General features: G+C 47.0%; 4 protein-coding genes across 4 annotated transcripts; 1 reads left to right on the top strand and 3 right to left on the bottom strand.

Annotated features, from left to right (window-relative positions):
• Window positions 1-13,478: 13,478 nt before the first annotated feature.
• Window positions 13,479-14,529, bottom strand: LOC123089583 (defensin Tk-AMP-D6). Its single transcript, XM_044511224.1, has 2 exons — window positions 14,372-14,529; window positions 13,479-13,918 (listed from the first exon to the last, which is right to left on the bottom strand). The coding sequence occupies exons 1-2, from the start codon at window positions 14,433-14,435 to the stop codon at window positions 13,752-13,754; spliced, it is 231 nt and encodes a 76-aa protein (XP_044367159.1). The 5' UTR covers window positions 14,436-14,529; the 3' UTR covers window positions 13,479-13,751.
• Window positions 14,530-22,637: 8,108 nt separating this feature from the next.
• On the bottom strand, window positions 22,638-24,411 carry LOC123089582 (12-oxophytodienoate reductase 1). The gene is made up of 4 exons (XM_044511223.1): window positions 24,185-24,411; window positions 23,835-24,106; window positions 23,549-23,722; window positions 22,638-23,454 (listed from the first exon to the last, which is right to left on the bottom strand). Exons 1-4 carry the CDS (start codon window positions 24,247-24,249, stop codon window positions 22,868-22,870), a joined length of 1,098 nt encoding a protein of 365 aa, XP_044367158.1. The 5' UTR covers window positions 24,250-24,411; the 3' UTR covers window positions 22,638-22,867.
• A 4,839-nt stretch (window positions 24,412-29,250) lies between these two features.
• LOC123089581 (cell number regulator 6-like) lies at window positions 29,251-43,728 on the bottom strand. Its single transcript, XM_044511222.1, has 4 exons — window positions 43,435-43,728; window positions 43,227-43,341; window positions 29,743-30,008; window positions 29,251-29,629 (listed from the first exon to the last, which is right to left on the bottom strand). Exons 1-4 carry the CDS (start codon window positions 43,543-43,545, stop codon window positions 29,543-29,545), a joined length of 579 nt encoding a protein of 192 aa, XP_044367157.1. The 5' UTR covers window positions 43,546-43,728; the 3' UTR covers window positions 29,251-29,542.
• A 24,163-nt stretch (window positions 43,729-67,891) lies between these two features.
• Window positions 67,892-68,781, top strand: LOC123089580 (cysteine-rich repeat secretory protein 38). The gene has a single exon (XM_044511221.1). The coding sequence runs from the start codon at window positions 67,953-67,955 to the stop codon at window positions 68,664-68,666; it is 714 nt and encodes a 237-aa protein (XP_044367156.1). The 5' UTR covers window positions 67,892-67,952; the 3' UTR covers window positions 68,667-68,781.
• Window positions 68,782-71,871: the final 3,090 nt, after the last annotated feature.

Below are 71,871 nucleotides of genomic sequence, written 5' to 3'. Positions count from 1 at the left end.
GGCATTCCTTAACGGGCATCTTAAGGAAGAACTATATATGATGCAGCCGGAAGGTTTTGTCGATCCTAAGAACGCTGACAAAGTATGCAAGCTCCAGCGATCCATTTATGGGCTGGTGCAAGCATCTCGGAGTTGGAACATTCGCTTTGATGAGATGATCAAAGCGTTTGGGTTTATGCAGACTTATGGAGAAGCCTGCGTTTACAAGAAAGTGAGTGGGAGCTCTGTAGCATTTATCATATTATATGTAGATGACATACTTTTGATGGGAAATGATATAGAACTTTTAGACAACATTAAGGCCTACTTGAACAAGTGTTTTTCAATGAAGGACCTTGGAGAAGCTGCTTACATATTAGGCATCAAGATCTATAGGGATAGATCGAGACGCCTCATAGGTCTTTCACAAAGCACATACCTTGATAAGATTTTGAAGAAGTTCAAAATGGATCAGTCCAAGAAAGGGTTCTTGCCTGTATTGCAAGGTGTGAGATTGAGCTCGGCTCAATGCCCGACCATGGCAGAAGATAAAGAAGAGATGAGTGTCATCCCCTATGCTTCAGCCATAGGATCTATTATGTATGCCATGCTGTGTACCAGACCTGATGTAAACCTTGCCGTAAGTTTGGTAGGAAGGTACCAAAGTAATCCCGGCAAGGAACACTGGACAGCGGTCAAGAATATCCTGAAGTACCTGAAAAGGACAAAGGACATGTTTCTCGTTTATGGAGGTGACGAAGAGCTCGTCATAAAGGGTTACGTCGACGCTAGCTTCCACACAGATCTGGATGACTCTAAGTCACAAACCGGATACGTGTATATGTTGAATGGTGGAGCAGTAAGCTGGTGCAGCTGCAAGCAGAGCGTCGTGGCGGGATCTACATGTGAAGAGGAGTACATGGCAGCCTCGGAGGCAGCGCATGAAGCTATTTGGGTGAAGGAGTTCATCACCGACCTAGGAGTCATACCCAATGCGTCAGGGCCAATCAAACTCTTCTGTGACAACACTGGAGCTATTGCCCTTGCCAAGGAGCCCAGGTTTCACAAGAAGACCAGGCACATCAAGCGTCGTTTCAACTCCATCCAAGAAAATGTTCAAGATGGAGACATAGATATTTGCAAAGTACATACGGATCTGAATGTCGCAGATCCGTTGACTAAACCTCTCTCGCGAGCAAAACATGATCAACACCAGAACTCTATGGGTGTTCGATTCATCACAATATAACTAGATTATTGACTCTAGTGCAAGTGGGAGACTGTTGGAAATATGCCCTAGAGGCAATAATAAAAGGGTTATTATTATATTTCCTTGTTCATGATAATTGTCTTTTCTTCATGCTATAACTGTATTATCCGGAAATCGTTATACACGTGTGAATACATAGACCATAACATGTCCCTAGTGAGCCTCTAGTTGACTAGCTCGTTGGTCGACAGATAGTCATGGTTTCTGACCATGGACATTAGATGTCATTGACAACGGGATCACATCATTAGGAGAATGATGTGATGGACGAGACCCAATCCTAAGCATAGCACAAAATCGTGTAGTTCGTTTTGCTAGAGCTTTTCCAATGTCAAGTATCTCTTCCTTAGACCATGAGATCGTGTAACTCCCGGATACCGTAAGAGTGCTTTGGGTGTACCAAACGTCACAACGTAACTGGGTGACTATAAAGGTGCACTACAGGTATCTCCGAAAGTGTCTATTGGGTTGACATAGATCGAGACTGGGATTTGTCACTCCGTATGACGGAGAGGTATCTCTGGGCCCACTCGGTAATGCATCATCACAATGAGCTCAAAGTGACCAAGTGTTTGGTCACGGGATCATGCATTACGGTACGAGTAAAGTGACTTGCCGGTAACGAGACTGAACGAGGTATTGGGATACCGACGATCGAGTCTCGGGCATGTAACGTACCGAATGACAAAGGGAATTGTATACGGGGTTGTTCTAATCCTCGACATCGTGGTTCATCTGATGAGATCATCGAGGAGCATGTGGGAGCCAACATGGGTATCCAGATCCCGCTGTTGGTTATTGCCCGAGAGCCGTCTCAGTCATGACTACGTGTCTCCCGAACCCGTAGGGTCTACACACTTAAGGTTCGATGACGCTAGGGTTGTATGAATATGAGTATGCAGTATACCGAATGTTGTTCAGAGTCCCGGATGAGATCCCGGACGTCACGAGGAGTTTTGGAATGGTCCGGAGGTAAAGAATTATATATAGGAAGTGGTATTTCGGCCATCGGGAATGTTTCGGGGTCACCCGGTATTGTACCGGGACCACCGGAAGGGTCCCGGGGGTCCACCGGGTGGGGCCACCCATCCCGGAGGGCCCCATGGGCTGAAGTGGGAGGGCAGCCAGCCCATAGTGGGCTGGTGCGCCCCCCTAGGCCCACCCCCTGCGCCTAGGGTTGAAACCCTAGGGTGGGGGGGGGGGCGCACCACATGCCTTGGGGGGCACTCCTCCCCCCTTGGCCGCCGCCCCCTTGGGAGATTGAATCTCCCAGGGCTGGCGCCCCCCTGGGGGCCTATATAAAGGGAGGAGGGAGAGGGGCAGCCGCACCCTGAAGTCCTGGCGCCCCCTCCCCCTGCTACACCTCTTCCTCCTCCGTCACGTGCTTGGCGAAGCCCTGCCGGAGTGCTGCTGTTCCACCACCACCACGCCGTTGTGCTGCTGCTGGAGCCATCATCATCAACCTCTCCTTCCCCCTTGCTGGATCAAGAAGGAGACATCACATGCTCCATACGTGTGTTGAATGCGGAGGTGCCGTCCGTTCGGCGCTAGGATCTCCGGTGATCTGAATCACGGCGAGTACGACTCCATCATCACCGCTCCCTCTAACACTTCCGTACGCGATCTACAAGTGGTATGTAGATGCAAACTCACTCCCTTGACTCGTTGCTTAGGTGAACTCATAGATGGATCTTGGTGAAACCGTAGGAAAAATTTTAATTTTCTGCAACGTTCCCCAACAGCTTAATCCAGGTTTTCTATTGAAAAACACCTTTCAAACAACCCTATATGCTTTCCAGAAATTCTACATAATTTCCAATCAACAATATGTCAACAACATATACTCATCAGAAATGCTATAGTGCTCCCACTCACTTCTTTGGAAATACGAGTTTCTCATAAACTTTGTATAAACCCAAAATCTTTGATCATCTCATCAAAGCGTACATTCCAACTCCGAGATGCTTACTCCAGTCCTTAGAAGGATTGCTGGAGCTTTGCATACTTGTTAGCGTCTTTCAGGATTGACAAAACCTTCTGGTTGTATCACATACAAGCTTTCCTCAAGGATATCATCGAGGAAACAATGTTTTAACATCCTATCTGCAAGATTTCATAAATCATGCAGTAATTGCTAATATAATTCCAACAGACTCTTAGAATCGCTATGAGTGAGAAAGTCTCATCGTAGTCAACTCCTTGAACTTGTCAGAAAACATCTTAACGACAAGTCGAGCTTTCTTAATGGCGATACTTACCATCATTGTATGTCTTCCTTTTAAAATCCATCTGTACCCAACGGCCTTACGACCATCAAGTATTTATTCCAAAGTCATGGATCCTCTCTTGGATTTTATGGCCTCGAGCCATTCGTCGGAATCCGGGCCCACCATCGCTTCTTCATAGCTCGTTGGTTCATTGTTGTCTAGCAACATGACCTCTAAGACAGGATTGCGTACCACTCTGAAGTAGTACGCGTCCTTGTCGACCTACAAGGTCTGGTAGTGACTTGATCCGAAGCATCATGATCACTATCATCAGCTTCCACTTTAATTGGTGCAGGTGCCACATGAACAACTTCATGTGCCCTGCTACTCACTGGTTGAAGTGATGGTTCAATAAACTCATCAAGTCTCCACCATCCTCCCACTCAATTCTTTTGAGAGAAACTTTTCCTCGAGAAAGGACCCGTTTCTAGAAACAATTACTTTTGCTTCCGGATCTGAGATAGGAGGTATAACCAACTGTTTTGGGTGTCCTATGAAGATGCATTTTTATCCGCTTTGGGTTCGAGGTCATCAACCTGAAACTTTTTCACATAAGCGTCGCAGCCCCAAACTTTTAAGAAACGACAACTTAGGTTTCTCCAAACCATAGTTCAAACGGTGTCGTCTCAACGGAATTATGTTGTGCCCTATTAAAGTGAGTGCGGTTGTCTCTAATGCGTAACCCATGAACTATAGTGGTATTTCGATAAGATACATCATGGTATGCACTATATCCAATAGGGTGAAAATATGATGTTCGGACACACCATCACATTATGGTGTTCCAGGCGGTATTAATTGTGAAACAATTTCCACAATGTCTTAATTGCGTGCCAAAGCTCGTAACTCAGATACTCATCTCTATGATCATATCATAGACATTTTATCCTCTTGTCACAACGATCTTGAACTTCACTCTGAAATTACTTGAACCTTTCAATAATTCAGATTTGTGTTTCATCAAGTAAACATACTCAGAATCTACTCAAATCATATGTGAAGTAAGAACATAACGATATCCACTGCGTGCCTCAACACTCATTAGACTGCACACATCAAAATGTATTACTTCCAACAAGTTGCTTTCTTGTTCGATCTTACTGAAACCGAGGCTTTTCAGTCATCTTGCCCATGTGGTATGATTTGCATGTCTCAAGTGATTCAAAATCAAGTGAGTCCAAACAATCCATCTGCATGGAGTTTCTTCATGCGTATACACCAATAGACATGGTTCGCATGTATCAATCTTTTCAAAAACGAGTGAGTCCAAAGATCCATCAACATGGAGCTTCTTCATGCATTTTATACCAATATGACTCAAATGGCAGTGCCACAAGTATGTGTTACTATCATCACTGTCTTATATCTTTTGGCAGGAACATGTGTATCACTACGATCGAGATTCAATAAACCATTCATTTTAGGTGCAAGACCATTGAAGGTATTATTCAAATAAACAGAGTAACCATTATTCTCCTTAAATGAATAACCGTATTGCGATAGACATAATCCAATCATGTCTAAGCTCAACGCAAACACCAAATAACAATTATTTAGGTTTAACACCAATCTCGATGGTAGAGGGAGTATGCGATGCTTGATCATATCAAGCTTGGAAACACTTCCAACACATATCATCATCTCACCTTTAGCTAGTCTCCGTTTATTCCGCAACTTTTATTTCGAGTTACCAACACTTAGCAACCGAACCGGTATCTAATACACTGGTGCTACTAGGAGTACTAGTAAAGTACACATTAATATAATGTATATCCAATATACTTCTATCGACCTTGCCAACCTTCTCATCTACCAAGTATCTAGGGTAGTCCTGCTTCAGTGACCATTCCCCTCATTACAGAAGCACTTAGTCTCGGGCTTGGTTTCAACCTTGGGTTTCTTCACTAGAGCAGCAACTGATTTGCCATTTCATGAAGTATCCCTTCTTCCCTTGCACTTCTTGAAACTAGTGGTTTCACTAACCATCAACAATTGATGCTCCTTCTTGATCTCTACTTTCGCGGTGTCAAACATTGTGAATATTTCAAGGATCATCATATCTATCCCTGCTAGGTTATAGTTCATCACGAAGCTCTAGTAGCTTGGTGGCAATGACTTTGGAGAAACATCACTATCTCATCTGGAAGATTAACTCCCACTCGATTCAAGTGATTTTTGTACCCAGACAATCTGAGTACAAGCTCAACGATTGAGCTTTTCTCAATTAGTTTGTAGGCTAAGAAACTTGTCAGAGGTCTCATACCTCTTGACGTGGGCACGAGCCTGAAATCCCAATTTCAGCCCTTGGAACATCTCATATGTTCCGCGACGTTTCAAAAACGTCTTCGGCGCCACAATTCTAAACCGTTTAACATTACGGAACTATCATGTAGTCATCAAAACGTGTATGTCAGATGTTCACAACATCCACAGACGACGTTCGAGGTTCAGCACACCGAGCGGTGCATTAAGGACATAAGCCTTCTACGCAGCAATGAGGAAAATCCTCAGTTTATGGACCCATTCCGCATAATTGCTACTATCAACTTTCAACTAAAATTTCTCTAGGAACATATCTAAAATAGTAGAACTAAAGCGCGAGCTACGACATAATTTGCAAAAACCTTTTGACTATGTTCATGATAAACAAGTTCATCTTATGAACTCCCACTCAGATAGACATCCCTCTAGTCATCTAAGTGATTACATGATCCGAGTCAACTAGGCCATGTCCGATCATCACGTGAGACGGACTAGAAATCATCGGTGAACATCTTCATGTTGATCGTATCTACTATACGACTCATGCTCGACCTTTCGGTCTCTTGTGTTCCGAGGCCATGTCTGTACATGCTAGGCTCGTCAAGTCAACCTAAGTGTTTCGCGTGTGTAAATCTGGCTTACACCCGCTGTATGTGAACGTTAGAATCTATCACACCCGATCATCACGTGGTGCTTCAAAACGACGAACTTTCGCAACGGCGCACAGTTGGGGGAACACTTTCTTGAAATTTTAATGAGGGATCATCTTATTTACTACCGCCATTCTAAGCAAATAAGATGCATAAACATGATAAACATCACATGCAATCAAAAAGTGACATGATATGGCCAATATCATTTTGCTCCTTTTGATCTCCATCTTCGGGGCTCCACGATCATCATCGTCACCGGCATGACACCATGATCTCCATCATCATGATCTCCATCATCGTGTCTTCATGAAGTTGTCTCACCAACTATTACTTCTACTACTATGGCTACCGGTTAGCAATAAAGTAAAGTAATTACATGGCGTTGTTCAATGACACGCAGGTCATACAATAAATTAAGACAACTCCTATGGCTCCTGCCGGTTGTCATACTCATCGACATGCAAGTCGTGATTCCTATTACAAGAACATGATCAATCTCATATATCACATATCATTCATCACATTCTTTTTGGCCATATCACATCACATAGCATACCCTGCAAAAACAAGTTAGACGTCCTCTAATTGTTGTTTGCATGTTTTACGTGGCTGCTATGGGTTTCTAGCAAGAACGTTTCTTACCTACGCAAAAACCACAACGTGATATGCCAATTGATATTTACCCTTCATAAGGACCCTTTTCATCGAATCCGATCCGACTAAAGTGGGAGAGACTGGCACCCGCTAGCCACCTTATGCAACAAGTGCATGACAGTCGGTGGAACCCGTCTCACGTAAGTGTACGTGTAAGGTCGGTCCGGGCTGCTTCATCCCACAATACCGTCGAAACAAGATAGGACTAGTAACGGTAAGCATATTGAACAAAACCAACACCCACAACTACTTGTGTGCTACTCGTGCATAGAATCTACGTAATAGACCTAGCTCATGATGCCACTGTTGGGGAACGTAGCAGAAATTCAAAATTTTCCTACGAGTCACCAAGATCTATCTATGGAGAAACTAGCAACGAGAGATAGGGGAGTGCATCTACATACCCTTGTAGATCGCTAAGCGGAAGCGTTCAAGATAACGGGGTTGAAGGAGTCGTACTCATCGTGATCCAAATCACCGGAGATCCTAGTGCCGAACGGACGGCACCTTCGCGTTCAACACACGTACAGCCCGGGGACGTCTCCTCCTTCTTGATCCAGCAAGGGGAGAGGAGAAGTTGAGGGAGAGCTCCGGCAGCACGACGGCATGGTGGTGGAGCTTGCAGTTCTCCGGCAGGGCTTCGCCAAGCACTACTACTACGGAGGAGGTGTTGGGTAGGGAGAGGGCTATGCCAGGGGCAAGGGTGAAGCTCCCATGCGCCTCCCCACTATATATAGGGGTGGAAGGGGCTGGTTTCTTGCCCTCCAAGTCCATTGGGGCGTTGGCAAAGGTGGGAGAAAGAAATCCCATCATTTCCTTCCCCACTGATTGATATCCCCCCTTTTTAGGGATCTTGATCTTATCCCTTCGGGATATGATCTTATTCCTTCTAAGGGGGGATCTTGGTGCGCCTTAAACAAGGGTGTGGGGCCTTGCCCCCACTACCCACGTTCATGTGGGTCCCCCCATGCTGGTGGGCCCCACTCCGGAACCTTCTAGAACCTTCCCGGTACAATACCGAAAAATCCCGAACCTTTTCCGGTGGCCAAAATAGGACTTCCCATATATAAATCTTTACCTCCGGACCATTACGGAACTCCTCATGATGTCCGGGATCTCATCTGGGACTCCGAACAACATTCGGTAACTGCACACCAATTCCCATAACAACTCTAGCGTCACCGAACCTTAAGTGTGTAGACCCTACGGGTTCGGGAATCATGCAGACATGACCGAGACAGCTCTCTGTCCAATAACTAACAGCGGGATCTGGATACCCATGTTGGCTCCCACATGTTCCACGATGATCTCATTGGATGAACCACGATGTCTAGGATTCAAGCAATCCCGTATACAATTCCCTTTGTCTAGCGGTATTGTACTTGCCCGAGATTCGATCGTCGGTATGCCGATACCTTGTTCAATCTCGTTACCGGCAAGTCTCTTTACTCATTCCTTAACACATCACCCCATGATCAACCCCTTGGTCACATTGTGCACATTATGATGATGTCCTACCGAGTGGGCCCAGAGATACCTTTCCGTCAACCGGAGTGACAAATCCCAGTCTCGATTCGTGCCAACCCAACAGACACTTTCGAAGATACTCGTAGTGCACCTTTATAGCCACCCAGTTACATTGTGACATTTGGTACACCCAAAGCATTCCTACGGTATCCGGGAGTTGCACAATCTCATGGTCTAAGGAAATGATACTTGACATTAGAAAAGCTTTAGCATACGAACTACACGATCTTTGTGCTAGGCTTAGGATTGGATCTTGTCCATCACATCATTCTCCTAATGATGTGATCCCGTTATCAACGACATCCAATGTCCATGGTTAGGAAACCGTAACCATCTATTGATCAACGAGCTAGTCAATTTGAGGCTTACTAGGGACATGGTGTTGTCTATGTACCCACACATGTATCTGAGTTTCCTATCAATACAATTATAGCATGGATAATAAACGATTATCATGAACAAGGAAATATAATAATAATAACTAATTTATTATTGCCTCTAGGGCATATTTCCAACAGAACGTCCGCCGTCGGATCCTACCAAGCGCCAAACACTACCCGTCAAATGTGGGGGCAGGCATGCATGATCCACGTGATGCATCCTGATTGGCTACTGCACTCCCTTTTACAATCTACCCCACTTTACATATGAAATTATATTTTTCGCACATGACCACCACATGTCAGTGTTATGAGTTGGTTCAAATATTCAAACTGCAAAATACAAAGTGGCAAATCGTCAATATAGCTTCCCCTTCTCCTCTTCTCCATCTGACAGACAAAGGCATCGGGTAGATCTCGAGCAGTTCCTCTATTTCTTTCCCCATCTTCTCATTCTTCTTCCTCTCGAGGAATTCCTCTGTTTCTTCCTCTCCGGTGATATGTCGATCTCCTCGTCAGCCCCCAGTTCCATGTGGCCGGTGTATGGTCCCGTGCCGATGACTCGATGCACTGACTGCCCACGGACTGCGCCACTGAAGCGATTGACTTCGAAGGAGGAGAAGAATGGGAACTTTGGGCGCGAGTTCGTCAAATGCGAGAGCAAGCCGGAGGGGCAGGTTAGATCTGAGTTTTCCTCGCATCCTTTATCTCTAATTTCTCAAAAAAATCTGTTAGATTTGGGATTTAGGTTACATGATTTCATTTTCGGATCATGAAGAAATGCCACCATTTCGAGTGGATGGATGATTACATCCAGAGGCTTCAAGGGTTGGGCTTGCTGGATTCGAGGGGGAATGCAATCCACGAGTTCAATCTGCCCCATGATAGTGCCGCTCCGGCAGCAGCAACATGTCCGGAATACCGGACGGTGGTAGATGTCGAACTGAAGACGGAATTGAAGAAGATGAACAAGAACTTCAAGCAGCTGATTGAGTTGAAGAAGCAATCCAATCTGATAGCTTTAGGAATACTTGCTCTAGGAATGTTTTACTTGACGGCCATCTCTCGTTAGAGATGTTTGTCTAATGTTGTTGCCATTTAGCAATCCAAGTCTGTTTATCTCAAATGCAACTCTGTTTAGTGCAACTGTCGATCTCTAAATGTATGCAGTTTACTGTTATGTTTCGACACTTTCAGTTTCGGCAGAAGACAACTACCAGTTCAGTGATAGGATTATTTTGTTAGCTAATAACCTCGAGTGTTGGATCAAGGGATATACATCAAGTTCATCTCTTCTATCTCGCACTTGAGCAGCACAAGGGATATACATCAAGTTCATCTCTTCTCTCTCGCACTTGCCAAACTTTTGTCCTCGAGTTCGTCAGTTCTGCTAGAAAAAAAACCCTACTTCACGGGCCCAAAGAGAATCAAGCTGCAATAGGCCCACAAAGGATAAATGAGGCCCAGAAACAAGCCATGTTTCTTTTTTTGTTTAGGAACGATTGCTTTGTTCTTTTTTGTTTCTGATTGATTTTTTCAAGTAGCTTAATTTTTTTATTTGATTTCTCTTCAACGTATGTGCTTTTGTTTTGCTTGCTCACAACCTGACTTAGTTTGGCGGTGAAGTAATTTTAGAATCAAAGTATTTGCAAACCGCAGTATTATTATGCCTAGCGAACCAATACTTCAGTATTGAAAAAAGAGGTCCAACCCTCTTTTTTATATACTTCAAAAATAGTGTAGTTTTCTACATATTAAAGTATATAAAACTACACTTTTGACTAAAGCCAAACATCTCAAAGTATTTGATACTTCAATATTTCTGGAAACCAAAGTATTCTTGGAATTCCTAAAAAATACAGAGCTCCCAAACCAAAGCCGTGTACAATATGTTCTTATTTTTAGAAGCCGTCTATAAACACATCATTTTTAGTTAGTTTGGTTAATTTTGCCCACATCAATTAGCCGCGTCTAAACTTGGGACAAACAAAATAAAAACATACACAGCATTAATATAACACACATAACTTAACTTAGATAGGGTTGCTAGGGCAACATAAGTTCTTACATATAACACGACACACCAATTGCTAGGGCAACATAAGTTCTTACATAGATAATAATAATTAACCTTACATGCATAGATAGGGTAGCTAGGTCGGGCAACACACACACCAAACTCACACTACATAGTAGATAGGGTAGCTTGGGCAACACCGCCATGTCTTCACTGTCGTCTTCACCTTAACCGCATGCTTCACCGTCTTCTTCGCCGCCGGCTTCAGTACTGCTCCTCCTCAAGGCCGTTGTCGCCGAGGTAGTACGGGAGGCTGTGCATGCGGTTGCAAGCGGGGAAGACGCTCTCGAAGTCGGTGAAGATGTTATAGGTGGTGAATGCGATGAACTCGCACCCACACCAATACACCTTGCCGAGCAGGTAGTAGGCATCGAACCTGTTGGTGAAGTGGACGACGAGCCCTACCACTGGAGCATCGGCGTGGGGACGCTGCTCCACGAGGTTGAACATGGGCGGCGAGCCCGCCGGGAGGTGGTGGAAGCCCGCACGGAGGAACCCCCGTGCAAGCTCAGTGCTACCCCTCCAGCGTGAGAACGCCCACACACGGAGCGATGCCTCGACGACGACGTTGGTGGGGTACCGCCGTTCCGGCACGGTGGGCGGCTCTTGGAACGTTGGCCCGTTGTACTGCATCTTGAACGCTTTGCTGAGTGGAATGGCTTTGGCTTTTGGGGGAAGAAGAGAAGTGGGAGGCGTAGATGGATCTGTAGAAGAAGAGGCAATGGACGGCAGTTTAAATAGCCGAGGGAGATGAAGTGGGTACACGCGCAAACAGCGTAGATCGTGACTCAGTGCGTGCGTGAACCGATGCGATCATCAATGTGTGAACGTGAATCGAAGCGAGCGTGCTTTGCGTGCTCTGCGTTGGCGGCTGCCTGCCTCCCCCTTCTGCGTGCTCTGCGTTGGCGGCTGCCCGCCTCCCACAACTGAATCGAGCGGCAACTGTGCGGCGTGAACCGATGCCTCGACATATGGACGCGAGCGTGCATGCAGCCTGCCCCTTCTGCCACAGGCACGTATGCCTGCGACGCGTGAAACGACGCTGCGGAGTGACTGAATCCACCGGCAACCGTGCGGCAGGATCGATGCGTGCGTGTTGGCGTGCATGCATGCGTTTAGGTCTAGGTCACTAGATGCGTGCGTGGCGGTGTTCGCATGCATAGCAGGCTACATCGATGCCAAAGCCGGGCATGCATAGCAGGCTGCATCCATCGATAGCAGACTTTTTTAATTTATTACCAACAAACTAACGGGCCCGTCCTATGAACACAAACACGGCCCAACCAGCGAAGCCACAAGCACAGTCAACAGAGTCCAACGTGGCCCCACAAGTCAGTTAACGGCCAAGATGGCAAACGTGTGTTATGAACATTTGTGAGAGTTTCAACTAAGGGAGTGGGGAAATGTGAGCAAAAGTTTGAAGCGTGGGAAAAACTGAGCACAACTAAGAAATTGGGGGCACAGATGGAATAAGCCCAATTATAAAACGACTTTACAGTAATATTTTTGTGTGTACTTTGTGAGACAAAGTAAGTACTCGAACGAGCATGCATTCCCGACCGACATAATATAATACTTACTAAATTCATAAAACCCTTAGAAAGTTACAAGTTGCAATATGTGGATCTTGTAAAAGGTACGGCAACTACATCTAATGTCCTAATGATATGATCACCCTACCATGCATGGATGCCTTGAACATGGTGACGAGTACCAATGGGAGTAGAACATGTACGTCTTTGGCCACCTCGACATGCAGTGCACGACATGGTCTAGCTAAAGTACCAATGAGGGCATGTGGCGAGTCAAGGCTAAGAAAAAACAAGACATGATCACGATGTCTACAAGGGCTCAATTGACTTAATGATGGTGATTTCACAATGAACTACTGATAGTTGTTACTAATGTCACATCATATTTCTCTTCCTCTTAGCATCTACATGAATCTTGAAGTTTGATCTGATGATTCTTAGTGGTCATTTGGAGATAATCATTTGTTCCATTGTTCAACAAATAACAAAACTGTGAAACGATCACTGCCGTCATTAATACCAAGAGACAAGACACAAATAAACAACTTCACTCCTATTTGACAAACAATATTTATCAAAATAACGTTGTCGATGGTTTTAGCATATCGATAATTTAGTCACGGCTCATGGACACTAGCAAAAATTTCAAGTAGAAACGATATTGATTTCTTTGGTGGAGCTGAAATGTTATATATCGTTTCAACCTTATATCATTTTCATTTGAGATCTCCGTGTTCTGATCATGCAACCACCAAAATCGTTGCATCCTTCTATTTGTCTTCACTGTCAACGTTCGAAGTTAGAGAAACAAATTTATGCTACTAGAAACATTACGGTTACTGGTAGTACAATACTGCATTGCATGATCACAAATGAATGAATCTTGGAAAATAATCTTACACAATGACAAAATGGCCAACTTCAAGTTTACAACAAAAACACATCAAACTGGATTGTACGATCAACAAAAATGCATCAAATGCACAACCACAATCTCCCAAAGGAACATGTGAAAAAAAAAACTAAAAGAACACAGTATGTGTTACAACTCCATTTTCTTTTCTTTTAGAAAAAAAAATCTTTTTCCTTGTTTTTATCTAAATCGGAAAAACTTCCTGATGAAGCAGTCCAGACTATGCATATGCTTCGCCTAGCATGGTGTTTTGCACATGCAGCGTCGGTGGAGACCTTCACACTCCCCGCCAGCCAGGAACCCCTCGGTGATGCACATGTTGGCGCAACTGCTGTCCAGGATGCATATGCCGTTGAACCGGGTGCTCGCTGTCCTGCAGTCTACCGCCTGCGCCGGCGCCACCACTGAACAACACAAAAACACCCACACATTGGAAAAGTATGTTAAATACATCAAATCACGCATATGTACCGGTAGGAAGATCTTTAGTGCAAAAATGTAAGACACCTACGTATGTCTCATGTTATTTCAAAAAAAAAAGAGTCAAATCACGCATGATGATGTATCTACGTAAGTTTTTGTCTCACTGGATTACTACTTATATTGTATTAAATATTTTAAGACACCCCTTTTGTGCTTATATTTCTTATGAAAATATCGTACCAATTGATATTCATGTCTTGCGAATATTCCTTGTCATATATGATGGGCTCATGTGATTTTCTAGCCTAGTAAAGCAAAAGTGAAAGCTCATATCTGCCATATTTTAGTTAGCAATTATAATTTGTTAAACGATAAACAAAAAGCGCAGTGTATCAAAAAGAAAGGAAAGGAGTAAATCCAGTGTAAATTCTCACCTGTAGCCACGACGAGCAAGGCAAGGACGGCAACAACCATGAAGAACTTGCGGGATGAATTCATGGATTGCAAGTTATGTGTGAACTTCTCTCTGATAAGAGGACAATCATGCACCAAAATCCTTATGGCGAGTTTATATAAGGGTAAGCATGTCTGCATGGCACGATGGAGAACCACAAGATCGTCTCACATCCATATAGTATATAATTGGCTAAAAATAGTGGCCAGTCATAAGCAGCAACATGTTGGGCTGTCCCTAGGTGTTCTATATATGTCGTACTCCGAAGTTAGGCTCTCGTCAAACCGCTCTTCTCGGACTACTATCCAATTTTTTCTTTTTTGCGTGTTGGAAAATAATGAGTTTTGCATGCGGTGCTTAAAAAACCTTGGGACAAAATACTCATATTCTACACATTTTTAATCATTCATATATAACATGTTAAAATTAAAGTTAGGGTTTAAATCATCATGACGTCCTCCCAACGCCCCCAAGGACAACTTTTTTGAGAAGGTCATCAACCCTTACCTCGCGGAGGTGCTGCAACACCCTCAAACCATTGAGATGCGTGAGGGGGTGCTGCACATCCGCGATGTTGAGGGGCCGAAGAAGACCGGAAGCGTGGAGACACGACTCGAAGCAATGGAGCAGCAAGTTTTCAAGTGCCAAGGGATGGTGGAACGTGGACTCAACGCTAATCACAAGATGATCGCGGAATTCACCAACAATCACAAGCTGGATGCTAATAACATCGGGGAGGTCATCTTCAATCTTCATGAGAAAATTGAGCATCTCAAAGCCTAGATCTATAAACTGCAAAACCAAAACTGTGAGTATAAATACAGATTTAAGAGGATGAGTTTGGCTGCAGATTTGAGGATCCCGGAGACTCGTTCATCTTTCTATGATGGTGAGCCTATGCCTTGGAAGATGGATGACAAGCCTACATCATCAACAACTCCATCATCACCACCTCCGAAGAAAGAGACATAAATACATGAGTATGTGCACTCCCCTTGGCAACTGCCAAGCTTAGGGGAGGTGCCCCGGTATCGTATCACCACCACACCTCTATCTTTATCGTTTTTCTTAGTTCGATCCTTTTGGTTATATCTTGATCTAGTAGAATAAAGTTTTAGTATGATCTAGCTTTGAGTTTTGTTTTGATCGCTATCTATGTAATCGAGTCCGTGAGTTATATATAATAAAGAGTAGTTTTGAGTTGAGGGCTTTGCTTTCATGCTATGATTTTAAGGGGATTAAAGAAAGAATAAAAAGATCATATGTTGATGTTATGGAGAGTAATGACTTCACATATAAAGAGTATGATGAATAAAAATTGTTGAGAGTTGACAAACATAGTTTTTGTCATTGTTGCAATTAATAGGAAGTACTCCCTCTGTCCCAGAATATAAAACGTTTTTTACACTATACTAGTGTTAAAAAGGTTCTTATATTTTGGGACAGAGGGAGTAATAAAGAAAGAGAGGCTTCATATATAAATATTCTATCTTGGACATCTTTTATGATTATGAGCAGTCATTAAAATATGATATGCTAAAAAGTTGATGTTCGACAAGGAAGACCACATAATGGGTTATGTTTCCTTATATCCGAATAGAAGCTATATTGTCATGGATCATCCAACATGTTGAGCCCGCCTTTCCCTCTCATGCTAGCCAAATTCTTTGCACCAAGTAGAGATACTACTTGTGCTTCCAAACATCCCTAAACCCAGTTTTGCCATGAGAGTCCACCATACCTACTTATGAATTGAGTAAGATCCTTCAAGTAAGTTGTCATCGGTGCAAGCAATAAAAATTTCTCTCTAAAATATGTATGATCTATTAGTGTGAAGAAAATAAGCTTTATACGAACTTGTGATATGTAAGAAATAAAAGCGACAGACTGCATAATAAAGGTCCTTATCACAAGCGGCAATATAAAGTGATGTTCTTTTGCATTAAGATTTTGTGCATCCAACCATAAAAGCGCATGACAACCTCTGCTTCCCTCTGCGGTAAAAGGTTGGGAGGCAAAACTATAAGCCCCTATTTTTCTCTGTGTCCGATTGAAACTTTGTACCCATAAGTATCACGTGAGTGTTAGCAGTTGTGAAAGACTAAATGATAGTGGAGTATGTGTACTTGCTGAAAGGCTCTTATATCAACTCTTTCCGATGTTATGATAAATTGTAATTGCTTCAATGACTGAGATAATTGTTTGTTAGTTTTCAATGAAGTTTCTGATTCATACTTTACCTTGTGAATGAATTGTTACTTTAGCATAAGAAATTATATGACAATATATCTTACTGTTCTAAAGATGATCATGATGTCTTCATGTCCGTATTTTATTTTATCGACACATCTATCACTAAACATGTGGACATATTTTTCGATATCGGCTTTCGCTTGAGAACAAGCGAGGTCTAAGCTTGGGGGAGTTGATACGTCCATTTTGCATCATGCTTTTATATCGATATTTATTGCATTAGGGCTGTTATTACACGTTATATCATAATACTTATGCCTTTTCTCTCTTATTTTATAAGGTTTACATGAAGAGGGAAAATGCCGGCAGTTGGAATTTTGGACTGGAAAATGAGCAAATATTATAGACCTATTCTGCACAACTCCAAAAGTCCTGAAACTTCACGGAGATCAGTTTTGGAATAAATAAAAATAATTGGGCGAAGAAAGCACGAGAGGGGGGCCATGAGCCAGCTACAAGGGTGGACGGTGCGTCGCCCTACCTTGTGGGCCCCCTGGCAGGCCCCCGACGCCCATCTTCTGCTATATGGTGTCTTTTGCGCTAGACAAAAAATTAAGAGGGAATCTTTCAGGATGAAGCGCCGCCGTCTCGAGGTGGAACCTGGGCATAACCAATCTAGGGCTCTCGCGGAGCTGTTCTGCCGGGGAAATATCCCTCCAAGAGGGGGAAATCATCGCCATCGTCATCACCATCGATCCTCTCCTCGAGAGGGGGTCAATCTCCATCAACATCTTCACCAGCACCATCTCCTCTCAAACCCTAGTTCATCTCTTGTATCCGATCTTTCTCCCAAAACCTCAGATTGGTACCTATGGGTTGCTAGTAGTGTTGATTACTCCTTGTAGTTGATGCTAGTGGGTTTATATGGTGGAAGATTATATTTCCAGATCCTTAATGATAATTAATACTCCTCTGATTATGAACATGAATATGCTTTGTGAGTAGTTACGTTTGTTCCCGAGGACATGGGAGAAGTCTTGTTATAAGTAATCATGTGAATTTGGTATTCGTTCGATATTTTGATGGGATGTATGTTCTCTCTCCTCTAGTGGTGTTATGTGAACGTCGACTACATGACACTTCACCATGATTTGGGCCTAGGGGAAGACATTGGGAAGTAATAAGTAGATGATGGGTTGCTAGAGTGACAGAAGCTTAAACCCTACTTTATGCGTTGCTTCGTAAGGGGCTGATTTGGATCCATATGTTTCATGCTATAGTTAGGTTTACCTTAATTCTTCTTTCATAGTTGTGGATGCTTGCGGGAGGGGTTAATCATAAGTGGGAGGCTTGTCCAAGGAAGGACAGCACCCAAGCACCGGTCCACCCACATATCAAATTATCAAAGTAACGAACGTGAATCATATGAGCATGATGAAAACTAGCTTGACAATAATTTCCATGTGTCCTCGGGAGCGCTTTGCTTTATATAAGAGTTTGTCCAGGCTTTTTATTTTCTACAAAAAGGATTGGGCCACCTTGCTGCACCTTGTTTACTTTTGTTACTTGTTACCCGTTACGAATTATCTTATCATAAAACTATATGTTAACAATAATTCCAGTGCTTGCAGAGAATACCTTGCTGAAAACCACTTGTCATTTCCTTCTGCTCCTCGTTGGGTTCGACACTCTTACTTATCAGAAGGACTATGATAGATCCACTATACTTGTGGGTCATTATCTCACACATGACATCCATCGTAAGACATGTTACCAATAAATCAATCTTCATGATGTGTTCTTTGTGTGATCTGATGTATCTGTTGAGGCAAAAGCATCGCAACCTGATGTATCTGTTGGAGGGATCAATGGAAGTGTTTTGCATTAACATCCCGTATGTGTGAAATATAATCTTTTCATAGTTGTCTCTTGTCTTGTTCATGTTCTTCACCCCTATAGGTACATAGGATCATGGAGAACGATCCATAGAGAGGCTAAGCAAAGGGAGACCATGAAGTGTTATTCTAAACACCAGTGACAGAAAGGTTTAGTAGGGTAACACCGATCCTATTCCTAAGGATTCAAGAGGTGTAATCATTAAACGTCAATGCTTTTGTTTGACTATTGTAATCTTATTTATCAAGGCAACCTCGCGCGACAGATAGGACCTTCAGTTGGACAACTGGTTCTTGATGCAAGACGCGTGTTGCTCAAGATGTAATTTGGACACATCCCCCACTCTGATTTGTAACAAGCAGATCTCGATGGGTGACTTCTAGCACACAAATTAAGAACATATTTGGTCCCATCATGAATATATGGTAAGGATTACGACCTCATACCCATGCCTGTTTTTACTATAAGTGTTTTCAGTGTCAAGTTTGATTTACGATCTGGTCAAAAGTTGGAATTAATTCTTTAGCAAAAGTTGGGTTGCGACCGTAGCTTAAAGGGCACCGTCCTCTCGTGGGTTTGATAACTCAGGTTCACCTCTGGGGATAAAAGGAGAGAATCCTTTCTGCTACATTCCAAGTCACCAAAGGAAGTAATCAAACCTTTTTCTAGCGTCGTTGCTGAGGAGACATTGTGTGCCTAATCTTTATGTTTAAGGTTTTTGTTAAAATTTTGTTTCAATTTTTAGCTTACTTTTTGTTGCAAGTCTTGTGAGTAGAAAACCACAAAAATTATCATGGCTCGTAATCTTTGGAGCTTTGCTAATCCTAGCAATAGTTTCATGCGTGAACTTATAGTCTTTATGGTTCAACAAGACCAATTTGAAGACTCTGTTTCTGAGGATCCCGGTATGCACTTGCATTTTTTTTGAATTGTGCAAGATGACACACATTAGAGATTATGATCCTGACGCTTTGAAATTGTGTCTATTTCTTTTCTCTTTGAGAGGAAAAGCAAAAGAATGGCTTCTAGCTTTGCCTAGAGGTAGTTGATGAGTGTTAATTTTACACTCTTGTAACCAAAGTTTAAACTGATATATTTCTTTAAAACCAATATATTTTCTCCAATATTGCTACTAATAACTAATGAATGCATAGGATTCCAGTTATCCTATCTTTATTTTGTTCCCACATGAAATGGGATGTTTTTTTTGAAATGGTCACTGAGGGGAAAGGCTCCCCACCTGAATATATTTCAAAGTGGCCTTAATGCCATGAGATTGATCCGGTTTATAAGGAAAATCGGATCGAAAACCTAGACAATTAGACCCTGTTTATGAGGGAAACCGTGCTGAAAACCGTACAAGAGAGGGTAAAAGAAGAGAAACCAAAACAAAAGACGCCCAAGACAAGGCATGCCTAGCTAGCAAACCGAAGGACATCATCACGAGAGGCACAAGTAGATGAGGGGAGTCATCGAGGGGTCACAATACCAAGACTTGACAAGCGGCCTAACGCACCAAACCGGCGTGCATACCGAGCACCACGGTGCAACAGAGGAGCATCCACATCAACGAGTGACTAGCACGAACGTTGACTAGGAACTCCTCCATGGAGAATCAAAAACGATTAGCAAGTTGGGGAGGAAACTTGCGGCATCATTGAGCAAAGATGAACCGAGACAACGCCAAGAGCATGAAGCTCGCCGCACCACAACGACAGCCATGGAGGTCTTGAGCATGCACAGCAACAGGGGCGACACCGACGAACACCACCACAGACGAACACATACCACCGTCGACCCATCCAGCTACACCACCACCACCAACATCCCTGCAGCAACACCCACACGTCAATCAAGCAGACCCCAAGATGATGCCTTCAACAAGGGTCGTGACATCGGTTGCGCCGCCATCATCCGCACCAGGAGGACCTGGGCTAGGGGTTTCCCCCGGGGTCTCAACTTCCTCTTCATCTGACCAAGCAAGGTGAGCCTTGAACGTTGGCCGTCTGGTCGCCACCCAACAACACCCCGTAGAGGGGAGAGGTGTCGTACAAGAACGAGGTGGTCCAGAGAGGATCCCACCCCGCTAACCCGGCTTCTGATGGAAATGGGATATTTACGGACGAAATCAAGCCAACACATGAAAAAGGAATAAAGTGGAGATAGTGAAGTTCAAGTGGGAGGCGCACTAGAGGAAACAAAGCAAAATACAACGTTCCATGTGACCACGCCCGCTCATATGAACCTTTATAAAGGGTCCAACGCCAAATGGATAACAGATAATCGAGAACATTGAGAACATCGTGAGCAGAGCGCAGAACGACAAGTCATCATCATTCCCATCTCCATCAACACTAGCCGATGCCATTTCCATCTCCATAGCCACCACCTTCACTAGCACCATGGTTCTCAACAATCTAGTCATACTTGTAATCGTGTATCACACACTGCATCTATTGTAAGACATATTATTAATCAATCAATCTTCATGATGTGTTCTTCATGTGATCTGATCTTTATGTGTGAGTAGTCTAGTAAGGTATGGATTGAGGAAAGAGCCTTACAACCCGATGTATTTGTTGGAGGGATCAATGGAAGTGCTTTGAATTAACGCCCCGTATGCGTGAAATTAAATTGTTTCGTACCTGTCTCTTGTCTTGTTCGTATTCTTCATCCCTACGGGTGCCCAGGATCATGGAGAACGATCCACGGAGTGGCAAAGGGTAGGGAAACCGTGAAGTGTTATGCTGAACACCAGTGATAAAAAGGTTTAGTACGGTAACACGGATCCTATCCATGGGGATTTAAGAGGTGTAGACAAGAAATACTCAATGCTTTTGTTTGATTATTGCAATCATAATTAGCGAGACAACCCCGCGTGTCGGATAGGGCCTTTGGTTGGACAAACCGACTCTTGATGCAGGATGCGTGCTGGTCAAGATGTAATTTGGACACATCCCCCACTTCGATTCATAACAAGCACATCTTAATAGGTGACTTCCAACTTTTTACGCACAAATTAAGGTCATGTTTGATCCAGTTATAAATATACGGTTGTAAAAATTAAGACCACATACCATGCATGTGTTTTATTATAAGTGTTTTTAGTGTCAAGTTCGATTTAAGATCCGGTCAAAAGTTGAAATTAATTCTTTAGCAAAAACTTTTTTGAGACCCTAGCTTAAAGGGCACAGTCCTTCATGGGTTCAATAACTCAGGGTTACCTCGCGGGGAAAGGCGATAATCCTTTTTTTTAATTTCCGGATCACCAAAGGAAGTAATCAAGTAGACCTCGCTGCAGCCGCAACACGTTGAGGGGGAAGCGACCCGTTCGCCACAATAATCTTCTTTTTCTTCCCTAGCGCTGCCATGTTGGCCGCTGCCTTGGCCTTCACCGAAAGACCCCTTTTGCCGGTATGCTCGACAAAGGTAGTTATTGTGGTCACTCTGAAGGAACTACCGACGAAAGACGTCGACACTCTGCTGCCGATGAGGTTCCTTCCTTGCCGTCGTCTTTCTAGTGGTTGCGCCATAAAATTCATGGCCGATGGTGGGTCTCCAGTATTGGCGCTAGGGGTGCAGTGGGGGGAGGGCCTACCCATTCCGCCCATCAACAGGGAAGGGTTGGCCGGAAGAGGCTATTGTAGCGGCGGTGGTAGGTGGTGGGGTGGGCGGGAGTTTTACTCACTCGCATGGCCGCGAACCAAATACAAGAGAGATAAAAGTTCTTCTCTTCTGTAGGCTATCTATAGATGTACCGGTATACTCCGTTTATGGTCGGCTCTACAACATGTGGAGAATCGAGACATGTTTACAGAGATGTGTACACGCTTGGAGGCCATGGCGAGGGATACCTTAACCTGAAATGGATGGCAGCATGATCTTCGGAATGGCCCTCTTACATCTTAGGCGTTATATAGTCATGGTATTCCACCTTTTATTTTATTTGAAACTTGGACTTGGTTTGGCTGTGTGCATCTCAGTTGTGCAGAGGCCGGGTGTAATACTTCACCTTTTAAGTAATAAAGCGTCCTTTTATCGAAAAAACCTATGAGAGAGAGAGAGAGAGAGAGAGAGAGAGAGAGAGAGAGAGAGAGGAAGTTTTTGGGGTAAAAAACTCAAATTTAGTTAAGTTTTGGCCTTTTGGGTATAGGGTATCTTCAAGTTGGCTCAACATCATTTTTTGCTCCTTAAATACGAATTCTAAGGGATCTGCAGATGCCTTGCCATAATACAATCTGGAGCTAACACCACATAAAAACATTCCCCCAGCCTGATTTTGTGTGCTATGCAAGGTCGAGCGTGAGCCTTGGAGTTACTTCTTAATCAACGATGATGGTAGAAGCTCCCAAGTCCCAAGCACGACGACCGTGAACCAACCAGTTAGCTAATCCTCCTGATCAAGAAAAGGGTAATCGGTGTAGCCAACAACAGGGTCGGATGTGTAGAACGTGCTCCTGTCATACTTATTCAGAGCGGCGTTCCTTTTGAACCTCTCCGGCAAGTCGGGGTTGGCCAGGAAGAGCCGCCCGTACGCCACAAGATCGGCGTAGCCATCGGCGACGGCCTTGTCCCCTTCCTCCCGGTCGTACGCCCCGTTCACCATGAAGGTGCCGCTGAACGCCCTCCTGAACGGCAGCAGGCGGCGCGGGATCATCCGCTCGTTGACGCACATCCGCGGCTCGATCATGTGGCAGTAGAGGACGCCGAGCCCGTTCATGACGCCGATCACGTGCAGCGCGAGCGCCTCCGGGTCGGAGTCCACGCAGTCGACGTAGTCGGCGAACGGGGAGAGGCGCACGCCAACGCGGCCCGCGCCGGCCTCGTGGCACACGGCCGCGATGACCTCCGCGGCGAAGCGGCAGCGGTTCTCTAGGCCGCCGCCGTACTCGTCGGTCCGGTCGTTGACGCCGTCCTTCATGAACTGGTCGATCAGGTACCCGTTGCCGGCGTGGATCTCCACGCCGTCGAACCCTTCGATCACCGACGATGATCAGCGTTGCAAACTACGTACGTACGTAGAAAAGATGAGGACTGTTGGGGACATGGATGGTTGATCATTAATTACCGGCTCGCATGGCGTTCCTAGCGGCGACCCGGAAGTCGTTGACGATGTGGGGTATCTCCTCCGTCGCCAACCTTCGAGGGGGCGCGAACTCCAGGACACTGCCGTCATGGGCGACCTGAGGCGGCACCTGCTTATCCGTGCTCGACACCGGAGCTTGCCCATTAGGCTGGAACTCTGTGTGCAACATGATTGAGACTTGACACTTTGATTCGTCCATTCGAAAACGAACACGATAGGTACGAGGATAATCATTTGAAAAGAAAAAGGTACGAGGATAATGTTCTACCGGTGGGCGAAACGCGGCCCGTGTGCCATAGCTGGCAGAAGAAGACGGCGCCCTTGCCGTGCACGGCGTCGACCACCGGCTTCCACGCCTCCACCTGCTCCTGGCTCCACAGGCCGGGGACGTGCGGGTAGCCCCGCGCGGCCTCGGAGACGGCGCAGGCCTCGGCGACGAGGAGCACGCCCGGCGCCGCCCTCTGCGCGTAGTACAGCGCGTTGTGCGGCTGGGCGAGGTTCCCGTACGACCTGCACCGCGTCAGCGGCGCGAGAACAACCCTGCGTTGCGTTGCCGACCATGGCCGCGTCACTTCAGCGACCCAAGATTCTAAGGAAACGATCGAGTAATTAACTGACCTGTGCGCCAGGTTGAAGTCGCCCATCTTGTATGGAGTCAGGAGCGGAGTCGTCTTCGTCTCCATGCTTCCTTCAATGGAAGTGGATTTTTCAGCACCACGGCCTTCTTCTATCTATGTCAGTAAGAGTAGTGGCGATCGAGCTCGCGGTTGCTCGATGGACTATATAGCCGATGAGAGGAGACGGAGTAGTCCCGAAATTCCACGTCCAGTCCCGGAGTAGTCCACCTTCAGCCCCGTGTTGTCGAGCTTCTATTGCGTCAAATTAAGTTAATTAAGTGGACTAGTGATAATGCACGTGATTGACCTTTCTGGCTGTGTAATTGTGTAGGTTTGTTTTAACTTTGTTGTTTTATTATGGTTGCTTTCGTGCGTGCCTGTGCCTGTACGACTGCGTAAATTTCGACCAATCAAAGCAAGGCAACGGAACTCATATGTACAGCGATTGCACCAAAAGAAAAGCATCTATCAACAGCTGGCGTGATGCCAACGGCCCACCCCCGAGGTAAGGATCAGCTACTTGCCAATGATATCTGCAACTCATGTCACTTTGTGATCACAAAGTGACATCGCCATGCGAGTAGTGAGGAAATCCTTAAGACACTTGAGGTCAAAGAAAAACAGCATCCAAGCGAGTAGCATAAAAGCTAGTATCAACTTAATGCCGAGCACAAGTACAGGAGACGCCACACCTAACAGAACCAACCCAGACTACTAGGACGGAACCATGCCCCCCTTGAGAGGCCACCGGACACCGTTGTATCGAACACACCAAGCCATCTCTTGAGAGGGCCGCCTCCCTCTCGCTCCGGGCCATGGAGCGCTGCTAGGACCACGGTGAAAACGGAGGAACATGTATAGGATAGGAGACCATCGAGGCCACCCCATGCCAGTCACGGATGCCTCATGTAAGGATCAAGGCATGCCTGAAGCCGCTGGCCTAGTGCAACCAAAAGGGACCGGAGCTCCATGATGACGTCTCCAAGAGGGTCATGACGCCACGCGCCACCGTCGAGTCTGAAAAGAAGGACTAGGGTTTTCACTCGGACATGGCACCTTTAGGGGACCCACAACGACGCCTTCAAGAGGGAAGCGACACCCACAAGCATGTCGCTGCCAGCGGTGGAGTGTAGAGCTTTCGCTCGGAACCTTACATGTGCCACTCATGGCACCTAGGTGCCAACCCAACTGGAGGGCGGGTCGTCGCCACCAGCTCGAAGACACCATATCCAGACAAGAGAGCAGCCACCGCCGAAGGTACGGTGACACCAGGATCACGCCCACCAATTCCATTGCTACTATCCACATAGCCAAGATGAGGTGACACTACAATTGCAGTGATGCTTGCCGCAGAGCCAACCACGCAAGCTCACCTTCCAGGGTCGCCATGGCGTCCAAGAAGAACTCTTGGCCGCCGCAAGATATGAACCGGACGGAAAAGCAAGAACCTTGGAATGTACCGAACAACCAAAGTGCAAAGGAGCCCTGACCCCGGAGTCCAGATCCTGCCTGGATCCAGCCCCACAACAATTGATCCGTTCGGGGACATGGATGATTGGCTCCTACCCACACCACAGCCAAAGTAACATCAAAATACGTCGAGTTGTCGTGGCAGGGGGGCCTCCATGGGCCAGATCTGCCCTCCCCAGATCTGGCCAAGGATGCATCCGATGGACCGCCATCCTCACCCGAAGATCCACCAAACGCCACACCATCGGTTACCGGGGGTTCGCAAACAACCGCACACTAAGCTTATAGGCAGACGCTTACGCGCGGGTTTATACTCCTCGCTACTGCTACTTACTAGTAGCGCGGGTTTTTATCCCTCGCTACTACTAAGTTGATAGTAGTAGCGCGGGTTTTACCCCTCGCTACTACTAAGCAGTCTCTACAGTGCCCCCCCCCCGCCCCCCGCGGACATGCCATAGTAGTAGCGAGGGGTATGAACCCGCGCTACTACTAACTTGATAGTAGTAGCGCGGGTTTATACCCCTCGCTACTACTAAGTAAAAGGTAGATGAAGTCCCCATATCCTCGACCGAATCCCTCCTCTCTCCCACACTCTCCCATTCCCCTTCTCCTCCCACCCGTGATTCGCGTCCACACCCACCGCCGCCGCCGCCGATCTCACACCTCGGCGCCTTCCCCAAATTTGGTGACCTCCTCTCCCATCGCAGCCCCCTCCCCGGCCCCTCCTTCCTCCTTCTCCTCTGCTGGAAGGAGAGGGAAACCAACAAAGCATAGTCCATGGCGGCGGCTAGATCCACCATGGATGCAGCCACTTGCACCTCCTCACCTGGACAAGGCCTCCTGAGGACATGCGAGCCCCATGGTCAAGGGTCCTACGACAAGCAGTAGCAGGTCACCGGGCTTCATCTAGGCTTCGAGCGTCGGCTCCAACTTTGGCGGCCACCAATGAGTTCCTCCTCCTCCTCCTCTCTATCTCTCTCTTCCTCATTCAAATAATGTTCTCTTCTTTTGTAGCAGCAATAGAGATGAGAGGTGCGGGAACGAGTTGGGTGGGGAGCCACCATCACCATGGACAACTCCATCCCCTCCAGGACCAGCAACAACCATGGTTGGAGAGGACGATGACGCCCAGCAGCAACAAACATGGATGGAATTTATTTTTTTAATTCCCAATTAGTTAACAGTAGCGCGGGGCCCTGACCCGCGCTACAGCTAAGTAGTAGTAGCGCGGGCGTCAACCACGCTACTACTATCAGAAGTAGTAGTGGCGAGGGTTATACACGCGCTACTGCTACAAGTTAGCTATGGCGCCGTATCAGTAGCGCGGGCACCCGCGCTACTGATACACCCAAAACCCGCGCTACTGCTAGGCTTTTCCCTAGTAGTGGCAGCTACCCCTGCCACCTAGCCGACACACTCCTGCGCGGATGCACACTTGAAGAGCATTAAGAAATCGTCCATCCATCGTCGACCATGGGAGACCGGACCATATGCCCATGCCACGCTAGACACCGTCGACTATTCCCGCCACCTCTCGCGCCCCGTCGCCACGCAGCAAGTGTCGCCGCTAGATCCTCACCACCATGCGTCGTGCCACCATGGCAACAAAGGTGAGTGCACGAGCCCGCCGCCACCTTCTCATGTGTCACCAGGGCTTTGGCGGCGACCCCTCTGATGATGGCAGAATGCGAGAGAGAGGAGGAGAAGGAAGAGTGTGGCGGCGGTTAGCGTTCGCATGATTTTTCATCGGAACTCATGTAACTTAATCAATACAACTAATATAGGCGATGAAGGAGAAGAACTTGGTTCTGTCGTGAGTTTCTTCTGGTTCCCACTGTTTCCGGCGCACCATGAGGCGAGGGGAACCACACATTTATGTTATAGAGAAGTTATAGTCGATTCTTCTTCTTTATGTGAAAAGGGCCCAAATCTATTAAAAAGGTTCATAAGAAGTACAAAGCACCCTAAACATAATAAAAATTATATTAGGGACCATGCACCGCGGAACGACCACTACTGTCGCTAGAACGAGTCGTCAACACGTCAATGTTTGCTGCTCCCGTACTGGAGACGGTTTGACCTTGTCGATGATAAACATGAAGTCTTTATGCACGTGCCCCTAAGTGCCAGCGCCCCATAGCCGTAGGCATTACCATTGAACCCTTGAATTGATATAAAAAGAGTGGCACCAAAATCTCGCTGGTGTGCACACAGTAAGAAACCCTAACCTCGCCTTCCGAAGGAGACATCGGGAATCAATGACAGAGCTCCGTCTGACTCCATTGCAATGGACAAACTCAAGGAAGATGAAGCGCTGCCACTGGTTGGAACGCCCCCGCGAGAAAAAAATTTCCTAATCTAAACTACTAGCCGAAGCTGAGGCACCTAGACGCCCTCCTCGACACTGGCCGTATGAGCAGTAGGCAGTGGCGAAGTGGATCTACAGTCTTCCTAATGAAGCTTGGACGGGATTGGTGCCTGGCTGCCACAAACTGGAGAGGGAAAGAGAAGCCTAATGGAGATCTAGTACTTTATAATATGCTATGTTCATGTGTTCTCGGCGTTGCCAATGCGCCCGACACCAAAGAGTGTGTGATATTGGAGCCCCGCAGATTGGCAAGCCCCGATCTTGAAGTTCGGTGTCTCATTTTTTTTCTTTTTTTGAAAAGGGGGTCTTCCCGTCCTCTGCATCAGAATGATGCATACAGCCAACTTAATAAAATAGCAAATAGGTTCAACCAAGGTCTTAAAGTCTGAACAAAAGTAAAGAAAAACTCACATCGAGCCAATAAAAAGTAGCCATAATGCCAAAACCGGCTGGCATAAGAAAGATAGGGAAACTAATTGCCTATCCTATTACATGACCGCCATCCAAACCGGTTGAAAATATCCCGTGCTACCATCTCCCACCGGGTAGATCCAGTAACCAAACGCTCCCTGGCCTCCGTCGGAGTGAGTAGCGACCACATACGAATCTTCCTATCCTATTACATGAACGAAAGTTCGGTGTCTCATGCTTTGACCTGCCTTGGGGGTTGGTGGGCAGCGAAGAAGTGTCAAGTGGGCTTTGATTAGATTCCCGCTTCGATCTTATGTATTACCGATCTTCTTGACTGACAGTTCGGCGATAAATCAAGGGTTTGACAACTTGCCTTGTGAGGGGTGTATCCCCAACCACAACATGTTCAATGATGATAGATTCTGGCATGGACTTATGCGGCTCTTCAGAACCTTCGATATTATTTCAGTCTGTGGCTCAATGTAATTTCCGTCTTCTTTGGATTCATAACCCAAGTTATGGTGGAAAGTTGAGATGCAAAAGGTGAAGCTAGAGATGACAACTTCGAAGAATCCGAGTGTAACTTTCAGTTTTATCATGGATCTTTGTCATTCATTTGTATTCCAATTTGTTGGATTTGAGGTACTTTACATAATGAATCGGTAAATTTGGATCATTTGCTAAAAGAACAGTTCACAATTTACCAAAAAAATTAACAGCTCACGACTGCTCAAAGGGATATATATTAAATAGATATACAAACTTGTGAAATTAATATCTCTTTGAGTATTAGCAGGTCATCAGCAGTTCTACATGACATAAGAACATTTGACCGACTGATCAGCAGTTCAGTTCAGCCAACGTAACAGCATGCCTACCTACCAGGTTCGTCATGGAGTTCAATCTCAGCCTCACTCACTCACTCGTGCTATCTTAATAAATCAAAATCCCCTTATTTTCCTGATTTATCTGTCTTGGTTGTCGAGCGTTTCATATGTATCCAGCCGGGCACCCTCGATCAGAGGCAGCACGATGATTCTCTTGGCATGCCCATCTCTTCCACCGGAGGCGCGTCGACGATGGTCATCTGCACTCCATCCTCCCGCTCCGCTAGGCGGCCCCTCCTCTCCCGATGCTCCTGGCAGTTTGCGCACCAGTGCAGGCAGCAATGGACCATACAAGGGTCGCATGGCAGTTCTAGTGGAAACAAGTAGGAGGTAAAATCACTAGAATCAAAGTAGCAAATTTTGACCCAACAACTGGGGACGAGACATAACCACAGAATGTAGTGAAGGGTTTCATATTTCCACCTTGAGATGGTACTTTTTCTGGAGCTCCTGACGGAAAATGCCGGTATAGGTACCAAACAGCCACCAGCTGAACAGTAGACCTTCTCCAATAAGAAACGACGATCTTGGATCAACCCCATGGAATATTGCTGTCAGGATCGCAAGGGCGATGCCTCCTTCCACAAAGACGGCATGACAAACACACGGTGCTGTCCATGGGGTATCCTCTTTAAGAGCCGCAACATTGCGCCCGAACAACACGCATGGACAGAAGCATCCAGTTCGGCCTAACACATGAATAAATGCAGAGTTTTACAATCAGCTAGCATTCTGTGGAAACAACATGCTAGACATAGCTTCATCAAGAAGGATACATTAGTTTAAGAATGGAAGACAAAAAATAGTAGTCGAATGTTTATGTTCGACGGCTCGATGAGCCAGCTTTCGACGATTCCTTAAGCAGGATCACCATGAGACCAATATATATGAACTAACAATGTATACAGACACAGCACATGCTTACCTAATAATAGAGTATAGTCAAGTCAAAGACACTACAGCTATGGCAAATGTTAGCAGAAATAAATAGGTTTAAAGCAAGAGAGGCAACTTGACAGTGCACACCTTGTTTTCTCGATAAAGGGAACCTTTATTAACTCATAGTAGTATCAAGCGGGTACAAAGCATATTGAGTAGCCATCCGGCCTCGGCATGACTAGGATGCAACTAGTCAAAACGAACAGTCTCATAGTGTAAAGAAGACATTAAGGCAAAAGTAAAGTCATATAAGACTGAAACTTTGACTAGCTATGTAGGAGAGGGTGGAGGTTCTCTCCGACGACTATGCCACCACACATGTTGGCTAAAAAGATATATTCTATTATGCGATCCACTTATGTTCAAGATATGCATAACTGCTTACAATAGCAACAATTTGCGGGTGACACACAAGAGGCAAAAGAAAACATAAATAAACATTTAATAAGTCAAGCAAGGAATAAATATACAATCAACCAACATAAATTTATCCTGATCTGCATTGCAATACAAAATTCAAGAAACAATATATACTAATATATGGGCGAATGGTGAAGACATAGGTGAGGTGCTTAATATAACATAAGTCAGAACAATTTACTACTCAAGGTTGCTTAGGAACAATTTCAGACATTGTAAGTATAACATTTATTCCATGATTTATGAAAAATAAGCACTGTTCTTATTCCTATTATCTGCACAGATGAGAAGTTAGTGTTTCCTCACTCTCTGAGCATACAAAATTAAATGTAGTGTTAAACATAGTTAGTTCTACTCTAAACTTGTACTCCCTCCGTCCCAAAATAAGTGTCTTAACCTTAGTATAATTTTGTACTAAAGTTAGTACAAAGTTGAGACACTTATTTTGGGACGGAGTGAGTATATATATATGCTCTTAGTGGGGAATTGGGGATTCAGGACCTTGATCCAACAACATAAGTGCCGTCTTATGAAATGTTGCTCAAGCTAATTGCGGAAGAAGTTTTTAGTACCTACAGAATAGATATGCCACTATCGCCTCTGTTTTTTTTAGAACACCCTGAGAGGGACAGAGAATTCCTTCATTACATTATAGAAGAAGAGAATTGCCTGGTTAATCAGGGATAACCGGGCGAAAACCCGATACAGAGGCACGGTTAACTGAGAAAAAACGGCAAAAACCACACCCACACCATATGACTGATAAAGGGACAACCATGGAAAAAAAGCGCCCCCACGATTTATTAAGGTACAACATGCAAAAAAAACGACCACATGATTGATTAAGGCACAACGTGCAAAACCCCCCACAACCATGAATAGATCCCACCGCCCATGAAACGCCGGAATGCCACCAACGCAGAGCGAAGGCGCGGCCCCACCTCATAAGGCCACCACCGCACTGCCGCCCGAGGTCGCCACCCGGGCATCCAACCAGCAAACTCGAGACCACCATCTCGACTTCCACGACCTCCGCCAACGAGACCAATCAACACGGCAATAGCACAACCAACAGATGCAGGATGGGCCTCCAAAAGCAACGGCCCCAAGGGGGGAAACGAAAAACACTCCACCATCATCCATGTTTTAGAGCATTTCCAGCCGTTCGGCCCCCCAGGGCGCCGAAAAAGAGCGGCCTGGGGGCGAGCCGGCGCTAGTTCGGCCCCTGGGGTTCGTTTCTCTCCAGCCACGTGTCCAAGTACCTCCCCCGAAGGCGCTCCATATTCGAAATTCATCATTCCTGCTCAAAGAAACAACAAACCGGCGATCATCGCAATAGTTCGGCAATTCATAGTGCCACAGTTCGGCGATCAAATGTAGTTCGGCGTACAAAAAAGGAAGGATGCTGTTGGTGTCAAAACCGGCGGATCTCGGGTAGGGGGTCCCGATCTGTGCGTCTAGGCGGATGGTAACAGGAGACGACGGACACGATGTTTTTACCCAGGTTCAGGCCTTCTTGATGGAGGTAAAACCCTACGTCCTACTTGCTTAATATTGATGATGTGGGATACAAAAGTAGATCTACCACGAGATCAAGGAGGCTAAACCCTAGAAGCTAGCCTATGGTATGATTGTTGTTCGTCCTATGGACTACAGCCATCCGGTTTATATAGACACTGGAGAGGGCTAGGGTTACACAGAGTTGGTTAGAAAGGTAGGAGATCTACATATCCGTATCGCCAAGCTTGCCTTCCACGCCAAGGAAAGTCCCATCCGGACACGGGACGAAGTCTTCAATCTTGTATCTTCATAGTCTTGGAGTCCGGCCGATGATGATAGTTCGGCTATCCGGACACCCCCTAGTCCGGAACTCCCTCAGTAGCCCCTGAACCAGGCTTCAATGACGACGAGTCCGGCGCGCATGTTGTCTTCGGCATTGCAAGGCGGGTTCTTCCTCCGAATAATTCATAGAAGATTGTGAACACCAGGATAGTGTCCGGCTCTGCAAAATAATTTCCACATACCACCGTAGAAAGAATAATATTTACACAAGTTCAATCTGCTGACGTATTTGATGGCGTGACGTCACACCACTACCAAGCCTTTACTTAAATTGTCTTTATTGCAAGGCGGGTTTCCTTGGCACGTCTTGTCGAAGCAGAGATCGTGTTCCCCTTATTTCGGGATTCCCATCAATACGAATGTGGGTAACCCAACCGCGCCATTGATTGCGGCGCTTGGGGGATAAGCGAGTTTTATCAGGCCGGTGGGGACGCATGTTTGCGTCCACCTATATAAGGAGATAAAGATCTAACCCTTTTACCTGCGCCTTCTTCCTCCTTGGCTTATCCATCTCTGCGAACTCGAGCTCCAGCGCCCAAGTCCGCACTTCTCACCTCAACCTTCTCCAACTATGTCCGGAGCGGGAGGCAAGTGGATGGCCTCCTCCGTCACGGAGGGGCAGATCCAAAAGCTGCGCGACGCCGGATACTTGTCCAGCGACATCGCGCATCAGCTCCCCGACGAGGGAGAGCTCATCCCCACCCCCATGCCCCATGAGAGGGTAGTGTTTCTTCCCCATTTCCTCCGTGGACTGGGCTTCCCACTTCATCCCTTCGTCCGGGGGCTCATGTTCTACTACGGCCTGGATTTCCATGATCTGGCCCCGAATTTCATCCTCAACATCTCGACGTTTATCGTCGTGTGCGAGGCCTTCCTCTGCATCTAGCCCCACTTCGGCTTGTGGCTCAAGACCTTCAGTGTCAAGCCGAAGGTTGTGAAGGGCAGCCAAGCGGAGTGCGGAGGCGCCATGGTGGGCAGGATGTCCCACGTTACGTGGCTGGAAGGCACTTTCGTGGAAACCATCAAGGGGTGGCAATCGGGATGGTTCTACATCACTGAGCCGCGTGACGCCGATTGGGCGGCGGCCCCCGAATTCAGATCTGGCATCCCTACATGGCTTACCTCCTGGAAAGAGAGTGGCCTGATCTGGGGGAATTCGGAGGAGCTGACCGGACTCCAAGCCTGCATCCAGAAGCTGGTGGACAAGAAGCTCAAACTTGTCAACGTAGTCCAGGTCATGCTCATCCGCCGGATTCTCCCGTGCCAACGACGGGGTTTCAACATGTGGGAGTTCGATCCGGCGCAGCACCAGACCCTGAGCGGGCTCTTCGACACTACGTACGAAGATGTCTGGAAGGTGCTGTTCAAGGGCGCCGAAGCCCGGCTGACGAGGTAAATGATTTTGTCCTTTAAGGGACGCGTATTTTCCATAGTTTGACTCTATGCGGGATCTAAACTCCCTTTCCTTTGATAGGACTGGCTGAAGAAGGCCGCACAGGCTATCTGTACGGCCCCATTGCCAGAGGACCCAGCGGACGCCCGTTTGACGGGGTTGCTGGCTCCGGCACCCCATGTGGTGCCGGAGAAGAAGGCCAAGAAGAAGGCCACGGGGACTCGGAAGAGTTCCCATTTTCAGGTGCTATTGGATGATGAATCCGAGGCCGACTCCTCCCACCAAGGCGAGGAGGAGAAGAAAGCCTCTCCCCCAGCAGAGGGAGGGAAGAAAAGGAAGGCCTCCCCAACAAGGGAGGCCGAAGGGTCCAAGAAGGGAAAAACTCTTCCCCCGGACCGCTCCGCCAACGCCAGTGACGACGACGAGGACTGGCCTCCAAGGGCCAAGCCCCTGGCGAGATCGTAAGTATCCGGACTCCCGAATAACTTCAAGGTTTTTTCTTTTCGCCACATAATGTCTTTCTAATGCCGCATACAACCCTGCAGTCCGCCCAAGGATGATCTTCCTGTTTCGTCGAGCGGGTCCTTGGGTGCGTCGGATATGGATTCCCTTCCGACTGCCTCCACCCCCCGTGCCACGGACGACGCCGAGGTGGGGTCCCAGGAAGAGACCTACCAGGAGGAGGAGGCCCCGGAGGTGTCACAGGACAACCTCCCGGACTTTGCACCGGACTCGGCCCCGGAGGCCATAGTGGCTCCGGAGTCCGGCGGGCGACCCCTTCGTAAGAAGGGCAAGACCGCGACGCCGGTTGCCTCCGTCCAACCGGAGGTGCCGGATAATTTGCTGGAGGCGCTCAACGGTGCCTCCATCGAAGAGGAACACCACACTGTTATGAGTACGGTGATTCAGAAGGTTCAGCTCGCCAAGAGCGGGCTGACCGAAGCCTGCAGCAGCCTTCTAACAGGCTTTGAGGTAAGAATTTCAATATATGTAAAATGGTACCGCATAGACAGTAGCCCCTGATGCTCGGTTCGGTGTTCGGAAAGAAAAGCCGGACTGAGGATCTTTAGAAAGATAAACGCGGGAGTCATGAAAATATGTCAATATGGGATTGTAGGCTGTGCTGCTGACCTCCGCCGCACTGACTGCGGAGGTCAATACTTAGAAGGAAAACCTCGAGCGGTCCGAGAACAAGCTCGGCCGTGCCGAGAAGCAGCTCGAGGAAAAAGAAGGTGAGAATACCTTATGAAAAATTGTACCTTACAGAAAAGGATTTGGTTGCAAGAAAAATGACAAGGATAACTTGGGTATTGCAGGGGCCACTAACGAGGTGGCGACCCTGAAGGAGGCGGTGTCCGCGGCCGAACGCAATGCGGCCGCGGAGCGCACCGAGCGAGAGAAACAGGAGGCGCGGGTGGCGGAGGTACAGCAAGAGCTCCAGGATCTCGTGAAAAAACAGGAGAGCTTGGAGCGTGACTCGAAGACTCGAGAGTATGAGCTTCCAACGGCTCTTGAGAATGCCAAAACCGCTAAGGCCCTCCAGGAGATTGAGGCGGTGAAGAAAATAGCAGCGGGTAAGGCATTTTTTATGCAAAGTAAGCATGTGAGTGTTAATTACCTGTTGCTTACCCGAATTCGGAGCTCTCCAGGAGCGTTCGCAGATCTTCCTCGCAGCGTGGCCGATGCTGCCGCATTTTAATGGGCCGAGGAGGGGATCTTGACGGAGAAGGTCTTTTGGTCTCAGTATGCTGAGGCCGGACATCCGGTGCCCCTTAGCGACCAGCTGAAGCAGCTGGTCGAGCTCCACAAGGCGGCCGAATAGGCCATGAAGGGCCTCATAGTTTGGCTGTGGCCGAAGGAGGCCATGCCGGGGAGCTACTTCGGCCTAGTGCGGCGGCTGGTGGACGTGTGCCCGTGGGTTGAAGTCATCAAGCATTCCGCTTGTATTGAAGGTGCCCGCCGGGCCCTTGCCCGCGCAAAGGTGCACTGGGGCAAGATGGATGCCCAGAAGCTCGTGACGGACCCGCCACCAGAGGGCAAGGAGCATCGCACGCCCGAGATGTATTATAAGAGTGTGCTGAAGGGCGCCCGCACTATTGCGGGTGAGTGCTCCAAAGATATAATATTTGAGTAGACTCGCATTTTGTTATCCTGTGCGCTGAAAACTTGGTTCATATGCGCTAAGCAACGCTTGTTAATTTAAAGTATTACCTTCTGTGCGGCTGTTTATCAAATCTGAGAGATGGCAAGTCGTCGGCTTCAGCCCCCATGCCACGAGTGTTGGGGTGTTCGGGATAAACTCGAGCGCTCTTGTTCCCATTTTTGGGTCCATCTAGGGAGGTGGTCGACACAGCGAACAAGGCAACCGGACTTATAATGCTTGAACACTCTCACTTAGCCATAGAATTCTATAATTTTAAATTTTGGCGAAGCCCCTAGTCTTCGGAAGGCCGAATCTGGGGCGCTATCCACGCCTTGGCCGGACAGTATCCGGCTCCTCGCTCGAAGCAGCATAAGTCTTTAAGGACTCGCAAAAAACCTCTCGAACAACGACCGGCTCTCGCCTCATCATGACGGTCAGTTTTAGCTTTCTCCACTGAGGCGTTAACCCAGCTCAACTGGGGCGCAATCGCAGTGGTTCTCCCAGTGCTACCTTAGCCGATATAACGGAACGTAAGGTACCAAAACATGGGAGCCGGACAAACCCAACTATTGACCCAAGACATGATTCGGAGCCGATGCATATAGTGCTATAAGTTCGGGGTGCCGCACTTGTGAAAGTGTTCGGACTCATCACACCATGATTCGGGGAACATAAGCCCCTGAACTGTATTAGCCGTACCAAAGTGTACGAATGCAATATGCCGTGAATGAACATATGTATGAAAAGGAAATGCAATTATAAGCAAAAAGGTGCTGCATTGTTTTATTCAATAAGTGCTGCTACGGATGCAGCATGATACAAATAGTGCGATAAGCAAGGTATGGGACTGTTAAACATGTCCCCCTCCAGGGGTAGGCTACAGATTGGTGTATAAAAATGCTCATAACGGAGACCACCTGTATATTCGTTGTAGCCTTTATCCTTCCCTGGCTGTTGCATCGTGAGTTCGGCAGATCTGCTGCCGGACAGGGCCTCTGACAAACGGAGTCCTGTGTGTAAAAAATAAAAGGTAAAAATAAAAGAAAAAAGAACGACACACTTGAGAGCCCCTGGTGTGGTTTAGCCGCAGTCTGGGTTTATCGTGGTCGTGCCCCTCTCCCCATGCCCATGGTATCTTCAGAGCGTAATGGTGTACGCGAAGGACCTGCTTTAACGTTTCGCAGGAGCTGGGGTTGGGGCCGCACTGCTACGCGTGCTCGGAACGTGCCAGGTGGTCTTGTTGTAAGTTACTCCGGGCGCGCTTAGCTGTGTCCGGCCGCTTAAAGGCCGGACTAGAGAATTGCCTTAAGAGGCTGCATTGCACTTCTGCCGCGAGAGCCGCTGTATGTTCCTCCGTGCGGAGAGAACATTCAGTGTTTCCGTTGACCGTGATGACTCCTCGAGGGCCTGACATCTTGAGCTTGAGGTATGCGTAGTGCAGCACCGCGTTGAACTTTGCAAACGCAGTACGTCCGAGCAAGGCATGATAGCCGCTGCGGAATGGGACTATGTCGAAGATTAACTCCTCGCTTCGGAAGTTATCCGGGGATCCGAAGACCACTTCCAGTGTAATTGAGCCTGTACAATTGGCTTCTACACCTGGTATGACGCCTTGAAAGGTCATTTTGCTAGGTTTAATCCTTGAGGGGTCTATGCCCATTTTGCACACTGTATCCTGGTAAAGCAGGTTCAGGTTGCTGCCGCCGTCCATCAGGACTCTGGTTAGGTGAAATCCATCAACGATTGGGTCTAAGACCAGTGTGGCGAATCCGCCGTGATGGATGCTGGTGGGGTGGTCCCTTCGGTCAAAAGTGATCGGGCAGGAGGACCATGGATTGAACTTCGGGGCAACTGGCTCCATCGCGTAGACATCCCTGAGTGCACGCTTCCGCTCCCTTTTGGGTATGTGCGTTGCGTATATCATGTTCACCGTCCACACCTGTGGGGGGAAACCCTTCTGTCCTCTATTGTTCGGCGGTTGGGTCTCGTCCTCGTCATCGCTATGTAGCCCCTTGTCATTGTTTTCGGCAATTAACTTGCATGCCTGCTTGAATACCCAACAGTCCCTGTTGGTGTGGTTAGCTGGCTTTTCGGGGGTGCCGTGTATCTGGCACAAGCGGTCGAGTATTCGGTCCAAATTGGACGGACCCGGAGTAGTTCTTTTGAATGGCTTTTTCCGCTAACCGGGTTTAGAGCCTCTGAATCCGGCATTGACTGTCGTATCCTCAATATGATCGCCGTTAATGCGGCGTTTGTTTTTGTTGCGACGCGGCCTGTCATTTCGGTCCTTGAAGTCCGGACTGCCAGAATTTTTGCTGAGGTTGTTGCTACGTGCTAGCCAGCTGTCCTCACCCGTGCAGAAGCGGGTCATGAGTGATGTGAGGCTGCCATGGATTTCGGCTTTTCCTGTCCCAGGTGCCGGGCAAGCCACTCATCGCGGATGTTATGCTTGAAGGCCGCGAGGGCCTCCGCATGCGGACAGCCGACGATTTGGTTTTTCTTGGTTAAGAACCGTGTCCAGAATTGCCTGGCCGATTCGTCTGGCTGCTGAATTATGTGGCTTAGGTCATCAGCGTCTGGTGGTCGCACATAAGTGCCCTGGAAGTTATCGAGGAATGCGGCTTCCAGGTCCTGCCAACTCCCAATTGACTCTGCTGGCAAGCTGTTGAGCCAATGCCGGGCTGGTCCTTTAAGCTTGAGGGGGAGGTATTTGATGGCGTGAAGATCGTCACCGCGGGCCATGTGGATGTGAAGGAGATAGTCTTCAATCCAAACCGCGGGGTCTGTTGTGCCATCGTAGGATTCAATATTGACGGGTTTAAACCCTTCGGGGATTTGATGATCCATTACTTCATCTATGAAGCATAGTGGGTGTGCGGCGCCTATGTACTGGGCGATATCACGACGGAGCTCAAGGGAGCTTGGTCTATTTTGTTCGGCCCGTCCAGTCTTACTGTGTCCGGCGCGACGATTGTCGTCACGTATCGTGGGACGCCCACGCGATCCATAGATCGATCTTGATTGTCTTGCCTTATCCTCCAATATATCTCGCAAGTCCGGAGTGTTCCCCTGTGGCCGTGTGCTTTTCGAGCGATGCCGGGGTACGGGTCTGGTGAAGGGCCTAGAGGCCACTCTGTCGCGACCACGGGGTGGTCGGTCAGCCGTATTGTCTCCTGGTGATGCGGGTTCGTAAGCCTCCTCCTCTAATCGGGGGAGCAGCTTGCGTTTAGGGTAGCTTTTGGAGGGGCATTTGAGCTCATGCTCTTCGGCCGCGAGGACTTCAGTCCATCTGTCGGCTAGCAGATCCTGATCAGCTCTAAGCTGTTGCTTCTTTTTCTTGAGGCTGTTCGCCGTGGTCATAAGCCTGCGTTTAAAACGCTCTTGTTCGACGGGATCCTCAGGCACGACGAATTCGTCATCGTCGAGGCTCGCTTCGTCTCCGGAGGGAGGCGTATAATCCTCTGCCTCTTCTCCTGCTGCAACTTCATAAGGGCTGGCGTCTCCGTCCTCCTGCGCTGCATCTTGCTGGAGCGGGTTGTCTTCGGCACTGTCCGGTGTATTATTGTCTCCGGTGCCGGAGTCTTCATTCTTGCTGTGGCAGGATTTAGAGCGGCGCCGCTGACGCCGGCGCTTGGGCTGCTTTTTGGAGGGGTCATCCTCCTCTGTTCCTTCGCCATTCCCATCTTTTGGGATATCCACCATGTATATGTCATACGATGAGGTGGCTGTCCAATGCCCAGTGGGCGCTGGTTCTTGGTCGTCTCCGGCGTCATCGTCCATACCGTCGATGTCCTCAGAGTCGTAGTCTAGCATGTCGGTTAAATCATCAACAGCGGCTACCAAGTGGGTGGTGGGTGGGCTTTGAATTTCTTCGTCGTCCGCATCCCAACCGTCCTGACCGCAGTCCGACCAGGGCTCTCCTGATAACGAGAGATATTTTAGCGAACTCAAGACGCCGCCAAAAGGTGAGTGTTGAAAGACGTCCGCTGTGGTGAACTCCATGATCGCCGCCCAATCGGATTCGATCAGGGCGGGCGCGGGAGGTTCGGAGTCCGGCGAGGAGTCCGGCACCTTGGAGTCACGAGCTTTATGAGGGACAAAGTCAATGTTCGGCTCTATCGCCGTAGAGGTTGCAGCCCCCGAGGCGGTGTCTAGGCATCCGTCCTCGATCTACGGAGTTGGCTCTGAATTGAAGATCGGAGCGGTTTCGAGTACGGCCTCGAAGGTACTGTCCGGCTGCAGAGCTAAATCATGCTCGCCGCGACAGTGCGGCACGCTCGGCTGTGGCTCGAACCTATCGAGGATCAAGTCCCCGCGGATGTCAGCCGTGAAGTTTAAACTTACAAACCTGACCTGACGGCCAGGGGCATAGCTTTCGATCTGCTCCAGCTGGCCAAGCGAATTGGCCCGCAGTGCAAAGCCGCCGAATACGAAGATTTGTCCGGGGAGGAAGGTCTCTCCCTGGACTGCGTCGTTGATGATGATTGAAGAAGCCATCGAGCCTATCGGTGACGACACAGAGGAACTCTCAATGAAAGCACCAATGTCGGTGTCAAAACCGGCGGATCTCGGGTAGGGGGTCTCGATCTGTGCGTCTAGGCGGATGGTAACAGGAGACGAGGGACATGATGTTTTTACCCAGGTTCGGGCCCTCTTGATGGAGGTAAAACCCTACGTCCTGCTTGATTAATATTGATGATGTGGGTTACAAGAGTAGATCTACCACGAGATCAAGGAGGCTAAACCCTAGAAGCTAGCCTATGGTATGATTGTTGTTCGTCCTATGGACTACAACCATCCGGTTTATATAGACACCGGAGAGGGCTAGGGTTACACAGAGTCGGTTACAAAGGTAGGAGATCTACATATCCGTATCGCCAAGCTTGCCTTCCACGCCAAGGAAAGTCCCATCCGGACACGCGACGAAGTCTTCAATCTTGTATCTTCATAGTCTTGGAGTCCGGCCGATGATGATAGTTCGGCTATCAGGACACCCCCTAGTCCGGAACTCCCTCAGACACGGAAGGCATCAGGCGCTGAGCTCAACCTCCGGCGGCGGCGGCGGCGGCGTACGCGGGCTGGGAGGAGTCGGCGCGGCGGAGGCATCATCGTCGGTGGGGCTGGGCGTTGCGGAGGCATCGTCATCAGCCGCCGGGCTGGGCGGCGGCGTCGGCGTCGCCGGTATCTGGTCCAGGATGAGGCCGCGATTGGCCATGAACCACGGCTTGAGCTTCTAGTCGCTGCTCTGGAGCATGTCAGCGCCGCCCATCAAAAAGACGAGGTCGTTGTTCCTCTTCTTGGCGTCTTGAGCTTTGAGCTTCGCGGCGGCGCTGGTTCGGAGCAAGTCGAGTTTGACGGCGTTGTTCGTCATCAAAACAGCCCACCTCGCCTCGGTTTTCTCTTCTCGCTCGGCGGCCCTGGTCTTGGCGTCGGCGAGGCAATGTTCGATGGACTCTTGCACGCGCGCGGCAGCCGACTCGGCATATTTCGCCTTCTTGGCACCTTTGTTGTCGTCCGGGCGCCCTCGGCTTCCTTTGCTTCGGCTGGGCGGCGGCGGCTGTGGGATCCGTGGCGGCGCGCGGCATCACGTACTTCTTTGGTGGCATGGCCGGCGGAAGGACAGGGAGGAGGCGGGGGTTTGGCGGGAGGAATGAAGAAGAGAGGGGTGAACGCGGGAGGAAACGACGGGAAAAGGGCTTCCAGTCGCCGACAGAGCGACCCACGCCGATTTTCGCTTGTGCCGGCGCGCCCAGGCAACACCCGGTCGTTTGGGTTCGGGGCGGGATCGCCGGCTCTGGATTTTGCTCAACCCGGCGCTAAACGAGATCCTCGGGGCGCGACTGGGCCGATTTTTGGCCACCAACAATAAAAAATTGCCTTGGGACCTGTTGGGGGCGCGGCTGGAGATGCTCTTAGATTGAGCATCATACACAATTGATTTTGGACAAACACTTATTGGTCAACATTTGACCTATTGGCATAGGATAGATAGTTCTCAAGGTAGCGGGCATCGTACTCTTGGTAAACCAGGATCTATTTAAATGGGGTTCACATGCTACAGGGACTTTTTCTGCACATAGTATGTAAGTACGGCAATTTTATTTTGGTCTATCTTGTTTTGCCGGAGTGACCTCATCTTTCCAAAGAATGAAACTACACCTTCTATGTGATTCTTTCTCTTATGTACCAATTCGGTGTGGTCGTGGGCTGTCGTACAACATCCGCGACACCAAGATCAAATGGAGCTTCGCGCCAAGAGTATGTAATGACCTAGTGGAGAATTTATGTCCTGGCTTGGATCATGTGCTTCTCACAGTATTCTTTGTGGGATCATGTCCTGGTCTTGGGGTCTTCTTGGCTTCTTTACAATCTGTTGACAAGTCTCTACACTCTCAATTTTTGTGGGAACGGCGATGGTATTTTGGTCTATCTTGTTTTTTATCTGAGTGACCTCATCTTTTCAAAGTATGAAACTATATCTTTTATGTGATTGTTATGTACCAATTCGTTGTGGCCGTGGACTGCCGTACAACATTCGCGACACCAAGATCAAATGGAGCTTCGCGCCAAGGTTATGTAATGACCTAGTATTCTTAAGCTTGCTTTAGCTTTGTGGCGTGTCTCTCACCTTTTTGTCTAGGCTGTGTTTTACTTGATTGAAATAAAGGCAGTAATAAGATTAAGGCGGCATACATCAACGATGCAGAGGGCGGGGCAAGAAAAGCTTCCATTTTACAAGAAAAAAATGCAAACCAGTGCATTGGTTTTACTACAATCATTAAGCTTTGATAATAGAAAGTCAAGTATTTTCACAACAATTAAGGAGTTACACAACTTAAAAATGAGCGTTCCTCCTGTTCAAATTCCTTCAAATCGCGTTACACGGTCAAAATTTAGATGGTTATAAACTCAAATGTAGGAATTTTACTAGTCGATCTACTGAGAATCTCCATGCCTGTGACAGTATGTTGATTCAACATGAACGGAGAGAATTATTCTGAAAAACAGCATGTAGGAAAAATGCTGAAAATGAAGGAAAGGGACAATGCAGCGTCCCATCAGACCGATGGGCACATGCATGACCACATAGTTTTTGTTTTCTCCGATCAATCGAGTAGCCGAGACAACGGATCAGAGAATCGAAATGGGAAGGCAGGTTTAATTACGTACAGCTCGCGGGGTCGGCGGTGCATCCGAAGATTCCGGTGCTCCAGGGCTCGTCGGCCGGCAGCTGGTAGGATTCCGGTAGGACCTGGCCGCACTCGGCGCACCTCCTGCACCCGGGCTGTGCATCGACCAGATCAAATTATAGGCAAGAGATCAGTGGATTGAGAATCAATGAGGATGAGACGAGATGGATCGAGGAAGGAGAACGTACCCGTGGGACGTTGATGGGCTGGTTGAGCTCGCCGGGGCAGATGTCCTCGGCGGGCGCCTCCTGGTCCCGGGTGAGCTTCACGTAGCGCGGCGCCTGGCTCTCCTCCGCCATTGGTCGCTTTCCTCGCCGGCCAGGCACGATGGGCCCGAGTCCAAGGGAAGGATTGGACGATCAGATTCATGCAAAGTAGTTTTGGGCGAGACAATCCGGACCGTTCGCGTCGCACGGCTCCATCCCAGTGCGCCATTGGGCTCCGTTCGCGTCGCACGGCTCCGTCCCGATCACACGGCCAGCGGGGAGTTCATTCTGCCGTTTAAAGCGACTATCAAACCATCGGCATCCCTTCGGGCCGAGCTGTCTGGTGTTTTGTCATCCAACGCGATACTTCATCCGTCTGCTGACCGGTCTAAACGTTCGTTTTTTCTCAAATTTGAGGCAAGTTTGAGGAGGCTGTGCGGGATTTCGGACATTAGCCACGTAAAACTCTGATACCTTCATCTCACTAAAATCCCCTCCTGATCCTTTTTTCTTCCACTCCACCCTGCTCCTATTCCTTCCATCCGCACCCTCGTCGTCTGACGCCGTACCTGTACCTCCCCGGCCGTCGTTAGGCATCCTACGACATCTGTAGACCCCACCCACGCGACTGCCCGCCTTGAACTATGCAGATGTCCGCCCAAGAATCCCTCCGCAGTCAGGTACCCTTCTCACCCCTGTCGACGCCGTCCCCGCACCTAGCAGGTGCTTAGTCAAATTTCATTGAGTTTTTTTAGTTGTTTTACAGAGAAGCACCATGGCGGGGCACTCGGTGTTTGTTGTGCAATGTGTGGTTGGCCGCTTATGAGACAAGGGCATGTCCTTTTGGCAAAGCTTGCATGCTTCGTTTCATGAGCGAAAGAACTTCGCATCTTACGACATGCACGCCATCCATGCACGCATTGTGAAGTCACTAACGCATCGGCGGTACACCATCTGCAACTCCATCATGAACTTTTGCCGTGCGCCATTGGGCTCGTAGACCATGCAGATCATAAATGTTGCTTCCTGTTACTCTACATGTTGATTAATTCGTTCATTCACTCAATGTTGCTACACACGCTGTATAGCCTACACGCGATGCCATGATGTACTAGAGGACCGAGGGCAGTCCATTCGCGCACATACATTGTTGGATGAAATTCAAGGAGCAATTTGCGTCGGACGGCATGTGTCGGTTCTGGCTCTAGTATCGTTGAATTTGGAATAGATGACTTCAAAAACTTGTTATCTTGTTGAATTTGAACTATTATTTATTCAAGATATTTTCATGGATGAATTGTGCTATTTTCTATAGTTACTTTGAGTGTTGTGGACTTGGTTTAGTTAAATGGACGAAATATTGTCCTTTTATGTAAATTATGTCCAAACTTTGTTGAATTCCGTCATGTTTGATGAAATTTGTCTGGTTGGTTGAAATTTCGCTTGGAATGTGTGCATCAATGGTTGGATGGCCAGCTCCTGCATCAATGTCCGCAAACTGGTCCACACCGGTCCACGGATTGATACAGTGTCCGACTTGAGGTCAGCATTGGAGATGCCTTTAGCACCCCAGAATTTTGCGGGTTCTTTTTTGCCGTAGAGGCAAGGTTTTGTTTCAACTTTTTTTTGAATGGGGCTAAGATCATATAAAGTATTATAGGTTCTTATTGTAAATACACATTTATAGAAAAATAACATTACATTATAATCTTCGGGTGTTGAAGTCGTCTTTCTCCTGTATCCTTGGGTGACGCGTTCTGAGCGTAGCTTGGTGCTGCCTCTGGGCCTCCGCATCCGCGGAGAAAACTTGTTAATCCAAGAAGCTTGTAGAAGCAGCAGCCGGAAACACTACAAAAAAATACACTTCCGTGATGATACGTGTTTGTTATAGTAGGTCACGTTTTCTGTCATGCATGTACATCCATGACAATTTTATGACAGAATCAAGATAGTCATACCTGTGCTGCCGTAGAAGTGTTCCATGACATTACCAAAATTATCATCACGAAAGTGTCCACTTTCTTGATGATAAATCGCGCGTCATGGAAGTGTTTTCGTCAAGGGTGACCGACACGTGGCATCCACCGTAACAGGTCGCCGTTAAGCTCTCGGGTCCGGTTTTTGAATCCGATAACCCGCTAACAGCCACGACCAATGGGGATTTTCCACGTGTAAATTTCTCATTGGCCAGAGGAACCACGTGTCGGCTCACCGTTGGGACAGATGTCATCCACTCATTGGACCGAAGGCGCCTATGATACATCGACACGTGGCATGGACCAACTGAGGCCCATTTCAATGAAAAGGCCGGCCCGTTTGACTTGGTCAAAAGGTAGCTGGTCGGCCCATGGAAAGCCTGTTAACGTTCTGTTCGCATATAGCCCATTTACAGCCCGCGAAGTCACGGCACATTACTGTTGGAAATATGCCCTAGAGGCAATAAGAAAAGGATTATTATTATATTTCCTTGTTCTTCATGATAATTGTCTTTATTCATGCTATAATTGTATTATCCGGAAATCGTAATACACGTGTGAATACATAGACCATAATATGTCCCTAGTAAGCCTCTAGTTGACTAGCTCGTTGATCAATAGATAGTCATGGTTTCCTGACTATGGACATTAGATGTCGTTGATAACGGGATCACATCATTAGGAGAATGATGTGATGGACAAGACCCAATCCTAAGCATAGCACAAGATCGTGTAGTTCGTTTTGCTAGAGCTTTTCCAATGTCAAGTATCTTTTCCTTAGACCATGAGATCGTGTAACTCCCGGATACCGTAGGAGTGCTTTGGGTGTATCAAATGTCGCAACGTAACTGGGTGACTATAAAGATACACTACAGGTATCTCTGAAAGTGTCTGTTGGGTTGACACGGATCGAGACTGGGATTTGACACTCGGTATGACGGAGAGGTATCTCTGGGCCCACTCGGTAATGCATCATCATAATGAGCTCAAAGTGACCAAGTGTCTGGTCACGGGATCATGCATTACGGTACGAGTAAAGTGACTTGCCGGTAACGAGACTGAACGAGGTATTGGGATACCGACGATCGAGTCTCGGGCAAGTAACGTACCGTTTGACAAAGGGAATTGTATACGGGGTTGATTGAATCCTCGACATCATGGTTCATCCGATGAGATCATCGAGGAGCATGTGGTAGCCAACATGGTTATCCAGATCCCGCTGTTGGTTATTGACCGGAGAGCCGTCTCGGTCATGTCTGCGTGTCTCCCGAACCCGTAGGGTCTACACACTTAAGGTTCGGTGACGCTAGGGTTGTATGAATATAAGTATGCAGCAAACCGAAAGTTGTTCGGAGTCCCGGATGAGATCCCGGACGTCACGAGGAGTTCCGGAATGGTCCGGAGGTAAAGAATTATATATAGGAAGTGTTGTTTCGGCCATCGGGAAAGTTTCGGGGTCACCCGGTATTGTACCGGGACCACCAGAAGGGTCCCGGGGGTCCACCGGGTGGGGCCACCTATCCCGGAGGGCCCCGTGGGCTGAAGTGGGAGGGGAACCAGCCCCTAGTGGGCTGGTGCGCCCCCCCTTGGGCCCCCCTGCGCCTAGGGTTGGAAACCCTAGGGTGGGGGGCGCACCACTTGCCTTGGGGGGCACTCCACCCCCTGGCCGCCGCCCCTTGGGAGATTCCCATCTCCAGGGCCGGCGCCCCCCTGGGGGCCTATATAAAGGAGGGGGGAGGGAGGGCAGCCGCACCCTGAGTCTTGGCGCCTCCTTCCCCCTGCTACACCTCTTCCTCCTCCCGCAGTTGCTTGGCGAAGCCCTGCCGGAGTCCTGCTGCATCCACCACCACGCCGTCGTGCTGCTGGATCTTCATCAACCTCTCCTTCCCCCTTGCTGGATCAAGAAGGAGGAGACGTCATCCGCTCCGTACGTGTGTTGAACGCGGAGGTGCTGTCCATTCGGCACTTGGTCATCGGTGATTTGGATCACGGCGAGTACGATCTACAAAGGTATGTAGATGCACTCCTATCACTCGTTGCTTAGATGAACTCATAGATGGATCTTGGTGAAACCGTAGGAAATTTTTTATTTTCTGCAACGTTCCCCAACAGTGGTATCAGAGCCAGGTTTATGCGTAGTTCTCTATTGCACGAGTAGAACACAAATCTGTTGTGGGCGTAGATCTTGTCAACTTGCTTGCCGCTACTAGTCTTATTTTGCTTCAGCGGTATTGTGGGATGAAGCGGCCCGGACCGACCTTACACGTACGCTTACGTGAGACAGGTTCCACCGACTGACATGCACTAGTTGCATAAGGTGGCTAGCGGGTGTCTGTCTCTCCCACTTTAGTTGGAGCGGATTCGATGAAAAGGGTCCTTATGAAGGGTAAATAGAAGTTGACAAAATCACGTTGTGGTTATTCGTAGGTAAGAAAACGTTCTTGCTAGAACCCAATTGCAGCCACGTAAAAGATGCAACAACAATTAGAGGACGTCTAACTTGTTTTTGCAGCAATTGTCTTGTGATGTGATATGGCCAAAAGTTGTGATGAATGATGAATGATATATTGTGATGTATGAGATCATGTTCTTGTAATAGGAATCACGACTTGCATGTCGATGAGTATGACAACCGGCAGGAGCCATAGGAGTTGTCTTTATTTTTTGTATGACCTGCGTGTCATTGAAGAACGCCATGTAAATTACTTTACTTTATTGCTAAACGCGTTAGCCATAGAAGTAGAAGTAGTCGTTGGCGTGACAACTTCATGAAGACACGATGATGGAGATCATGATGATGGAGATCATGGTGTCATGCCGGTGACGAAGATGATCATGGAGCCCCGAAGATGGAGATCAAAGGAGCTATATGATATTGGCCATATCATGTCACTATTATATAATTGCATGTGATGTTTATTATGTTTATGCATCTTGTTTACTTAGAACGACGGTAGTAAATAAGATGATCCCTTATAATAATTTCAAGAAAGTGTTCCCCCTAACTGTGCGCCGTTGCTAAAGTTCGTCGTTTCGAAGCACCACGTAATGATCGGGTGTGATAGATTCTTACGTTCACATACAACGGGTGTAAGACAGTTTTACACATGCAAAAACACTTAGGGTTAACTTGACGAGCCTAGCATGTACAGACATGGCCTTGGAACACACAGACCGAAAGGTCGAACATGAGTCATATGGAAGATACGATCAACATGGAGATGTTCACCGATGATGACTAGTCCGTCTCACGTGATGATCGGACACGGCCTAGTCGACTCGGATCGTGTAACACTTAGATGACTAAGAGGGATGTCTAATCTGAGTGGGAGTTCATTAAATAATTTGATTAGATGAATTTAATTATCATGAACTTAGTCTAAAACCTTTGCAAATATGTCTTGTAGATCAAATGGCCAACGCTCATGTCAACATGAACTTCAACGCGTTCCTAGAGAAAACCAAGCTGAAAGATGATGGCAGCAACTATACGGACTGGGTCCGGAACCTGAGGATCATCCTCATAACTGCCAAGAAAGCATATGTCCTAGAAGGACCGCTAGGTGAAGCACCCATCCCAGATAACCAAGACGTTATGAACGCCTGGCAGTCACGTGCTGATGATTACTCCCTCGTTCAGTGCGGCATGCTTTACAGCTTAGAACCGGGGTCCAAAAGCATTTTGATCAAACACGGAGCATATGAGATGTTCGAGGAGCTGAAAATGGTTTTTCAAGCTCATGCCCGGGTCGAGAGATATGAAGTCTCCGACAAGTTCTATAGTTGTAAGATGGAGGAAAATAGTTCTGTCAGTGAGCACATACTCAAAATGTCTGGGTTGCACAACCGCCTGTCCCAGCTGGACATTAACCTCCCGGACGAGGCGGTCATTGACAGAATCCTTCAGTCGCTCCCACCGAGCTACAAGAGCTTTGTGATGAACTATAATATGCAGGGGATGGTGAAAACTATTCCTGAAGTATTTTCAATGCTGAAGTCGGCAGAGGTAGAAATCAAGAAAGAACATCAAGTGTTGATGGTCAATAAAACCACCAAGTTCAAGAAGGGCAAGGGTAAGAAGAACTTCAAGAAGGACGGCAAGGATGTTGCCGCGCCCGGTAAGCCAGTTGCCGGGAAGAAGTCAAAGAATGGACCCAAGCCTGAGACTGAGTGCTTTTATTGCAAAGGGAAGGGTCACTGGAAGCGGAACTGCCCCAAATACTTAGTGGACAAGAAGGCCGGCAACACTAAAGGTATATTTGATATACATGTAATTGATGTGTACCTTACCAGTACTCGTAGTAACTCCTGGGTATTTGATACCGGTGCCGTTGCTCATATTTGTAACTCACAGCAGGAGCTGCGGAATAAGCGGAGACTGGCGAAGGACGAGGTGACGATGCGCGTCGGGAATGGTTCCAAGGTCGATGTGATCGCCGTCGGCACGCTACCTCTACATTTACCTACGGGATTAGTTTTAAACCTCAATAATTGTTATTTAGTGCCAAGTTTGAGCATGAACATTGTATCTGGATCTCGTTTGATACGAGATGGCTACTCATTTAAATCCGAGAATAATGGTTGTTCTATTTATATGAGAGATATGTTTTATGGTCATGCCCCGATGGTCAATGGTTTATTCTTAATGAATCTCGAACGTAATGTTACACATATTCATAGTGTGAATACCAAAAGATGTAAAGTTGATAACGATAGTCCCACATACTTGTGGCACTGCCGCCTTGGTCACATTGGTGTCAAGCGCATGAAGAAGCTCCATGCTGATGGACTTTTAGAGTCTCTCGATTATGAATCATTTGACACATGCGAACCATGCCTCATGGGCAAAATGACCAAGACTCCGTTCTCCGGAACAATGGAGCGAGCAACCAACTTATTGGAAATCATACATACCGATGTGTGCGGTCCAATGAGCGTTGAGGCTCGCGGAGGATATCGTTATGTTCTCACTCTCACTGATGACTTGAGTAGATATGGGTATGTCTACTTGATGAAACACAAGTCTGAGACCTTTGAAAAGTTCAAGGAATTTCAGAATGAGGTAGAGAATCAACGTGACCGAAAGATAAAGTTCCTACGATCAGATCGTGGAGGAGAATATTTAAGTCACGAATTTGGTACACACTTAAGGAAATGTGGAATCGTTTCACAACTCACGCCGCCTGGAACACCTCAGCGTAACGGTGTGTCCGAACGTCGTAATCGCACTCTATTGGATATGGTGCGATCTATGATGTCTCTTACCGATTTACCGCTATCATTTTGGGGATACGCTCTAGAGACAGCTACATTCACTTTAAATAGGGCTCCGTCTAAATCCGTTGAGACGACACCGTATGAATTATGGTTTGGGAAGAAACCTAAGCTGTCGTTTCTAAAAGTTTGGGGATGCGATGCTTATGTCAAGAAACTTCAACCTGAAAAGCTCGAACCCAAGTCGGAAAAATGCGTCTTCATAGGATACCCTAAGGAAACCATTGGGTATACCTTCTACTTAAGATCCGAGGGCAAGATCTTTGTTGCCAAGAACGGATCCTTTCTGGAAAAAGAGTTTCTCTCGAAAGAAGTAAGTGGGAGGAAAGTAGAACTCGATGAAGTACTACCTCTTGAACCGGAAAGTAGTGCAGCTCAGGAAAATGTTCCTGTGGTGCCTACACCAACTGGAGAGGAAATTAATGATGATGATCAAGGTACTTCGGATCAAGTTGCTACTGAACTTCGTAGGTCCACAAGGACACGTTCCACACCAGAGTGGTATGGCAACCCTGTCCTGGAAATCATGTTGTTAGACAACGGTGAACCTTCGAACTATGAAGAAGCGATGGCGGGCCCAGATTCCAACAAATGGCTTGAAGCCATGCAATCCGAGATAGAATCCATGTATGAAAACAAAGTATGGACTTTGACAGACTTGCCCGATGATCGGCGAGCGATAGAAAACAAATGGATCTTTAAGAAGAAGACGGACGCGGATGGTAATATTACCATCTATAAAGCTCGACTTGTCGCTAAGGGTTATCGGCAAGTTCAAGGGGTTGACTACGATGAGACTTTCTCTCCCGTAGCAAAGCTGAAGTCCGTCCGAATCATGTTAGCAATTGTCGCATACTATGATTATGAGATATGGCAGATGGACGTCAAAACGGCATTCCTTAACGAGCATCTTAAGGAAGAACTGTATATGATGCAGCCGGAGGGTTTTGTCGATCCTAAGAATGCTAACAAAGTATGCAAGCTCCAGCGATCCATTTATGGGCTGGTGCAAGCATCTCGGAGTTGGAACATTCGCTTTGATGAGATGATCAAAGCGTTTGGGTTTATGCAGACTTATGGAGAAGCATGCGTTTACAAGAAAGTGAGTGGGAGCTCTGTAGCATTTCTCATATTATATGTAGATGACATACTTTTGATGGGAAATGATATAGAACTTTTGGACAACATTAAGGCCTACTTGAACAAGTGTTTTTCAATGAAGGACCTTGGAGAAGCTGCTTACATATTAGGCATCAAGATCTATAGGGATAGATCGAGACGCCTCATAGGTCTTTCACAAAGCACATACCTTGATAAGATTTTGAAGAAGTTCAAAATGGATCAGTCCAAGAAAGGGTTCTTGCCTGTATTGCAAGGTGTGAGATTGAGCTCGGCTCAATGCCCGACCACGGCAAAAGATAAAGAAGAGATGAGTGTCATCCCCTATGCTTCAGCCATAGGATCTATTATGTATGCCATGCTGTGTACCAGACCTGATGTAAACCTTGCCGTAAGTTTGGTAGGAAGGTACCAAAGTAATCCCGGCAAGGAACACTGGACAGCGGTCAAGAATATCCTGAAGTACCTGAAAAGGACAAAGGACATGTTTCTCGTTTATGGAGGTGACGAAGAGCTTGTCGTAAAAGGTTACGTCAACGCCAGCTTCGACACAGATCTGGATGAATCTAAGTCACAAACCAGATACGTGTATATGTTGAATGGTGGAGCAGTAAGCTGGTGCCGCTGCAAGCAGAGCGTCGTGGCGGGATCTACATGTGAAGCGGAGTACATGGCAGCCTCGGAGGCAGCGCATGAAGCAATTTGGGTGAAGGAGTTCATCACCGACCTAGGAGTCATACCCAATGCGTCGGGGCCGATCAAACTCTTCTGTGACAACACTGGAGCTATTGCCCATGCCAAGGAGCCCAGGTTTCACAAGAAGACCAGGCACATCAAGTGTCGTTTCAACTCCATCCGTGAAAATGTTCAAGATGGAGACATAAATATTTGCAAAGTACATACGGATCTGAATGTCGCAGATCCGTTGACTAAACCTCTTTCGCGAGCAAAACATGATCAACACCAGAACTCTATGGGTGTTCGATTCATCACAATGTAACTAGATTATTGACTCTAGTGCAAGTGGGAGACTGTTGGAAATATGCCCTAGAGGCAATAATAAAAGGATTATTATTATATTTCCTTGTTCATGATAATTGTCTTTATTCATGCTATAATTGTATTATCCGGAAATCGTAATACCCGTGTGAATACATAGACCATAATACGTCCCTAGTAAGCCTCTAGTTGACTAGCTCGTTGATCAACAGATAGTCATGGTTTCCTGACTATGGACATTAGATGTCGTTGATAACGGGATCACATCATTAGGAGAATGATGTGATGGACAAGACCAAATCCTAAGCATAGCACAAGATCGTGTAGTTCGTTTTGCTAGAGCTTTTCCAATGTCAAGTATCTTTTCCTTAGACCATGAGATCGTGTAACTCCCGGATACCGTAGGAGTGCTTTGGGTGTATCAAACATCGCAACGTAACTGGGTGACTATAAAGGTACACTACAGGTATCTCTGAAAGTGTCTGTTGGGTTGACACGGATCGAGACTGGGATTTGTCACTCCATATGACGGAGAGGTATCTCTGGACCCACTCGGTAATGCATCATCATAATGAGCTCAAAGTGACCAAGTGTTTGTTCACGGGATCATGCATTACGGTACGAGTAAAGTGACTTGCCGGTAACGAGACTGAACGAGGTATTGGGATACCGACGATCGAGTCTCGGGCAAGTAACGTACCGTTTGACAAAGGGAATTGTATACGGGGTTGATTGAATCATCGACATCATGGTTCATCCGATGAGATCATCGAGGAGCATGTGGTAGCCAACATGGGTATCCAGATCCCGCTGTTGGTTATTGACCGAAGAGCCATCTCGGTCATGTCTGCGTGTCTCCCGAACCCGTAGGGTCTACACACTTAAGGTTCGGTGACGCTAGGGTTGTATGAATATAAGTATGCAGCAAACCGAAAGTTGTTCGGAGTCCCGGATGAGATCCCGGACGTCACGAGGAGTTATGGAATGGTCCGGAGGTAAAGAATTATATATAGGAAGTGCTGTTTCGGCCATCGGGAAAGTTTCGGTGTCACCCGGTATTGTACCGGGACCACCGGAAGGGTCTCGGGGTCCACCGGGTGGGGCCACCTATCCTGGAGGGCCCCGTGGGCTGAAGTGGGAGGGGAACCAGCCCCTAGTGGGCTGGTGCGCCCCCCTTGGCCCCCCTTGCGCCTAGGGTTGGAAACCCTAGGGTGGGGGGGCGCACCACTTGCCTTGGGGGGCACTCCACCCCCCTAGTCGTCGCCCCCTTGGGAGATTCCCATCTCTAGGGACGGCGCCCCCCCTGGAGGCCTATATAAAGGAGGGGGGAGGGAGGGCAGCCACACCCTGAGTCTTGGCGCCTCCTTCCCCCTGCTACACCTCTTCCTCCTCCCGCAGTTGCTTGGCGAAGCCCTGCCGGAGTCCTGCTGCATCCACCATCACGCCGTCGTGCTACTGAATCTTCATCAACGTCTCCTTCCCCCTTGCTGGATCAAGAAAGAGGAGACGTCATCTGCTCCGTACGTGTGTTGAACGCGGAGGTGCTGTCCGTTCGGCACTTGGTCATCGGTGATTTGGATCATGGCGAGTACGACTCCATCATCCTCGTTCTCTTGAACGCTTCCGCTCGCGATCTACAAAGGTATGTAGATGCAATCCTATCACTCGTTGCTTAGATGAACTCATAGATGGATCTTGGTGAAACCATAGGAAATTTTTTATTTTCTGCAACGTTCCCCAACAGTTACAGCCTCTCCGAATTAGGCCCAACAGCGTCATCTGGTCCGTCCAATATGATTCCAACCCATTGTAACTTCCGGCCCATGTATGGCCCATGACATATTTTGGCCCATATGAGGTCCTTTCTAACTCTTGGCCCATTAACGACTCGTGGTCAAACTGGCCCGTAATGAACAATGTATCGCTTTATAGCCATTAACAGCCCATTACTCCATTGACTGTTTCCAGCCCGTGTTATCTTTCGGCCTTCATAGGGCCCATTTATTCTTAGGCTCATTTCCAGCATCCGGTTACTTACGGACCGTTACTGGCCTTTTCTGCTTGTGGGCCCAATTCAGCCCGTGGTTACAGTCGGCCCGTTTGTGGCCCATTAATCCGTTGGGCCGTTTTTATAGCGTCATCAAATACGGCCGATTAACAATGGCCCGTTATGGTCAGCCCATGAATGAACGATTCCAACTCTAGCCCGTTTAGAGCCCATAATGCGGTCCGTTGTTGGCTCTTGTTTGGCCAATCGATCATATGGCTCGTAGAAGGCCCATTGATGCTACGCCTCGTAGAAAGCCCGTTGTTTCTATGGCCCGTAGAAAGCCCCTTGTTTCTACGGCCCGTAGGAGGCTCATGGTCACTACAGTAAATATGTAGCCCAGGGTTATTGTGGCCTAGTTTTAAAAAATAAGTTATTGCGGCCACTAGCAAACCGCGGAAAAAAACTGCACTGACTACAAGCAAACAAATAAACAAGACGATAAGGAAATACATAAGCAAGCAACTTACAATAGGATATTACACATATTACATCCACTGGGTATCAAAGTTCGCCACCAGTACAAATATAGGGAACAAAGCAGCATATCACATACACTGGTTGTCAAAGTTAGCGACCAGTGCAAATAAACGTCGCAGCAAAACAAGTCCAGAACTGAAACCACTTCAGAAGATCTTAAGAAACAATATCCTGGGTACCCATAATGCTGGCAAGACGCTTAGCAGGCTTATTAACTTTGTCTTGTTTGGCGCTTAAATCCTCCAGCGCTTGCTGTTGCACCAGAAAGTATGCATCTGAATTTTGCAGGGACTTCCTCAGTCCTTCGACTTCCTGTCGCAGAACATCTGGTCGATGTTTTTCAACTTGAAGTTGAGACTCAAGAAGCCAAACTGATTCAGACAGCGAGTTCGAAGAGCCGGTGCCAGTAGTAGTGGCCAGTAACTCGAACACTACATCAAGACAGGACTTTGGGGTTGTCTCGGTGTCTTCAGTATAGTTTTTATCAGCTTTCTTGGAGACCAACAGGGATGTCTCACTATCTTGAACCTTATCTGCATTACTTCCTTTACCATTGCATAACGGGGTACTCTTCTCCAATATCTTATCTGCATTCTAAAAGAGAAACAAATAGACACATCACAGGTTTACCATGTTGTATATGAAACTCATTTTGATAAACCAGTTCAGTAGTAAGGTGGACAGGATAACAACATGAAACAAACATATATCTATGTGGTATGGTCACTGTATGGTCTATAACATTCTAGTTTATGTTGCCAAATCAAGATACAGACAGTTCAAAGCGCGGCACCTCGACCTATGGTGGTGGCTCGCCGGCCCACAAAAACGGCGCGGCGAACAAGGGCGGCCTTCAACTTCAAGGTGACAATGGCGGTGAGAACCAATTGCAGAGGTGTTGCAAGTGCGGTGGGTGCGGCAGCGAGGACATTGGGGTTGGTCATCCCATCAGAAGAACCATCCATGGTGATGGAAATCACCAACGGGAGGAAGGTGGGGCGCCAGTCGCTCGTGTGAAGCTTCATCTTGGCGGTTGGGCAGTCGCGCGCAGCGATTTGGGATTTGCCACAACAGCGGCATGCTACAAATTTGCTGCACTAGGGGTGTTTCTTTGGGCTGGCACAAAATGGGAGCACATAATTATGCAAATAGGGCTACTGTTGGAGACCTTTTTTGTTGCTTTGTGCCCAAGAAAACAGTTTTTGGGCAGCTGCCCCATTATAGGTTTGATGTTAGAGATGCTATTAGAGTAAGCTTGTATGGCTAAATTTGCACACCAAGATCTGTTATGTGCAACTTGAGGAGTTCGAGAACAAGTAAAACCATATTATTATTTTCGATGCGCTGAGTACTTTATTCATTTTATTTAATTTAATTTTGGTGTTGCCCCTCCACCTTCACCTATATGGTGCTTCCATGTTTGAGGCACATTTGGCTCATTCTACTATTCAACTGGTACAGGACAAGCATGCCATGTTATAATATATATTAATACTGATCATAAGTGTTAATTAGGCAAGTTCTGAAGTGCACAGTTGATGTATACTATATATGTTGGGAATCGTTGCATGGAAAACAAAAATAATTCCTACGGGTTAATGAATTCACCCAAGATTTAATCTACTAGATGCTAACAACGAGTGGTAGAGAGTCTACATACCCTTGCAGAATGACAGCAGACTAACGAACGTGGTTGGTGTAGTCTTACTTTCTTCGCGATCCAACCCGGTCAAGCACCACACGAATGACACCTCCGAGATATGCACATGTACGGCCCAGTACATCTCCTTCTTCTTGATCCAGCAAGCAAGAGGGAGAGGTAGATGGGGTCTAGGCCAATAGCACAACGGCATAGTGGTGGAGTTTTGGTGGAACTCCTGGAGGGCTTCGGCAAGCAGCTGCGAAGGAGAGGGAGGAGTAGCAGGGGAGGCGCCTAGGGGTTTGGGATGGCTGCTGCCCCCTGCACCTCCCCCTTTATATAGGCATGGGTGGTTGGGAGCCTTGCCCTCCCAGCCTAGGGCCGACAAACAAGGCGAGGACTTGGCCCCCAAGTCTCCCCCTTCCTTTCTTTGGGGTAGGGTTTCACCTAGCCGCATGAGCCAAAGGGGGGCCATGCGCCTGGCCCATGTAGGGCTAGTGCACTAGCCCTTGGGTCCATGTGGACCCTCCGGGGTAGGTGGGCCCCACTGTGGGACCATTGGAAAATTCTAGAATCCTCTGATACAAATACCAGTAAAAAACCAAACTTTTTCGGAACCCTGAAAACCACTTTCCTTACATGAGACTTTATCTCCGAACTATTTTGAAGCTCCTCCTAATGTCCCGGATCCCATCTGAAACTCTAAACAATCTTCGGCCTCACCATTATGAATATCCAATTACTACCGTAGCGTTACCGAATGTTAAGTGTGTGACCCCACGGGTTTGAGAACATGTAGACATGATTGAGACAACTCTCCGATCAATAATCAATAGCAGGACCTGGATGCCCATAATGACTCTAACATATTCAACAAGATCTTTATCGGTTTAAACCACGATGTCAAGGGTTTAGATAACCCTGTATACAATTCCCTTTGTCTTGCGATATTTTACTTGCCCGACATTCGATCGTCGGTATCGCCATACCTAGTTCAATCTTGTACCGGGAAGTTCTATTTAGTCGTTTCATAATACTGAAGTAAATATGCCCTAGAGGCAATAATAAAGTTATTATTTATTTCCTTATATCATGATAAATGTTTATTATTCATGCTAGAATTGTATTAATTGGAAACATAATACATGTGTGAATATATGGACAAACAGAGTGTCACTAGTATGCCTCTACTTGACTAGCTTGTTAATCAAAGATGGTTATGTTTCCTAACCATAGACAAAAGAGTTGTTATTTGATTAACGGGATCACATCATTAGTTGAATGATCTGATTGACATGACCCATTCTGTTAGCTTAGCACCCGATGGTTTAGTATGTTGCTATTGCTTTCTTCATGACTTATACATGTTCCTATGACTATGAGTTTATGCAATTCCCGTTTACCGGAGGAACACTTTGTGTGCTACCAAACGTCACAACGTAACTGGGTGATTATAAAGGTGCTCTACAGGTGTCTCCAAAGGTACTTGTTGGGTTGGCGTATTTCGAGATTAGGATTTGTCACTCCGAATGTCGGAGAGGTATCTCTGGGCACTCTCGGTAATGCACATCACATAAGCCTTGCAAGCAATGCAACTAATGAGTTAGTTGCGAGATGATGTATTACGGAACGAGTAAAGAGACTTGCCGGTAACGAGATTGAACTAGGTATTGGATACCGACGATCGAATCTCGGGCAAGTAACATACCGATGACAAAGGGAACAACGTATGTTGTTATGCGGTCTGACCGATAAAGATCTTCGTAGAATATGTAGGAACCAATATGAGCATCCAGGTTCCGCTATTGGTTACTGACCGGAGACGTGTCTCGGTCATGTCTACATTGTTCTCGAACTGTAGGGTCCGCACGCTTAAGGTTTCGATGACAATTATATTATGAGTTTATGAGTTTTGATGTACCGAAGGAGTTCGGAGTCCCGGATGAGATCGGGGACATGACGAGGAGTCTCGAAATGGTCGAGACGTAAAGATCGATATATTGGACGACTATATTCGGACATCGGAAAGGTTCCAAGTGGTTCGGGTATTTTTCGGAGTACCGGGGAGTTACGGGAATACGGGGGAGAAGTATTGGGCCTTATTGGGCCATATGGGAAAGAGAGAGGGGCTGCCTAGGGCAGGCCGCGCCCCCCCCCAAGGCCTAGTCCGAATTGGACTAGGGGGAGGGGCTGCGCCCCCTCCTTCCTTCCCTTCTCTTTTCCCCTTCCTTGTCTCCTACTCCTACTACACGGAAGGACTCCTAGTTGGACTAGGAAAAGGGGAATCCTACTCCCGGTGGGAGTAGGACTCCCTAGGGCGTGCCATAGACAGGGCCGGCCCTACCCTCCTCCACTCCTTTATATACGGGGGCAGGGGACACCCCATGGACACACAAGTTGATCTTCGTGATCGTTTCTTAGCCGTGTGTGGTGTCCTCCTCCACGATATTTCACCTCAGTCATATTGTAGCGGTGCTTAGGCGAAGCCCTGCGACGGTTGAACATCAAGATCGTCACCACGCCGTCATGCTGACGGAACTCCTCCCCGAAGCTTTGCTGGATCGGAGCTCGGGGTGCGTCATCGAGCTGTACGTGTGTCAAGAACTCGGAGGTGCCGGAGTAACGGTGCTTGGATCGGTAGGACCGGGAAGACGTACGACTACTTCCCCCACGTTGCGTCAACGCTTCCGCTTCGGTCTACGAGGGTACATAGACAACACTCTCCCCTCTCGTTGCTATGCATCACCATGATCTTGCGTGTGCGTAGGAAATTTTTTGAAATTACTACGCTCCCCAACAGTGGCATCTGAGCCTAGGTTTTATGCGTTGATGTTATATGCACGAGTAGAACACAAGTGAGTTGTGGGCGATACAAGTCATACTGCTTACCAGCATGTCATACTTTGGTTCGGCGGTATTGTTGGATGAAGCGGCCCGGACCGACATTACGCGTACGCTTACGCGAGACTGGTTCTACCGACGTGCTTTGCACACAGGTGGCTGGCGGGTGTCAGTTTCTCCAACTTTAGTTGAACCGAGTGTGGCTACGCTCGGTCCTTGTGAAGGTTAAAACAGCACTAACTTGACGAACTATCGTTGTGGTTTTGATGTGTAGGTAAGATTGGTTCTTGCTAAGCCCGTAGCAGCCACGTAAAACTTGCAACAACAAAGTAGAGGACGTCTAACTTGTTTTTGCAGGGCATGTTGTGATGTGATATGGTCAAGACGTGATGAGATATAAGTTGTTGTATGAGATGATCATGTTTTGTTGAAGTTATCGGCAACTGGCAGAAGCCTTATGGTTGTCTCTTTATTGCATAAGATGCAAGCGCCAAATAATTGCTTTACTTTATCGCTATGCGATAGCAATAGTTGCAAGAGCAATAGTTGGCGAGACGACCATGTGACGACACATTGATATAGATCAAGATGATGGAGATCATGGTGTCATGCCGGTGACGATGGAAATCATGACTATTCTTTGGAGATGGAGATCAAAGGCACAAGATGATGATGGCCATATCATGTCACATATTTTGATTGCATGTGATGTTTATCTTTTATGCATCTTATCTTGCTTTGATTGACGGTAGCATTTTAAGATGATCTCTCACTAATTATCAAGAAGTGTTCTCCCTGAGTATGCACAATTGCCAAAGTTCGTCGTGCCCAGACACCACGTGATGATCGGGTGTGATAAGCTCTACATCCATCTACAACGGGTGCAAGCCAGTTTTGCACACGCGGAATACTCAGGTTAAACTTGACGAGCCTAGCATATGCAGATATGGCCTCGGAACACGGAGACCGAAAGGTCGAGCGTGAATCATATAGTAGATATGATCAACATAATGATGTTCACCATTGAAAGCTACTCCATTTCACGTGATGATCGGTTATGGTTTAGTTGATTTGGATCACGTGATCACTTAGAGGATTAGAGGGATGTCTTTCTAAGTGGGAGTTCTTAAGTAATATGATTAATTGAACTTAAATTTATCATGAACTTGGTCCTGGTAGTATTTTGCAAATTATGTTGTAGATCAATAGCTTGCGTTGTTGCTTTCATATGTTTATTTTGATATGTTCCTAGAGAAAATTGTGTTGAAAAATGTTAGTAGCAATGATGCGGATTGGATCCGTGATCTGAGGTTTATCCTCATTGCTGCACAGAAGAATTATGTCCTTGATGCACCGCTAGGTGACAGACCTATTGCAGGAGCAGATGCAGACGTTATGAACGTTTGGCTAGCTCAATATGATGACTACTTGATAGTTTAGTGCACCATGCTTAACGGCTTAGAATCGGGACTTCAAAGACGTTTTGAACGTCATGGACCATATGAGATGTTCCAGGAGTTGAAGTTAATATTTCAAGCAAATACCCGAGTTGAGAGATATGAAGTCTCCAACAAGTTCTATAGCTAAAAGATGGAGGAGAATCGCTCAACTAGTGAGCATGTGCTCAGATTGTCTGGGTACTACAATCGCTTGAATCAAGTGGGAGTTAATCTTCCAGATAAGATAGTGATTGACAGAATTCTCTAGTCACCATCACCAAGTTAGTAGAACTTCGTGATGAACTATAGTATGCAAGGGATGATGAAAATGATTCCCGAGTTTTTCATGATGATGAAATCGATGAAGGTAGAAATCAAGAAAGAACATCAAGTGTTGATGGTTAACAAGACCACTAGTTTCAAGAAAAGGGCAAAGGGATAGAAGGGAACTTCAAGAAGAACGGCAAGCAAGTTGCTGCTCAAGTGAAGAAGCCCAAGTCTGGACCTAAGCCTGAGACTAAGTGCTTCTACTGCAAAGGGACTGGTCACTGGAAGCAGAACTACCCCAAGTATTTGGCGGATAAGAAGGATGGCAAAGTGAACAAAGGTATATTTGATATACATGTTATTGATGTGTACTTTACTAGTGTTTATAGCAACCCCTCGGTACTTGGTACTGGTTCAGTTGCTAAGAGTAGTAACTCGAAACGGGAGTTGCAGAATAAACAGAAACTAGTTAAGGGTGAAGTGACGATGTGTGTTGAAAGTAGTTTCAAGATTGATATGATCATCATCGCACACTCCCTATACTTTCGGGATTAGTGTTGAACCTAAATAAATGTTATTTGGTGTTTGCGTTGAGCATGAATATGATTTGATCGTGTTTATTGCAATACGGTTATTCATTTAAGTAAGAGAATAAACTGTTGTTCTGTTTACATGAATAAAACCTTATATGGTTACACACCCAATGAAAATGGTTCATTGGATCTCGATCGTAGTGATACACATATTCATAATATTGAAACCAAAAGATGCAAAGTTAATAATGATAGTGCAACTTATTTGTGGCACTGCCGTTTAGGTCATATTGGTGTAAAGCGCATGAAGAAACTCCATGCTGATGGGATTTTGGAATCACTTGATTATGAATCACTTGATGCTTGCGAACCATGCCTCATGGGCAAGATGACTAAGACTCCGTTCTCCGGAACAGTGGAGCGAGCAACTGACTTATTGGAAATAATACATACTGATGTATGCGATCCGATGAGTGTTAAGGCTCGCGGCGGGTATCGTTATTTTCTGACCTTCACAGATGATTTGAGCAGATATGGGTATATCTACTTGATGAAACATAAGTCTGAAACATTTGAAAAGTTCAAAGAATTTCAGAGTGAAGTGGAAAATCATCGTGACAAGAAAATAAGGTTTCTACGATCTGATCGCGGAGACAAATATTTGAGTTACGAGTTTGGTCTTCAATTAAAACAATGTGGAATAGTTTCACAAATTCATGCCACCTGGAACACCACATCATAATGGTGTGTCCGAACGTCATAACCGTACTTTATTGGATATAGTACAATCTATGATGTTTCTTACCGATTTACCAATATCGTTTTGGGATCATGCATTAGAGACAGCTGCATTCACGTTAAATAGGGCACCATCTAAATCCGTTGAGACGACACTATATGAACTGTGGTTTAGCAAGAAACCAAAGTTGTCGTTTCTTAAAGTTTGGGGTTGTGATGCTTATGTGAAAAAGTTTCATCCAGATAAGCTCAAACCCAAATCGAAGAAATGCGTCCTCATAGGATACCCAAAGGAGACTGTTGGGTACACCTTCTATCACAGATCCGAAGACAAGACATTCGTTGCTGAGAATGGATCCTTTCCAGAGAAGGAGCTTCTCTCGAAAGAAGTGAGTGGGAGGAAAGTAGAACTTGATAAGGTAATTGTACCTTCTCCCTTATTGGAAAGTAGTTCATCACAGAAATCTGTTCCTGTGACTACTACACCAATTAGTGAGGAAGCTAATGATGATGATCATGTAACTTCAGATCAAGTTACTACCGAACCTCGTAGGTCAACCAGAGTGAGATCCGCACCAGAGTGGTACGGTAATCCCATTCTGGAGGTCATGTTACTTGACCATGACGAACCTACGAACTATGAGGAAGCGATGATGAGCCCAGATTCCGCAAAATGGTTTGAGGCCATGAAATCTGAGATATGATCCATGTATGAGAACAAAGTATGGACTTTGATGGATTTGCCCGATGATCGGCAAACCATAGAAAATAAATGGATCTTCAAGAGGAAGACGGACGTTGATAGTAGTGTTACTATCTACAAAGCTAGACTTGTCGAAAAAGGTTCTTGACAAAGTTCAAGGTGTTGACTACGATGAAATTTTCTCACTCGTAGCGATGCTTAAGTCTGTCCAAATCATGTTAGCAATTGCCGCATTTTTATGAAATCTGGCAAATGGATAAACAAAACTACATTCCTTAATGGATTTAAAGAAGAGTTGTATATGATGCAACCAGAAGGTTTTGTCAATCCTAAAGGTGCTGACAAAATACGCAAGCTCCAGCGATCCATCTATGGACTGGTGCAAGCATCTCGGAGTTGGAATATACGCTTTGATAAGTTGATCAAAGCATATAGTTTTATACAGACTTGCGGTGAAGCCTGTATTTACTAGAAAGTGAGTGGGAGCACTACAACATTTCTGATAAGTATATGTGAATGACATATTGTAGATCGGAAATAATGTAGAATTATTCTGCAAAGCATAAAGGAGTGTTTGAAAGGAGTTTTTCAAAGAAAGACCTCGGTGAAGCTGCTTACATATTGAGCATCAAGATCTATAGAGATAGATCAAGACGCTTGATAAGTTTTTTCAATGAGTACATACCTTGACAAGATTTTGAAGTAGTTCAAAATGGAACAGTCAAAGAAAGAGTTCTTGCCTGTGTTACAAGGTGTGAAATTGAGTAAGACTCAAAACCCGACCACGGCAGAAGATAGAAAGAGAATGAAAGTCATTCCCTATGCCTTGGCCATAGGTTCTATAAAGTATGCCATGCTGTGTACCAGATCTATTGTATACCCTACACTGAGTTTGGCAAGGGAGTACAATAGTGATCTAGGAGTAGATCACTGGACAGCGGTCAAAATTATCCTTAGTGGAATAAGGATATGTTTCTCGATTATGGAAGTGACAAAAGGTTCGTCGTAAAGGGTTACGTCGATGCAAGTTTTGACACCGATCTGGATGACTCTAAGTCTCGATCTAGATACATATTGAAAGTGGGAGCAATTAGCTAGAGTAGCTCCGTGCAGAGCATTGTAGACATAGAAAATTGCAAAATACATAACGGATCTGAATGTGAAAGACCCGTTGACTAAGATTCTCTCACAAGCAAAACATGATCACACCTTAGTACTCTTTGGGTGTTAATCACATAGCGATGTGAACTAGATTACTGAATCTAGTAAACCCTTTGGGTGTTGGTCACATGGCGATGTGAACTATGGGTGTTAATCACATGATGATGTGAACTATCGATGTTAATCACATGGTGATGTGATCTAGATTATTGACTCTAGTGCAAGTGGGAGACTGAAGGAAATATGCCCTAGAGGCAATAATAAAGTTATTATTTATTTCCTTATATCATGATAAATGTTTATTATTCATGCTAGAATTGTATTAACCGGAAACATAATACATGTGTGAATATATAGACAAACAGAGTGTCACTAGTATGCCTCTACTTGACTAGCTTGTTAATCAAAGATGGTTATGTTTCCTAACCATAGACAAAAGAGTTGTTATTTGATTAACGGGATCACATCATTAGTTGAATGATCTGATTGACATGACCCATTCCGTTAGCTTAGCACCCGATCGTTTAGTATGTTGCTATTGCTTTCTTCATGACTTATACATGTTCCTATGACTATGAGATTATGCAACTCCCGTTTACCGGAGGAACACTTTGTGTGCTACCAAACGTCACAACGTAACTGGGTGATTATAAAGGTGCTCTACAGGTGTCTCCAAAGGTACTTGTTGGGTTGGCGTATTTCGAGATTAGGATTTGTCACTCCGAATGTCGGAGAGGTATCTCTGGGCCCTCTCGGTAATGCACATCACATAAGCCTTGCAAGCAATGCAACTAATGAGTTAGTTGCGAGATGATGTATTACGGAACGAGTAAAGAGACTTGCCGGTAACGAGATTGAACTAGGTATTGGATACCGACGATCGAATCTCGGGCAAGTAACATACCGATGACAAAGGGAACAACGTATGTTGTTATGCGGTCTGACCGATAAAGATCTTCGTAGAATATGTAGGAACCAATATGAGCATCCAGGTTCCGCTATTGGTTATTGACCGGAGACGTGTCTCGGTCATGTCTACATTGTTCTCGAACCGTAGGGTCCGCACGCTTAAGGTTTCGATGACAGTTATATTATGAGTTTATGAGTTTTGATGTACCGAAGGAGTTCGGAGTCCCGGATGAGATCGGGGACATGACGAGGAGTCTCGAAATGGTCGAGACGTAAAGATCGATATATTGGACGACTATATTCGGACATCGGAAAGGTTCCGAGTGGTTTGGGTATTTTTCGGAGTACCGGGGAGTTACAGGAATACGGGGGAGAAGTATTGGACCTTATTGGGCCATACGGGAAAGAGAGAGGGGCTGCCTAGGGCAGGCCGCGCGCCCCCCCAAGGCCTAGTCCGAATTGGACTAGGGGGAGGGGCTGCGCCCCCTCCTTCCTTCCCTTCTCTTTTCCCCTTCCTTGTCTCCTACTCCTACTACATGGAAGGACTCCTAGTTGGACTAGGAAAAGGAGAATCCTACTCCCGGTGGGAGTAGGACTCCCTAGGGCGCGCCATAGAGAGGGCCGGCCCTCCCCTCCTCCACTCCTTTATATACGGGGGCAGGGGGCACCCCATGGACACACAAGTTGATCTTCGTGATTGTTCCTTAGCCGTGTGCGGTGCCCCCTCCACGATATTACACCTCGGTCATATTGTAGCGGTGCTTAGGCGAAGCCTTGTGACGGTTGAACATCAAGATCGTCACCACGCCGTCGTGCTGACGGAACTCCTCCCCGAAGCTTTGCTGGATCGGAGCTCGGGGTGCGTCATCAAGCTGTACGTGTGTCAAGAACTCGGAGGTGCCGGAGTAACAGTGCTTGGATCGGTAGGACCGGGAAGACGTACGACTACTTCCTCCATGTTGCGTCAACGCTTCCGCTTCGGTATATGAGGGTACGTAGACAACACTCTCCCCTCTCGTTGCTATGCATCACCATGATCTTGCGTGTGCGTAGGAAATTTTTTGAAATTACTATGTTCCCCAACAAATACAATATTCCCGTGACTAAGTCACATGCTTGCAAGCTACTCAGGATGCTGTATTACCGAGAGGACCCAGAGATATCTCTCCGTCATATGGAGTGACAAATATCAGTCTTGATCCATGCAACTCAACTAGTACCTTCCGAGATACCTAAAGAGTACCTATGATCACCCCGTTACGAAGTGAAGGTTGACACCCACAAAGCATTCTTCTGGTATTAGGGAGTGGCATGATCTCATGGTCTAAGGAATAGACACTTGACATTAAGAAAGTTGTAGCAAATAAACTAAGTGGCATGATCAGATGCTAAGCCTATGATTGGGTATGTCCATCATATCACTCTTCTAATGATGTGATCTCTTTATTAAATGACAACTCATGTCTTTGGTTAGGAAACCTTAACCGCATTTAAGAAACGAGCTAGTCTAGTAAAGACTCACAAGGGACACTGTGTTTGTTTATGTATCCACACATGTATTTGAGTCTGTTATTAATGCAATTATACCTTGAAGAATAAACACTTATCAAGAACAAGGAAATATGCTAATAACAAATTAATTATTTTCTCCAGGGTCAATCATGAAAACTAAGATATGTATTGCAAAAAAACTCAGATATGTGTGACTCACTTTTGCAAGAGGATGTATATATCTAGCTTGAGGCTTGAGGCATCTCCAACACAAGCCCTTAAAACGGACAAGGCAAATATTGGTCGACATGTCCGGGATGTTCCGCGCAAGATAGGGGAGGAAGCCTCCAATGTTAACCTGCATTTGTCCGTAGTGCATGTGAGGGCAGTGTTTTTTTTTTCCTGATACATAGTCGATTTTGGTTGGCTAGCCGGATGTCATTCCGGCAAAGCCTTCAAGTTTGCGATCACTTTGGCGGTTCGAACGGCCGAACGCGTCCACGAACGGTTGAGGATAGCATTCAATTGGAAGAGAAAGAAAATGTCTAGACTCCCGAGAAAAAGACATACACCAGTCTCTGTCCGGCCGGGTCAGCGTCAGCGTTGGCGGGTCGCTCTCGCACGACTTCTCTTGATTGGCGGCTTGCCCAGTCCCGGCCGCGGATCGAGTAGCGGCGGCGCATGCGACCTCGTCCAGGAAGCGCCCAGCCTACCTACCTACCATGGCCCGGCTCCAGCCCCAACTACTCCACGCGTCCAACGTTTTAGACCACCCCGGTCCGGTCGCCTTGGTGCTTCTTCCCTTCCTTCGCTCACGGCCACACTAGTTTATATATCGACGCCGTGCAAGTGTGCAACCAACTCGCTCCACTCACCCACCGGCCATGGCGATTCTTGAAGCCACGCTCGTTCTCCTCCTCCTCCTTGTAGCACCGGCGGCCGGCTCCGACGACGCGCTCGCCGCGTCCTGCTCCGGCGCGCGCAGCTTCGCCGCCGACAGCCCCTTCGCCAGCAGCCTGCGCCAGCTGTTCTCGCTCCTCGAGACCAAGGCCCGGGCCATCGGGTTCGACATCGGCAGCTCCGGCGGCGTGCACGGCCTGGCGCTCTGCCGCGGGGACGTCGCCAGGGCGACGTGCGCCGAGTGCATCCGCTCCGCGGGCGCCCAGGCCCGGCGCCTCTGCTCGTCCAAGAAGGACGCCGTCGTCTGGCTCGACGCCTGCATGCTCCGCTACTCCGACGGGCACTTCTTCGGCGAGGTCGACGCCGGCCACAGCGCCGTGGTGCCGGGCGGCGTCCTGGGCGCGGCGAGGTCGGCCGAGTTCGACAACGAGGTCGCCGGCATGATGAAGAGGCTCACGAGGACGGCGTACCTCTCGCCGCTGCTGTTCGCCGCCGGGGCGGCCGAGGCGGTCGCCGGGACGCGGAGACTGCACGGGCTCGCCCAGTGCACCAAGGACCTGTCCGGTGGGGACTGCAAGCTGTGTCTAGAGGCCGCCATTAGTAAGCTGCTGGCCAGAGGGTGCGCCAAGGAGGGAGGGATGGTGTTAGGCGGAAGCTGCAGTTTGAGATACGATCTGTATCCCATTTTTGATTCCTAGCTTGGTGGCGGTACCTCTAATTTGTTGTTGTAATTAAGGTGTCAGACTCTTATACCCACATGCATTGTTCATACAGATTCTCATGAATATATTCAGATACAAGAAACTTCAGTTATGTTTGTAAATCCCTTTCACATTCTTTGCTTTCACGTGATTGGTCATTAAAATTGCCGCTGCTTTAATACAACTTTAATAGTACTCGGGAGGGAGTAGTAGAGTATTATACAGAGAATAAAACCATTGCTTTTTTTTTCAATTTCTATGGTGTATTTACTACCATTGAATTAAACAGCTAACCTTTGTTCAACGGTTGATTGAAATCCGATTTGAAATTTTGTTGTAAGGTAGAGTACATCTTGTGCAAACCCTCGAACAATTCTAACGAATTTACAACTTTCTTATATGCTCCCATTTATGATATGTTTCCTCCACCAAGTGGATGAAGTGTGGTGAACATACTTTGAACAATTCAGTTTTGCGTTAATACTTCACACAAAAGAAAAAGTTTGCTTCATTCAACATTTTTTAGTTTATTTTCTGCATGAATAAAAAATTGTTGATGGTGTCTTCGAATCTACCCCTCCGTTCCCTAACATAATACTCTCTCTGTAAACTAATATAAGAGCATTTAGATTACTAAAATAGTGATCTAAACACTCTTATATTAGTTTACGGAGGGAGTACCTTTTATGTTTTTCTTAATTCGCATGTATCTAGACACATATTAGTATGTATGTTCAATCATTTTAGTATATGTAGTTAAAGTTTTGAAATAGCTAAAAGTTCTTATAGTAAAGAACGGATGGAGTAACAAATTGATTGGTTTCTATTATAAAAGAGTGGCAGTATATAGCAATATCATGGTTGTTGACAACTTGCCATGGTGGCACGCATAAAAGGTTCAGTTTTCGAATAATTGGGCAAAAAAAAGTTAGTATACAAAAAGTAAAAGTTAATTTTCTTTGAAAGAGCTCTGAGAGCATCTACAACCGCACCTACTTAGTTTGGGTCCTCAAACGTCCGTGGACGTGCCCTGTTAGTGCTTGGGCGCGTCCGTTTTGATCCCTCATTTTTCCTGCAAAATAATCACGCTCCTACTTTGAACCCTCAATTTTTTTTTCTACACGTGACATTTCATCGAACATGTTGAGTGCGACACTGCCGGAGCACGTGGAGAGCATGCACAACAGTGACATCACTTGAAGAACGCACTACAGCTCACGCACCTCTGGCACCTGAAGAACCCACTGCATCTCACGCACTTTCGGCCGGAGCACGCACCCAACGACAGCACACGCTGCCTGGCCGGAGCGCCCACATAGCGGCAACACACGCGGCTGTCTGGCCGGAGCGCGCACACTGCACACATACATAACACACGACAGCAGCGGTCGGAAGGCGACAGCAGCGGTCGATCCCGAGCAGCGCGCACGTCTGGCTGCTTGAGGCTCGAGGCGCACGTCGGCTGGTACAAGAAGCTGCGGGCTGGTCTCCAGCCCGGAGCACGGCGAGCTCCTGCGAGGGCAGGTGAGACTCTGGTCCGACCCTACGGACGGGTTCCGCCGTGGGCGAGCCCCGACGCGGCGCGAACTCCGGCGCCGGCACCCGGCGGCCGCCGGCCAGCACGCGCAGGCGCGGCAGCCACGGACGCGAGAAGCAGACGCATGCGCGGCCAACCAGCCAGCACACGGCGGCCGTGGACGCCAGCAGCCGATGCACACGCAGACGACCAACACGTGCGGCCAGCCGCCTCCTCCGCCCACGTCGGAGCCGCCGCGAGGCTTCCAAGCGACAGAGATATGAGAAAGGAAGGAGGATTGGGTGGCTGTAGGTGTGGGACCATGTGGATGGCTATGACGTGGAGGGGGCTGCCCGGACGTGTCCGGGCGTGTCAGCTAACTCCTTATATTATCCTCATACTAGCACATATGCCGGTGCGTTACAACGAAAAAAATATTTGACGTGTGTTTCGCTATAAAAAACCGCTAGTTTTTACTGCTCACCAAAATGTCACCAACATGGAGGCACACACCCGTCGTCCACGATAAGTTTATATCAGTTATGCATTATAAGCAGGAAACAAACCTTAGCACCTTTCGTAAAGGTACAATAATTTGGTCCTGGTTTCGCATAGGTTATCCGCGCTTATGTTATACAATTTTGCTAAAGCACATCTAGATGTGCTATAAGTATTGCACATCTAAGTCCTATATTATTGGCTTTACACTAAGACACGTGCAAGTATTTTCTTTTGTTTTTTTTCCTTTTCTTTCTAGATGTTATACTCCTTATGTCAGATATTATTAAGTGGGCTGGCCACTTAGTCACGTACTCCCTCCGTCCGAAAAAACTTGTCATCAAAATAAACAAAAAGGAATGTATCTAGAAGTATTACTTCTAGATACATTCCTTTTTGTCCATTTTGATGACAAGTATTTTCGGACAGAGGGAGTATGTATTTGTCAAGCCGGAAGTAATGTGATACTTTACTCGTTCATTGAACGGGAGATTTTTTTTCTTTTTGAGATTTTGAACGGGAGATTTGATTGACGTACTCAATCACCCTGATGGCACTATGAAAATATATTAATCTTACCAAAGTTATGTTAAAATACCTAACCATGCAATCCATAAACCTGTTTAATTAGAGCTAATCATCACGTGGCCATGAAAAAAAATAGAACCACATGTCCTTTTTAATTATCCAGCATGCATGTCTCAGGAATCAGTTGTAATCATTCAGCCTGCACATGCAGTACGGTTACGGGGAGCAGGACAGGAGCGGCTGCGTGGCCGCCCACTATGCCCGTAGTTTTTAGACCTGAGATATCTTGCATATGATATACATCCGACCAGTGCAGTTTATTTGTTTTCTCCTATATAAACACTCTCGTTGGACATGCAATCATTTGATTTTGTATTTTAGATATTCTCTTTTCTTCCTTATTACTCCATCTGTAAACTAATACGTATAAGAGTGTTTAGATCACTATTTCAGTATTTTAAACGTTCTTATATTAGTTTACTGAGGGAGTATTTCTTTTTCTATTCCCTTTTCTCAATCTGAACTGATCTCTTCCCTTGATTTCTGCTCGCTGATCTCACCCTCAACTCCATGATTCTAGTATAACTTCCTAACGTAGCCTTGTTTTCGTCCTTTTCCCTCCAAGGTGTGCTCCGTGCGCGGCCGTGTCATCAGCACACA

Source organism: Triticum aestivum, chromosome 4B, assembly GCF_018294505.1.
Source record: "Triticum aestivum cultivar Chinese Spring chromosome 4B, IWGSC CS RefSeq v2.1, whole genome shotgun sequence".
In the NCBI taxonomy this organism is placed as follows: Eukaryota; Viridiplantae; Streptophyta; class Magnoliopsida; order Poales; family Poaceae; genus Triticum; species Triticum aestivum.
Note: the sequence above shows the minus strand (reverse complement) of the source record. Positions and strands in the feature narration are given on the sequence as shown.

Coding starts and splice junctions, on each gene's coding strand:
- LOC123089580 (XM_044511221.1), top strand. CDS start 67,953: ATGGCGATTCTTGAAGCCACGCTCGTTCTCCTCCTCCTCCTTGTAGCA.
- LOC123089581 (XM_044511222.1), bottom strand. CDS start 43,545: ATGGCGGAGGAGAGCCAGGCGCCGCGCTACGTGAAGCTCACCCGGGAC. Junction 43,342..43,434: donor AGCCCATCAACGTCCCACGG/GTACGTTCTCCT, acceptor GTCGATGCACAG/CCCGGGTGCAGGAGGTGCGC. Junction 29,630..29,742: donor AGAAAAAGTACCATCTCAAG/GTGGAAATATGA, acceptor TGTTTCCACTAG/AACTGCCATGCGACCCTTGT.
- LOC123089583 (XM_044511224.1), bottom strand. CDS start 14,435: ATGAATTCATCCCGCAAGTTCTTCATGGTTGTTGCCGTCCTTGCCTTG. Junction 13,919..14,371: donor CTTGCTCGTCGTGGCTACAG/GTGAGAATTTAC, acceptor TGTGTTGTTCAG/TGGTGGCGCCGGCGCAGGCG.
- LOC123089582 (XM_044511223.1), bottom strand. CDS start 24,249: ATGGAGACGAAGACGACTCCGCTCCTGACTCCATACAAGATGGGCGAC. Junction 23,723..23,834: donor GGGCCGCGTTTCGCCCACCG/GTAGAACATTAT, acceptor TGTTGCACACAG/AGTTCCAGCCTAATGGGCAA. Junction 23,455..23,548: donor TAGGAACGCCATGCGAGCCG/GTAATTAATGAT, acceptor CGGTGATCGAAG/GGTTCGACGGCGTGGAGATC.